The sequence below is a fragment of the Mytilus californianus genome, unplaced genomic scaffold (assembly GCF_021869535.1).
Source record: "Mytilus californianus isolate M0D057914Y unplaced genomic scaffold, xbMytCali1.0.p SCAF_24, whole genome shotgun sequence".
Lineage (NCBI taxonomy): Eukaryota > Metazoa > Mollusca > Bivalvia > Mytilida > Mytilidae > Mytilus > Mytilus californianus.
Genome location: NW_026262673.1, coordinates 5,573,197 through 5,645,285, shown reverse-complemented (window position 1 = coordinate 5,645,285; position 72,089 = coordinate 5,573,197). Strand labels below are relative to the sequence as shown.

The window sequence follows — 72,089 nt, the reverse complement described above, 5'->3', positions numbered from 1 at the left end:
AGCTTCTTGGTCGCTTGGAACTGTGTGCTGCAGCATACCAAGCAGGAAATAATGGTGTGCGCAACGAAATTGTGTCGATTATCGATGCTATGAAAAAGGGTAGACATATTAGTATCGATGAATATAAGGCGCTTCATCGTAGTATCCTATAAATAAATGTTGCAAATTAAGAAAGGTAATGCTCGAAAGTACGCCTACGGTGGTAAAGGACTGTTTGACACATTCCCAGTTTGGCTGGACGCATGTTTACTTCCTCTGCCGCCCAAACCCTAGGAAGTAAGGCCATAAATGCTGCCACCAATGCAGCCTTGAAAGGTGTTGAAAAGGGGGCTTCCAAAGCCGTCGACCATATGGTTGATAAAGTGACCCACCCCAGAAAACGTATTAAAACCCATTCTCAACAGCCTAGTGTTCAACACAAGAAGCCAGAGCAAGTTCGGTTAAACAATCTAATCTCTGGCTCAGGTATCAAAACCATCCACGACTTCGTCCAACGCTATAAATAAATACATTATGTCTGACATCCTTACAATCACTGAAGGGTTAACCTTCGATGAAAGTCTCCAGGAATATCAAGTTCGAGAATATGAACCACAAGCTGGTGCTCAGCTAAACAACCCTGGTGCTGAAATTCGAATCAACATTGAAACCCAGGATTTGTTCCTACACCCCGCCGAGAGTTATCTCGTGGTAGAAGGCCGACTTCTCAAGAATGATGACACAGCATATGGTGATGCTGATTTTGTGTCACTCACCCATAATGGTATCATGTATCTTTTCAAGAGCATTAGTTACAGGCTTTCCGGTCAGCAGATTGAACATATTAATGACCCAGGCATAGCCACCACTATGCTGGAAATGTTAACCTACCCCGACGACTTTTCCAAATCACAGGGTCTCAACCAACTGTGGTATAAAGATTCTTCCCCCAATGCTGAGGCTGAGAACACTGGATTTGCAGCCCGCCATGGATACATTATCACCAAGCCCACCAACAAAGGATCGTTTTCGTTTGCCATCCCCCTAAAACATATTTTTGGATTCGCAGATGATTACAACAAAATAGTGTATGGGTTTAGGCATCAGCTCTCACTCGTTCGCGATTCAAATTCTAATGCCATTTTAAGAGCAGCTGCTGTCAATGATGCAGCAAAGATTGTCCTAAGTAAACTATCATGGTTTGTTCCTCATGTTACCCCCTCAGATGAAAATAAGATGCAACTGTACAAAACTATCCAGAGTAAATCCAAAATCCACTGTGGATTTCGCATGAGACAGTGTGATTCCATAGTCGTTCCTTAAGCCTCACAGTTTAACTGGCGCCTAGCTGCCAAGAGTGGTCGAGAAAAGCCTAGATATATCATTGTTGCCTTCCAAACCAACAAAAGTGGTGACCAAACCCATAATGCTGCTGTGTTCGATCACTGTCGATTGCGAAATATCCATGTCACCCTCAACGCTGAACGTTATCCAGCAGTGGACTATAATGCAGCTTTCAATGAAAATAGAATTGCCAGAGTGTTCAAAGAGACCTCTGACTTCAGAAAGAAATTCCATAACATGGACAGCCTCCTCAGTAATGGTGGTATCAACCCCTCTGATTTCATCGACTTGTATCCCCTGTTTGTAATTGATGTGAGTCATCAGTCTGAGCGTCTCAAAGAATCTACTGTAGACATTCAAATCAGAGCAGAATTCGCCCGTAATGTTCCAGCCAACACCGAAGCGTTTGCACTTGTCATTTCAGATAGAATCCTACAGTTTGAATCTGATGGTCAAAAGATGAATGTCGTGTACTAAAAAGTAAATGGATAAAATTCACCTACAGCTCCTCTTTGCCAGTCGCCCCGCTGAAGTCTATGCAATCGTAGTGAAGGCTAGTAAACAACTCAAGGAGCAGTATGATGGCATCGAAGAGTGGAAGCAAAAATATGTGACAATGGTCTACCATAAATAAATGAATAACACATTGTTGCAGCAAATTGTTGATAATACCAACCCAAAGCATGGGTTTTCCTTTATCGTCCCTGGAAATGATAGTCAAATTCTTACCCGGTTCAACCCTCCACTACAACTCAAGGAATCCAAGGCCTACGAAATGGCATTAGTAAACCTGGAAACCTATAACTCCATACCCAACATTCATACAGGTAACAATTCCTTTCGCTACTCCCCCGATGATGGTGCCAACTGGTTTCCCATTGCAATAAGCACAGGTTCCTATGACATTGAAGAAATCAACAGTGAGATCCAGAGGCGGCTACGACTCTAACAAACACAAAACAAAGATCATCATCGATGCCAATCGGGCAACCCTAAGAGCAACGCTGACCCTCAACATACACTATCAAGTAGACTTCAATGTTGTCAATAGCATCAACACCGTCTTGGGATTCGAGCGGCAGATTTACACGTACGATATGACCACAAACGGCTATACGGATTGTGTACACATTGTGAATATCATCAGCATCAACAGCATTCTGGTGAATAGTGATATCATCCATGGAAGTTATGTGAATGGTACACAGCAGTCTACCATCTACAGCTTCTTTTCCGCAGACGGTCCTGGTATGAAGATCATTCAAACCCCAAAGAATCTAGTATACTTGCCGGTAACCTTGCGAACCATCAATCGCATACAAACGTATCTCACCGATCAAGATGGTAGGCCCATCGATTTCAGGGGTGAACATCTCACCATTCGCTTTCATCTTCGTGAGGTATAAATAAATGACTTATCACGAACAAGGTTTGAACTTAACAAAAGGTCAAGCTGATAAACTACAACGGGCGGCTAAGAAAGGCTGTCCGGTCTCCATTCGTTTGTCCCACGCAAACCTGCAAGGGGAACACAAGATGTGGCTCACCACCCGCCAGGTTCAAAAGATCGCCAAGCTTCTACAAAAGGGTACTGGTGGTATGGTTCTAGAGTTGAGTGCGACCCAATTGAAGGAAAACATGCAAAAGGTGGGTGGCTTCCTACCCATGTTGGCGGGGATGGCAATGAGGGCACTCCCCATGTTAGCAAAAACCATTCTACCCGCCTTGGGTGTTGGAGCCTTGAGTGGTCTTGGTGGTGTAGCCGTCAACAAGGCCTTAGGGTCTGGATTGTACCTGAAACGTGGTGGATGCGTTTGCACCGTGAAACATAGTGGCAACGGTCTCTACCTCAAACCTTCAAACGCCCAGATCACCTATGGTGATGGACTCTACTTGAAGCGTGGTCAGCAATTCCACGACGGAACTGATCTGATCTTAGGTGTTAACAGCCCCTTCAAAAATATTCCCCTCCTCGGTATGCTCCTATAAATAAATGGATGATTTAGATTCTGGATATCGACAGACCAGAGTCGAATGTATGGAAGATCAACTCAACGCGGATATACATAAGTATCAACATACCTTGAAGATCTACAAACGTCTGGACAAAGTTGTATCTGTAGCACTGGGTGTTTGTTCTGTGGGCAGTTTGGTGTTAACCAGCTACACCATGGGTTCAGCTTTGACCGGTATAGGTATTATAGCTTCCCTTCCCCTAGGATCCCTTGCTTGCTTAAGTGCCACTGGTGTGATGGTACTCACACTAATCTCAAGGCGTACCATAAAAAAGAAGAAAAAACACCGCGACACCTTGCAATTGGCACAGTCCACTAAATTTTCGGTTGAACAATGTACTAGTACTGCTTTGGCTAATGACGAACAAATTGATGATGCTGAGTTTTGAAAAATCTCCACCTGCCTCAAAAACTACTATGATGAAAAAGATAAGCTCCAACAACCTTCCACCACTTTTAGTGAGGACCTTAATGCGCATGCGCCGTAACAAACGTCACACATCATTCCGTTACACTTCACTCCACACATCGTTTCACGATGTGCTCCATTCCGCTTCACTTCATGATGTGCTCTGTTTCAAGCATAAAAAAAAAAAAATTAAAAAAAACTTTTTTCAATCCATCAAAAAAATTTGTTGGATTAAAAGAAATTTTTTTAAAAAAATAGTATAAAGTGTTGCGTAAAAACATCATGAAGTGGAGCGTAATGAAACATATTGTAAAACAATGTGTGAAATGGTGTGTAGTAAAATGATGTTTTGACGTAACACTTTATACTATTTTTTAAAAAAAACTTTTTTCAACCCAACAAATTTTTGTTGGATTAAAAAATTTTTTTACCTATTTATTTTGCAAAGCACTTATTCATTTTGTTAAACATTAAAAGCAATTTTTATTAGTTTTTTAGTAAATTTGTTTTTAAGTGTCCAATTGGACACCCAAAGACTTAGCCATCTTTTTACTGTCTTACAAGATTGTAAGATAAGTACTCCTGTTTAGTTTTTTGACTCACTTTAAAACCTGTACTTTTTACAAAAGATCCTTCCAAAGGCTCATTCTCTCTATTCAATCCACTACAAGCCCACACCTTAGAAATTTCACCTTCTCTATCCATCAAAGTTAAAATGTTACTTTTTCCAAATTTACCATCTATTTCTAATACTTTTATAATTTTATAAATCACATCCAGTGGAAGTTCTTTCCATTTTATAATTTTTAAACTTTGATCTTTGGCTTTTTCATCAAATATATTTTCATTTATAAATTTGTTGTCTTTTAAATTTTTATTTATAGACATATTTCTTTTTTCTTACCCTATAATTAAAACCTTTTAAAGTGTTTTCTTATTTTTTATCATTTTTATGTTGTAGGTTGGTAAGTAGATATTTATCACTTTTTAAAGGGCTTTTTCCAGTTTTTCTCATACTTTTTGTGCTAAAAGTAGCTTTGTGGCAGAACCGGCATTTTTATACTACTAGGAAGCGCATAAATCGACGCCATTTTTAAACAGATCCACATTAATAGTAGGTTTCTGAGCTTTCAAAATCCTATTATTATTACTTTTTAATGGTTACTTCACTTGTAGAACGATCTGAACAATATCCATTACATAATTTTAATTGATCAGATTGATATATATTTATTTATTGGTCCCTTTCGAGGCTGAAATCCAGTTTTCCACAGACCACATGTAAATAAACGCCCCTTTCCCAGCGTGAGACTTCAATTTAAAACAAAACTTTAACTTTGGCCTGTCAATGTTAGCATCTATATTTTTATTTAATTATTACGGTTGTGTAAAACTTTTTTGGTCATTTGTTTGGTTGTCTCGGATAGTAAAAAGGTTAAACGTGTAAGCATGGTTTTATATTTATATCTTTATTTAAACACAATGTGTGACAAAAAACAAAAACGTTGTCGTTTGTTTATGTGTTACATATTTGTTTTTCGTTCATTTTTTGTACATAAATTAGGCCGTTAGTTTTCTCGTTTGAATTGTTTTACATTGTCATTTGGGGGCCTTTTAAAGCTGACTGTGCGGTATGGGCTTTGCTGATTGTTGAAGGTCGTACGGTGGCCCTATAGTTGTTAATTTCTGTGTCATTTGGTCTCTTGAGGAAAGTTGTCTCATTGGCAATCATACCACATCTTCTTTTTGTATATAATATTGCAAAGAAAAAACAATTATAGTTTAATTTTATCCCAAATTTCTGAATCTCGTCAATCCCTTCCCATCATTATAAGGGTTAGTATGGGGTTTACAGAGAACATTGGCTATAAATATAAATAGCGAAAAAATGACTAAAAAATAAAGAATAGAGAATAATGAGGTGCTATAATATTACGAAAAGAGAATGATGGGCAAAAAGAATAAAGAGTAGAGACAAATGACCCAAAAGATTAAAGAATATAGAAATGGAGGACACCCCATCCAGACCCTTGTTTAGTACTAGTATTTTTGTTAAATAGTGCATATGGTCATGAAAAATGTTTTTAACAAATTTCAGGTATATGAATAAAAATCAGTAGGAAAACCACGTATCAATTCTGCACCTCCTTCCATACTAAAAAAAACCACAAACTATATGTGATTGATTGTTGATTTTTAACGCGACTTTCAGTATTTGCTAGGTTTGGTTGCCCGGTTTTATTGGTGGTGGATGCAATAATGCTCATAGATAACCACAGACATTTGGATAAAGCAATCCTAATCAATTAAGATTGGAGTTCTACGAACCCGCACAAGGAGAGTTTGAACTCACAACCTGAATGTAGACTTTATATTTTTGCTCTCGTGCTGATATTTTGTTTGTAGGTATGACTTATATTCACTAAATGTATGTTCATTTAATCTCATTTATGAGGAATTAAAGATATGAATGAATGAAAGAAAAGTTACCCGCGGAAAAAATTAAATCAGTAGTGAAAGTGTTAACAGATATGATGATATAATGTTGTGTATGAAGTTAAACTTTATTTAAATACATATAAAGGCCCCCACCCCTTTCGTGGGAAAAATTAGGTTGATTATATAGGAAATCACTGAAACATGACTCTAGCTGGACCCCTCTTATGGCTGTTCTGGATCCGCCACTGCTTTTCTTATTAGACTTATCATATAAAGTCATTAAAATAAATTATTTATTTACACCCAAAGTCTAAATCTTTTTCTTTTTTTTTATTGAAGCTTATATACATACTTTTGATTGTGTCGATTTGAGACATGCATATTATAGTGTGCCTGAAGTACAAAAACTTTTAAAATATATGAGATTTTCATGGGACGACAAAAGCAAATTGAAAAACTTGCATATAAAGCGTCAGTAAAGCAGTTGAATTCCAATGCCACAGCCTTTACCAAACCTTCTGGGTTTTTTTTTACAAATCATCACGATAATGAATGGTTTCTCTTAGTGACATCTTTATATGCCCAACATCTCTGTGTTTGGAAAGTTTCTTTCACTCATCTTTTAATTTGGATAGATGAGACTTCACTTCTTCAGTTGTTGAAGTTGCTTTTGGGGTTTCAGGCATTGCTCCAAACTTTTTTGAAGGGGGTGTTCTTTCAAGTATTCCATTTGCTTCATTGGACATCATCAACTGTGATTTCATTTTCAAGTTGTGTCTCAAATGTCTAATATTCTGGGATAGATCTTGTCAAAAATGACTATATTAAAATATAGTTGTTATAGTTATGTATAAAAAAGAATAACCATACAAATGTTTACAAATATTAATTCAATTTGTGTTTTCAAAACATGATTGAAATGCTAGACATGGCCCGATATCTTTTGTTTCTAAGCCTTTTCATAATTTGCGACTCTATTTATTATAATATTTATCATGTCTCATTTTGTACATATTTTGTAAGTATTTTAATTACTAGGAGTTTCATTATAGGATTAAACTTATTTTTTCGAGAGGTAATTCATATGAATAAAAGTCCAAAGTTTGTAAGTCAGCGACTCAGTTTGTACATCAAACCGTCTAGAAAGATGAGTTTAATCATTTTAATTCTTAACCTAAATTTGTTTTATTTATTATTTGACTTTGAGTAAATAAATATATTTCACTGTGAAATGTATATATTCATCATGTTTAGGCAGTTAAGCTGCCTTATGCTAGCACTCTGGATTTGTTTTTCCCAACCAATACTGAAATAGGTACCATTGTTATGTTCTAGTAGGCTAATGTGTTATTTATAACTAATGGACACTGTTTTCACACTTTTAATTCTGGAATACAACAAAAAATATGGCCAGAATAACCATGAATGATCGTCGAACAACGTAAAATAATTGACGTTGCACATAGGAAATAGTGCTAAATTGAAATCCGTACATTGTTTATTATTCCCTGTGCTTTTTGTTAAGATGTCAAAGAAGAATTGTATGAAATATATGATCGCCAAAATTTTCTAAATACAAGTCGTTTATATTTGCCAAACGTCAACATGCGCAGGAATATTGTTTGTCGGGAATTTTGACCTAGAAGAGAAACGTAAATATTAAGGATTTATAACAAACGTCCTCGTAAACTTGGATGATTCTGATGATATACAGGTAACTATTACTAATCATTATATTCATTGTTTGTTTGGCTAACTGTGATATACCAAATACCGATTTTAAATCTAATATTAGAGAATACGTTTTTAATATATTGAAAAATGAATGGAGTAAAAAAGATGGTAATAAATTACATGAAATTAAACCTAATTTAGGTAAACCTTTCAATAATTTTATGTGCAGAAAAGATCAGTGTGTTATTTCTAGATGTCGTATTGGTCATACTATAATGACACACGAGTATCTTTTAAAAAAATGAAGATCAACCACAATGTATACCTTGCAACTGCAAGTATACTATTAAACATGTTTTAATTAATTGTATTGACTTTGCTGATATTCGTAGGAAGCATTTCAATCATTGTTTGTTTGGTTAGTGGTGAATGTGGTTATTTAATTGATCTTGATTAAATGTATGCATATTTAAATTCCTTCGAAGTTCCTATAATTATATTATTCAGTTTATTCATAAACTGGCCTCAAGTAGGTCAACATAGAATCCATAGCGGGAATTCATTAGGTACACACTGTGTGTTATCTTCCAATTATGGTAAACTCCCGAGAAATCCGAAAATATATTTTCTCCAGGTGTCGCTTTTGTACTTCCGTTTTCAAATGTAGGGCGTCAATGGATTCTCTTTCAGAAATTTCAAGTTTGTTTGAAGGATTGCAATGTTTAGAGATAACGTAAGGGATTACAAACATATCATTGAAGAGATAAATCAAGTGAAAACAGATTTATTCAGGTGACAAAATAAGTGAAAGTCATGGAAAAATTTTGAAACGATAATTCGAATCAATGTCCCCTTTGTGTTTTTAGGGGTTCCCATGGATAGTAAACCCGCCAAATAGTAACAAACCCTGGCCCTGTGGTCCAAGACTGATCCACGCACTCTTTATGATTTTTTTACCCGGAAATACCGGTTATTATTTTCAAAACTTGGTATGAAGCACAGGCACTAGACGTTCTATGGGAAGAAAATGGTGTCATTGTATTGTACATGATGATCACTGCAATATATTTTATTAGCTGTGAATACACTTGAACTTTTGTTACATTTATGTTTGTTTCTCTGCATCAGATACTGGTCATACTAGAGTGACACACGAGTATCTTTTAATAAAATGAAGATGAACCACAATGTGTACCTTGCAACTGCAAGTATACTATTAAATATGTTTTAATTAGATGTATTGACTTTGCTGATATTCGGAAGAAGCATTTCAATGTCAATAATATGTATGATTTATTTAATAATGTTCCATTTACAAATATTGTTTCATTCTAAAAAGAAATTGGAATATATTATAAAATATAAAAAATGTTGTTATATTTCAAACGATTTTAATTTTTATCACGTTATCTTAGTGTTGATTTTTATTTGTAAATAATCAATTTGCTTTAGTCTAGAATTTTAGTTTATTGAAAGACCTTTTGTCTGATTTTTAAAATATACCTAAAATTGTTATAATATTCGAATTAGCTCTCGATGCGATATAGCCTTTCTGTGCTAATGCGGCGTAAAGCAAACAACAATCAATCAATCAATCAACTGCATCAGATACGACGAGGCTTGTAATAGCTCATAAGCTCATAATCCTAGAGCATCGTCCCTTGGTACCTGTTGCGGCTAAACAATCAATTATATTTATATTTATACATCCAGCAAAAAATATTAAATCAAGTGAGAAAACGTTTGCCCCATCTCTCGAGTAGCAACTCTTAAATACTTTTTTTATTTTAACATATAATAACCTGTATGACTTTATATCAATATTTTAGGTTTATCATATGAATATCATGTAAAACAAATACTGTATGTTGTAACGATTATATTTGTTATGTGTATATGCCCCCTGGGACCTAATTAGGAAAATTAAATATCTTATCTGTATGGAGTAACATCATGGGCTGGGGTGTCATTTTCATTTAGCAAAGTCAGGTCAATCAGACCTTGACTTTGATCCCTTTTAGTTGTAGGGATCAAAGTCGAGGTCTGATTGACCTGCCTTTATAATAACAGTAAACCTTTGTCTGATTTGTGTCTTCCACATAACTTTTGTACTGTATAACTAAAATTGCCCCCGTGTTATCCTCAGACCCTTTCAGGACAGTGGGCAGGTGGTCCTATCAGGCTTGACATGGTCCCATATTTCTTGCATCTTGTGCTATAATTTTCAATCAAAAATTGGTATACCAGTTGAGTAAAATTTTATTCGACTTTTCAAATGTCCTTATGGTATAAAATTCCAGTTGAAACTTAACCAGCACAATAAGTGTGATAAGGTTGCTAAGGTGCATTTATTGGAATGAGTCTCAAATATCAAAGACCGGATGCTCTGACTATGACAGTTATTTGTGTTTGGGCATAACTGTTCTCTGGTGAACTTAGGTTAATGGTTAACCACACTAAGTCAAAACTAATTCAATTGTGTGGGCCAGTGCATTTTGGGAAAGTGATGTCAATTAGATGGAAATACAGGAAATTAAAAAGTTTATGTGATCTTTTTATTCATTAGTAAAAGGCAACAGGACACATATATACAATGTAGAAAATATGAATCTCTTAATTCTAAATTTCTGTTATTTCTTAATTTTAGATAAATTTATTATGAAATATAGTCAAATAATCAATAAAGAAACTGGTCGATTTGTAATGACATCTCATAAAATTATCAAGAATAAGTGACCAGTTTAAGCTTACACCTAATACCATTATCTTTTACATGTTGTCGAATTTATTGAAAAATATAATAAAATTAACAATTAAGAAGTGACCGATTTAAAGTTACATTTTATATACAATTACCCATAAAAATGTTCATAATTCTTGTAAAATTATTAATTCAAAAAATGGCAGAGTTAAAGTTACCCCTAATAGAATTAACTAGAAAAAGTGACCGATTTCAGGTCAAATCTAAATTGCAAAATATAGTAAAACTATCAATAAAAAAAGTTGCCGATTTAAGGTGACATGTAATAAAATTATCTACAAATGTGACCAATTTCAGGTTACATCTAATACAATTATCTAGAAAAAGTTACCGTATTAGGTTTACACCTTATACAATTATCTATGAAAAGTTGTAAATTTTTTGATAAAATATAATTAAATTATCAATTTTGAATTGACTGATTAAAGGTTACATCTAATATATTATCTAGAAAAAGTGACCGATTTAATGTCACATCTAATACAATTATCTAGAAAAAAAGTGACCGATATAAGGTCAAATCTCAATTGTAAAATATAGTAAAATTATCAATAAAGAAAGTTGCCGATTTAAGGTGACATGTAATAAAATTATTTACAAATATGACCGATTTAAGTTACATCTAATACAATTATCTAGAAAAAGTGACCCGATTTAAGTTAACAGCTTACGCTATTAGCTATAAAAAGTTGTCGAATTGATTATAAAATATAGTCAAATTATCAATAAAGAAAGCCCCCCGGTGGATCGCTATCCTTGCCGTGGTCGGGGGGCTTGCGTGTCTCAGTGACCCCAAGAGCTATGCCAGTTGGAGCTTCGTCTCCTGGTAGGGTTACCCATGCTGGACAGGTCGAAGGGTAGAGACCAGACTAAAGTGATCCGAACATCGTACGAGTTGCCCGATGTTTTGAATAAAATAGGCTCTCCAACCCGTTGGCCGTGGGTTGCTACCCGTGTCGGTGGTTGACGAGATCCTTGCGGATGAGGGCTGTAGCCAGACTCCTTACGGTCAGAAAATACCCGGACGGACAAGACTATAGTTCAATAAGCTGCTTTGGCTCCAATATCATCTAAACGGGAGGTCGGATGGACCCGGTTCGATCAATCGGCTGGTCATGTCGAGCCCTTCAGTTAATCCTCAACAATAAGCTTTCATGTAACAATTTTCATGATATACACATGTGTTTTAAATAAAGCTATTTATATTTCGGATAACTGAAGAAGGCGATGGCTCATGGGTCAATCAAGTGGTACGCTTTCTATTTCGCTTGATGGATACGCTCTGCTTGAGTATACCATTCTTGGAACATCTGGTGCTTTCCGCAGTGGATCTTGGGTGCTAATTTTGGGGACCAGCTACGTTATACATGTTATACTTGGAGCTCGTTTTCAGCATTAGCACTTGACCCCGGCTCGCCACGGAAACACAGCATCGCCCTTGTAGGCACTCCGAGGTGGGTGGATGACAAGAATGGTGAATCTTTCTCATTTCCTATGGCACAACAAAACCAACCCTCTAAATCAGCTTTAATACATAAAAAAAGAAAATGTGATGATTCAGTGCCCTGTCAGGAAGATGACAGTTGGCCCAGATTTATTGTAATAAAAGGAACAGATGAAAAACCAATTTCCAAAATATCTCCCTTTGTGATTCACAAACAGATTCAAAGCGTTGCTGGTACTGTAAAAAAAGTTTCAAAAATGAGATCAGGCAATTTGTTGGTTGAATGTGCCAACAAAAGTCAATCAACAAATTTGCTTACACTGACAACAATTACAAACTTTCCTGTTTCTGCCTCTCCTCACAACAGTTTGAACAGCTGTAAGGGGATCATTCGAGACAGAAGTCAATACCTTGGTGACCTTACCGTGGAAGAAATCTGTGAGGAACTTTCAAGCCAAGGTGTAACTGATGTTGTTAGATTTCAAATAAAAAAGAATGGAAATATAATCAAATTAAATACATATCTTTTGACATTTAGAACTCCAACTCCTCCTCCATCTATTACTTTAGGTTGCTTCGGAATCAGAGTTGACAGGTTTATCCCTAACCCAATTCGATGCTTCACTTGTCAAAAGTTTGGTCATGGAAGTAAACAATGTCGTGGTACGCAGAGATGCTTCAAGTGTTCTGGCGAAGGACACGAGGGAACAACCTGTAGCTCTGAATCTTCTAAATGCGTAAACTGTGGTGAATCCCATTTTTCATCATCTAGGGACTGCCCTGTTTACCTTAAAGAAAAAAATATTATCAAAATTAAAACAGAAAGAAACATCAGTTACCCAGAAGCTAAACAGATAGCTTCTGTTTCGAATGATCTCCTTGTTTCGAACAGACCATCGTACGCCAGCAAAGTTGTCCGCTCATTCAGTCACGAGCATACACAAACTCGCATGACCTGGCCAATTGATGCTGAGACATTTACAATGCTGCCTGTTGAAACAGAACCTAACGATAAAATATTAATTCCAAGAAAACCAACACCTTCTAAAACCAGTACTCAGTCAACTCAATCTTCCTTACAGAGCTCAATGTCATCATCTAAAAAAAATGAAAAAAAGAAATCAAATAAAAAAGATACAGTTAAATCAGACAGTTGGGGCGGTGAATCTGTCTGGGATCTTCCCAGTGACATTGATGATTCTTCCATCTCCAATAGTCCTCCTTCATCTGCATCTAATAAAACTAGTTTATCTTCTGCATCTAGTACAAAGTCTTCTAAAGCCCCGTCTCCTCTTCGTTCTCCAGAACAGAAGGATGTCCCAAAGAAGCCAGAAAATACATCCTCTCAGAAGTCTTCTGATTCGAGGTCGCGGGGTAGGGGTCGAGGCGGAGTAAAACCAGCTGCGCATGGTCCTGGAGATCGACGACTCTCCTCACACAACAGATTTTCAACACTTAATGACGAATCAGAAATGGAAATCGAAAGTGTTCCGCCACCCGAAAAATTACAATCTCAGGGTGAGCGAAATAAGAATGCTGGCAAACTCGATAGCATTCGCCCGTCTATTAACAAAACATGACTAATATCATCCAATGCTCCGTTTGCCATCTGAAGCATCGATCTTTACTGCTGAAGCAGAAGCAATAATTTTGGCTTTGAAATTTATTGCTTCTTCAGATAAATCCAAATTTATTATATGTTCTGATTCACTTTCATGCTTACAAGCTATACAAAATACTAAAATTAAAAACCCAACAATTCTCAAAATTTTATATGTAATGAGGAATTTAAAAATTCTTCTTAAAGAAATATTATTTCTATGGGTGCCGAGTCATGTTGGAATCCTTGGAAACACAGCTGTAGACCTTGAGGCAAATAATGCCCTGGGTGACCCTTTATCTAACTGTGATATACCATATACCGATTTTAAATCTAATATTAGAGAATATGTTTTTAATATATTGAAAAATGAATGGAGTAAAAAAGATGGTAATAAATTACATGAAATTAAACCTAATTTATGTAAACCTTTCAATAATTTTATGTGCAGAAAAGATCAGTGTGTTATTTCTAGATGTCGTATTGGTCATACTAGAATAACACACGAATATCTTTTAAAAAATGAAGTAGAACCACAATGTATACCTTGTAACTGCAAGTATACTATTAAACATGTTTTAATCAATGGTATTGACTTTGCTGATATTCGGAAGAAGCATTTCAATGTCAATAATATGTATGATTTATTTAATAATATTCCATTTACAAATATTGTTTCATTCTTAAAAGAAATTGGAATATATTATAAAATATAAAAATGTTGTTATATTTAAAACGATTTTAATTTTTATCACGTTATCTTAGTGTTGATTTTTATTTGTAAATAATCAATTTGCTTTAGTCTAGAATTTTAGTTTATTGAAAGACCTTTTGTCTGATTTTAAAAATATACCTTAAATTGTTATAATATTCGAATTAGCTCTCGCCGCGATATAGCCTTTCTGTGCTAATGCGGCGTAAAGCAAACAACAATCAATCAATCAATCAATAAAGAAAGTGGTCGATTTAAGGTGACATCTAATACAATTATATTTTACATGTGGTCGAATTTATTGAAATAAATAATAAAATTAACAATTAAGAAGTGAACGAATAAAAGTTACATTTTTATACAATTATATTTTACATGTGGTCGAATTTATTGAAATAAATAATAAAATTAACAGTTAAGAAGTGAACGAATAAAAGTTACATTTTTATACAATTACCTATAAAAAATGTTCAAATTTAAAGTAAAATTATCAATTCAAAAAGTTTCAGAGTTTATGTTACATGTAATAAAATTATCTAGAAAAAGTGGCCAATTTAAGGTCACACCTAATACAATTATCCATAAGAAGTATTCGAAAAAAATAAAATCACAAAATTACTGAACTCAGAGGAAAATTCAAAATGAAAGTCCCTAATCAAATGGCAAAATCAAAAGCTCAAACACACCAAACGAATGGATGACAACTGGAATATTCCTGACTTGATACAGGCATTTTCCTGTGTAGAAAATGGTGAATTAAACCTGGTTTTTAAGCTAGCTAAATGTCTTACTTGTATGACAGTCGCATCAAATTCCATTATATTGACAACGATGTGTGAATAAAACAGACATAATAGGTAAAAATGTCAGAAATACAGCAGTCAACATTGTGTTATAATCTTAATCACTATAAAAACAAACAAATATGTAACAAAGAAGCACAAAAAGGCATATAGACAAAGCATATTAGCAAAAATGAAAGACAAGAATACAAACATGTTTTACAATAGCACAATAACGGGATGTATAAGTACAAAGTCACGTCAAATGGATATCGATAAGAACCGACTAAACACTAAAAGTAATATTCATAAAGACAAGTAAAAGAATACCATAACACGTTATTAAGATGATAAACAACGTCAGTACCCAGAATCTATACCTCAAGACCATCGTTTATTATTGTGAAAATTGCTACGGAATATTTATCAACAAGATCTTGGTACCTTCCGATGAACTTTTTTTTTTTAGAAAATTGACAAGACGTTCTTTGACATACCCTGGTTCATCAACTTTCTGCTCAGACACGAATTGGTTGTAAAATGATTAACGAAGAAAGTGGATGATTTCAGGTTACATGTGATACAATTATTAAGAATAAGTGACCGATTAAACATTATATCGAATACAATTATCTACAAAAAGTCGAATTTATTATAAAATATAGTAAAATAATCAACAAAGTGGTCGATTTAAGGTGACATCTCATAAAATTATTAAGAAAAAGTGACCGATATAAGGTTACATCAAATACAATTATCTTTTTCAGATGGTCGAATTTATTGAAAAATATAATAAATTTAACAATTAAGAAGTGAACGATTTAAGGTTACATTTTATATAGAATAACCTATTAAAATGTTCAAGTTTAATGTAAAATTATCAATTCAAAAAGTGGCAGAGTGAAGGTTACATCTAATAAAAGTATCTAGAAAAAAGTGACCGATTTAAGGTTACATCTAAAGCAATATTCTTTTACATAAGGTCGAATTTATAGAAAAATTTTAATCAAATTAACAATTAAGTGAACGATGTAAGGTTACATTTTATATACAATTATCTGTTAAAAAATGTTCAAATTTAATGTAAAATAATCAAATCAAAAAGTGGCAGAGTTAAGGTTACATCTAATAAAATTGTCTTAGAAAAGTGACCGATTTAAGGTCACATCTAATAGAATTATCTATAAAAAGAAGTCGAAATCATTGTTAAATGATTAATGAAGAAAGTGGCCGATTTCAGGATACATGTAATACAACTATTAGGAATAAGTAAACGATTAAACGTTACATGTAATACGATTGTCTGTAAAAAGTTGTCCAATTTATTATAAGATATAGTCAAATAATCAATAAAGAAAGTGGTCGATTTAAGGTGACATCTCATAAAATTATCAAGAAAAAGTGACCAATTTGAATGAAAAAATATAACAAATTTAACAATTAAGAAGTGAACGATTTAAGATTATATTTTATATACAATTACCTATAAAAATATTCAAATTTAATGTAAAATGATCAATTCAAAAAGTGACAGAGTTAAGGTTACCTCTAATGAAATTATCTAGAAAAAGTGAACGGTTTAAGGTTACATCTAATACAATTATCTTTTACATGTGGTCGAATTTATTGAAAAATATGATAAATTTAACAATTAACAAGTGATCAATTTAAGGTTACATTTTATATACAATTACTTATAAAAATGTTCAAATTTAATGTAATATTATTAATTCAAAAAGTGGTATTGACGGTCACATCTAGTAAAATTATCTTGAAAAAATGACCGATTTAAGGTCATATCTAATACAATTATCTAGAAAAAAGTGACCGATTTAAAGTCGCATCTAAATTGTATAATATAGTAAAATTATCAATAAAGAAAGTTGCCGACTTAAGGTGATATGTAATAAAATTATCTGCAAATGTGACCAATTTCAGGTTACATCTAATACAATTATTTAGAAAAAGTGACAGATGTAAGGTCACATCTTGTACAATTATCCAGAACAAGCGACAGATTATAGATAACATCTGATACAATTACTTATGAAAAGTTGTAAATTTTTTTGTAAAATCTAATAAAATTAACAATTAAGAATTGACTGATTAAAAGTTACATCTTATAATTTTAACTAGAAAAAAGTGACCAATATCAGGTCACATCTAAATTGTACAATACAGTAAAATTATCAATAAAGAAAGTTGCCAAATTTGAGGTGACATGTAATAAAATTATCTACAAATGTGACCGATTTAAGGTTACATCTAATACAATTATCTAGAAAAAGTGATCTATTATATTGTAGAATATAGTAAATTAACAACTAGGAATTTACTGATTTAAGGTTACACCTAATAAATTTAACTAGAAAAAATGACCGATTTAAGGTCTCGTCTAGTATAATAACTTTCAAAGGTGACTGATTAAAGGTTACATCTTATACAATTATCTATGAAAAGTAGTCGAATTGATTGTAAAATGATTAATGAATAAAGTGGCCGATTTCAGGATATATGTTATACAATTATTAAGAATAAGTGACTGATTAAACGTTACATATAATACAATTATCGAAATAGAGTTGTCCAATTTATTCTAAAATATAGTCAAATTATCATTAAAGAAAGTGGTCGATTTAAGTTGACATCTCATAAAATTATCAAGAAAAAGTGCCCGATTTAAGGTTACATTTAAAACAATTATCTTTTACATGAGGTCGAATTTATAGATAACATATAATAAAATTATCAATTAAGAAGTGAACGATGTAAGGTTACATTTCATATACTATTATCTATCAAAAAATGTTCAAATTTAATGTAAAATAATCAAATCAAAAAGTGGCAGAGTTAAGGTTACATCTAATAAAATTGTCTTAGAAAAGGTCACATCTAATACAACTATCTGTTACAACTATCTGTAAAAAGAAGTCGAAATGATTGTAAAATGATTAATGAACAAAGTGGCCGATTTCAGGATACATGTAATACAACTATTAGGAAATAGTAAATGATTAAACTTTTCATCTAATACAATAATCTATAAAAAGTTGTCCAATTTATTATAAGTTAAGTCAAATAATCAATAAAGAAAGTGGTCGATTTAAGGTGACATCTCATAAAATTATCAAGAAAAAGTGACCAATTTGAATGAAAAAATATAACAAATTTAACAATTAAGAAGTGAACGGTTTAAGATTATATTTTATATACAATAACCTATAAAAATATTCAAATTTAATGTAAAATTATCAATTCAAAAAGTTACAGAGTTAACGTTACCTCTAATGAAATTATCTAGAAAACGTGAACGATTTAAGGTTACATCTAATACAATTATCTTTTACATGTGGTCGAATTTATTGAAAAATATGATAAATTTAACAATAACAAGTGATCGATTTAAGGTTACATTTTATATACAATTACCTATAAAAAATGTTCAAATTTAATGTATAATATTATTAATTCAAAAAGTGGCAGTGACGGTCACATCTAATAAAATTATCTAGAAAAAGTGACCGATTTAAGGTCATATCGAATACAATTATCTAAAAAAAGTGACCGATTTAAGGTCATATCTAAATTGTATAATATAGTAAAATTATCAATAAAGAAAGTTGCCGACTTAAGGTGATATGTAATAAAATTATCTACAAATGTGACCAATTTAAGGTTACATCTAATACAATTATCTAGAACAAGCGACAGATTATAGGTAACATCTGATACAATTGCTTATGAAAAGTTGTCAATTTTTTTGTAAAATATAATAAAATTAACAATTAAGAATTGACTGATTAAAAGTTACATCTTATAAATTTATCTAGAAAAAGTGACCGATATCAGGTCACATCTAAATTGTACAATACAGTAAAGTTATCAATAAAGAAAGTTGCCAAATTTGAGGTGACATGTAATAAAATTATCTACAAATGTGACCGATTTAAGGTTACATCTTATACAATTATCTAGAAAAAGCTGTCGATTATATTGTAAAATATAATAAAATAACAACTAGGAATTGACTGATTTAAGGTTACATCTAATAAATTTAACTAGAAAAAATTACCGATTTAAAGTCTAGTCTAGTATAATTATCTTTCAAAGGTGACTGATAAAAGGTTACATCTTATACAATTATCTATGAAAAGTAGTCGAATTGATTGTAAAATGATAAATGAATAAAGTGGCCGATTTCAGGATATATGTAATACAATTATTAAGAATAAGTGACTGATTAAATGTTACATATAATACAATTATCGAAATAGAGTTGTCGAATTTATTCTAAAATATAGTCAAATTATCATTAAAGAAAGTGGTCGATTTAAGTTGACATCTCATAAAATTATCAAGAAAAAGCGACCGATTTAAGGTTACATCTAAAACAATTATCTTTTACATAAGGTCGAATTTATAGAAAACATATAATAAAATTAACAATTAAGAAGTGAACTATGTAAGGTTACATTTTATGTACAATTATCTAATAAAAAAATGTTCAAATTTAATGTAAAATAATCAAATCAAAAAGTGGCAGAGTTAAGGTTACATCTAATAAAATTGTCTTAGAAAAGTACCTAATACAATTATCTATAAAAAGAAATCGAAATGATTGTAAAATGATTAATGAACAAAGTGGCCGATTTCAGGATACATGTAATACAACTATTAGGAATAAGTAAATGATTAAACGTTACATCTAATACAATTATCTATAACAAGATGTCCAATTTATTATAAGCTATAATCAAATAATAAATAAAGAAAGTGGTCGATTTAAGGTGACATCTCATAAAATTATAAGGAAAAAGTGACCAATTCTAATGAAAAAATATAACAAATTTAACAATTAAGAAGTGAACGATTTAACATTATATTTTATATACAATTACCTATAAAAATATTCAAATTTAATGTAAAATGATCAATTCAAAAAGTGACAGAGTTAAGGTTACCTCTAATGAAATTATCTAGAAAAAGTGAACGATTTAAGGTTACATCTAATACAATTATCTTTTACATGTGGTCGAATTTATTGAAAAAATATGATAAATTTAGCAATTAAAAGTGATCGAATTAAGGTTACATTTTATATACAATTACCTATAAAAAATGTTGAAATTTAATGTAATATTATTAATTCAAAAAGTGGCAGTGACGGTCACATCTAATAAAATTATCTAGAAAAAGTGACTTAATTTAAGGTCATATCTAATACAATTATCTAGAAAAAAGTGACCGATTTAAGGTCACATCTAAATTGTATAATAAAGTAAAATTATCAATAAAGAAAGTTGCCGACTTAAGGTGATATGTAATAAAATTATCTACAAATGTGACCAATTCAAGGTTACATCTAATACAATTATCTAGAAAAAGTGACAGATGTAAGGTCACATCTTGTACAATGATCTAGAACAAGCGACATATTATAGGTTACATCTGATACAATTATCTATGAAAAGTTGTCAATTTTTTTGTAAAATATAATAAAATTAACAATTAAGAATTGACTGATTAAAAGTTACATCTTATAAATGTATCTAGGAAAAGTGCCCGATATCAGGTCACATCTAAATTGTACAATACAGTAAAATTATCAGTAAAGAAAGTTGCCAAATTTGAGGTGACATGTAATAAAATTATCTACAAATGTGACCGATTTAAGGTTACATCTTATACAATTATCTAGAAAAAGTTGTCGATTATATTGTAAAATATAATAAAATAACAACTAGGAATTGACTGATTTAAGGTTACATCTAATAAATTTAACTAGAAAAAATTACCGATTTAAAGTCTAGTCTAGTATAATTATCTTTCAAAGGTGACTGATAACAGGTTACATCTTATACAATTATCTATGAAAAGTAGTCGAATTGATTGTAAAATGATTAATGAATAAAGTTGCCGATTTCAGGATATATGTAATACAATTATTAAGAATAAGTGACTTATTATATGTTACATATAATACAATTATCGAAATAGAGTTGTCGAATTTATTCTAAAATATAGTCAAATTATCATTAAAGAAAGTGGTCGATTTAAGTTGACGTCTCATAAAATTATCAAGAAAAAGTGCCCGATTTAAGGTTACATTTAAAACAATTATCTTTTACATAAGGTCGAATGTATAGAAAACATATAATAAAATTAACAATTAAGAAGTGAACGATGTAAGGTTACATTTAATATACAATTATCTATCAAAATATGTTCAAATTTAATGTAAAATAATCGAATCAAAAAGTGGCAGAGTTAAGGTTACATCTAATAAAATTGTCTGAGAAAAGTGACCGATTTAAGGTCACCTCTAACACAATTATCTATAAAAAGAAGTCGAAATGATTGTAAAATGATTAATGAACAAACCGGCCTATTTCAGGATACATGTAATACAACTATTAGGAATAAGTAAATGGTTAAACGTTACATCTAATACAATTATCTATAAAACGTTGTCCAATTTATTATCAGATATACTCAAATAATCAATAAAGAAAGTGGTCGATTTAAGGTGACATCTCATAAAATTATCAGGAAAAGGTGACCAATTCTAATGAAAAAATCTTACAAATTTAACAATTAAGAAGTGAACGATTGAAGTTTATATTTCATATACAATTACCTATAAAAATATTCAAATTTAATGTAAAATTATCAATTTAAAAAGTGACAAGAGTTAAGGTTACCTCTAATGAAATTATCTAGAAAAAGTGAACGATTTAAGGTTACATCTAATACAATTATCTTTTACATGTGGTAGAATTTATTGAAAAAATATGATAAATTTAACAATTAACAAGTGATCGATTTAAGGTTACATTTTATATACAATTACCTATAAAGAATGTTCAAATTTAATGTAATATTATTAATTCAAAAAGTGGCAGTGACGGTCACTCTAATAAAATTATCTAGAAAAAGTGACCAATTTAAGGTCATATCTAATACAATTATCTAGAAAAAAGTGACCGATTTAAGGTCGCATCAAAATTGTAATATAGTAAAATTATAAATAAAGAAAGTTGCCGACTTAAGGTGATATGTAATAAAATTATCTACAAATGTGACCAATTTAAGGTTACATCTAATACAATCATCTAGAAAAAGTGACCGATTGAAGTTTACAGCTTATACAATTATCTATAAAAAAAAAATGTTCAAATTTAAGGTAAAATAATCAAATCAAGTGGCAGAGTTAAGGTTGCATCTAATAAAACTATCTAGAAAAAGTGAACGATTTATGGTTACATCTGAAAGAATTATCTTTTACATCTGGTCGAATTTTTTGAAAAAGATAGTAAAATTGATAATTAAGAAGTGAACGATTTAAGGTTATATTTTATATACAATTACCTATAAAAAATGTTCAAATTTAATGTAATATTATTAATTCAAAATGTGGCAGAGTGAAGGTCGCATATGATAAAATTATCTAGAAAAAGTGACCGATTTAAGGTCATCTAATTCAGTTATCTAGAAAAAAGTGACCGATTTAGGGTCACATCTAAATTGTAAAATATAGTTGAATTATCAATAAAGAAAGTTGCCGATTTAAGGTGACATGTAATAAAATTATTTACAAATGTGACTGATTTCAGTTACATCTAATACAATTATCTAGAAAAAGTGACCGATTTAAGTTTACAGCTTATACAATTATCTTTAAAAAGCTGTCGAATTTATTATAAAATATAGTAAAATAATCAATAAAGAAAGTGGTCGATTTAAGGTGACATCTCATAACGTTATCAAGAAAAAGTGACCAATTTTAATGAAAAAATAATAAAATTAACAATTAAGAAGTGAACGAATAAAGGTTATATTTTATATACAATTACCTATAAAAAATATTCATATTAAAGGTAAAAGTATCAATTCAAAAAGTTTCAGAGTTGAGGTTCCATCTAATAAAATTATCTAGAAAAATGACCAATTTAAGGTCACACCAAATACAATCATCCATAAGAAGTATTCGAAAAAAGTAAAATCACAAAAATACTGAACTCAGAGGAAAATTCAAAAATGAAATTCACTAATCAAATGGCAAAATCAAAAGCTCAAACAAATCAAAAGAATGGATGACAACTGTAATATTCCTGACTTAGTACAGGCATTTTCCTATGTAGAAAATGGTGGATTAAACCTGGTTTTTAAGCTAGCTAAATGTCTCACTTGTATGACAGTCACATCAAATTCCACAACGATTGTGAATAAAACAGACATGATAGGTAAAAATGTAAAAAATAGGTGTAAAACAGTCAACATTGTGTTATAATCTTAATCACTATAAAAACAAAGAAATATGTAACAATGAAGCACAAAAAGGCATATAGATAAAGCATATTAGCAAAAATGAAACACAAGAATAAAAAAATGTTTTACAATAGCACAATAATGGGATGTATAAGTACAGAGCCACGTCATATGTATCAAAGAAACCCAAAAAGGCATATAGACAAAGCACATTAGCAAAAATGAATGACAAGAATACGAGAATTTTCATAGATCAATAACACAATGACGGGATGTATGAGTACAAAGTCACGTCAAATGGATATCAATAAAAACAGACTAAACACTAAAAGTAACATTCATAAAGACAAATAAAAGAATACTATAACACGTTGTTAAGATGATAAACAACGTCAGTACCCAGAATCTATACCTCAAGATCGTCGTGTATTATTTGTGAAGTTGATACGGAATATTTATCAACAAGGTCTTGGTACCTTATGATGAACGTTTTTTTAGAAAAATGACAAGACGTTCTTTGACATACCCTGGTTCATCAACTTTCTGCTCAGACACGAATTGATTGTAAAAAGATTAATGAAGAAAGTGAATGATTTCAGGTTCCATGTAATACAATTATTAAGAATAAGTGACTGACTAAATGTTATATCGAATACAATTATCTACAAAAAGTCGTCGAATTTATTGTAAAATATAGTTAAATAATCAATACAGAAAGTGGTCGATTTCAAGTGACATCTGCTAAAATTATCAAAAAAAAAGTGACAGATTTAAGGTCATAGCTAATACAATTATCTTTTACATGTGGTCGAATTTATTGAAAACTACAATAAATTTAACTTTTAAAAAGTGAACGATTTAAGGTTACATTTTATATACAATTACCTATAAAAATATTCAAATTTAATGTATAATTATCAATTCAAAGAGTGACAGAGTTAAGGTTAAATCTAATAAAATTTTCTAGAAAAAATGAACGATTTAAGGTTACATCTAATACAATTATCTTTTACATGTGATCGAATTTATTGACAAATATGATAAATTTAACAATTAACAAGTGATCGATTTAAGGTTACATTTTATATACAATTACCTATCAAAAATGTTCAAATTTAATGTAATATTATTAATTCAAAAAGTGGCAGAGTGAAGGTCACATCTAATAAACTTATCTAGAAAAAGTGACTGATTTAAGGTTACATCTAATACAATTATCTTTTACAGGTTGTCCAATTTATTGAAAAATATTATAAAATTAACAATTAAGAAGTCAACGATTTAAGGCTTCATTTTATATACAATTACCTATACAAAATGTTCAAATTTAATGTAAAATTTATCAAATCAAAAGGTGGAACAGTGAAGGTTACATCTAATAAAATTATCTAGAAAGAGTGACCGATTTAAGATCACATGTAATACGATTATCTAGAAAAAACGACCGATTAAAGGTATCATGTAATACAAATATCTTTTAGAAGTGGCTGATTAAAGGTTACATCTTATACAATTATCTATGAAAAGTAGCCGAATTGATTGCGAAATGAGTAATGAAGACAGGGCCGATTTCATGATTTATTTAATACAATTATTAAGAATAAGTGACTGATAAAACGTAACATCTAATACAATTATCTATAAAAAGTTGTCGAATTTGTTATAAAATATAGTCAAATATCAATAAAGAAAGTGATCGATCTAAGGTGACATCTCATAAAATTATCTAGAAAAGTGAATTATTTAAGGTTACATCTAAAACAATATTCTTTTACATAAGGTCGAATTTATAGAAAAATTTTAATCAAATTAACAATTAAGTGAACGATGTAAGGTTACATTTTATATACAATTATCTGTTAAAAAATGTTCAAATTTAATGTAAAATAATCAAATCAAAAAGTGGCAGAGTTAAGGTTACATCTAATAAAATTGTCTTAGTAAAGTGACCGATTTAAGGTCACATCTAATAGAATTATCTATAAAAAGAAGTCGAAATCATTGTTAAATGATTAATGAAGAAAGTGGCCGATTTCAGGATACATGTAATACAACTATTAGGAATAAGTAAACGATTAAACGTTACATGTAATACGATTGTCTGTAAAAAGTTGTCCAATTTATTATAAGATATAGTCAAATAATCAATAAAGAAAGTGGTCGATTTAAGGTGACATCTCATAAAATTATCAAGAAAAAGTGACCAATTTGAATGAAAAAATATAACAAATTTAACAATTAAGAAGTGAACGATTTAAGATTATATTTTATATACAATTACCTATAAAAATATTCAAATTTAATGTAAAATGATCAATTCAAAAAGTGACAGAGTTAAGGTTACCTCTAATGAAATTATCTAGAAAAAGTGAACGATTTAAGGTTACATCTAATACAATTATCTTTTACATGTGGTCGAATTTATTGAAAAATATGATAAATTTAACAATTAACAAGTGATCAATTTAAGGTTACATTTTATATACAATTACTTATAAAAATGTTCAAATTTAATGTAATATTATTAATTCAAAAAGTGGCAGTGACGGTCACATCTAATAAAATTATCTAGAAAAAGTGACTTAATTTAAGGTCATATCTAATACAATTATCTAGAAAAAAGTGACCGATTTAAGGTCACATCTAAATTGTATAATAAAGTAAAATTATCAATAAAGAAAGTTGCCGACTTAAGGTGATATGTAATAAAATTATCTACAAATGTGACCAATTCAAGGTTACATCTAATACAATTATCTAGAAAAAGTGACAGATGTAAGGTCACATCTTGTACAATGATCTAGAACAAGCGACATATTATAGGTTACATCTGATACAATTATCTATGAAAAGTTGTCAATTTTTTTGTAAAATATAATAAAATTAACAATTAAGAATTGACTGATTAAAAGTTACATCTTATAAATGTATCTAGGAAAAGTGCCCGATATCAGGTCACATCTAAATTGTACAATACAGTAAAATTATCAGTAAAGAAAGTTGCCAAATTTGAGGTGACATGTAATAAAATTATCTACAAATGTGACCGATTTAAGGTTACATCTTATACAATTATCTAGAAAAAGTTGTCGATTATATTGTAAAATATAATAAAATAACAACTAGGAATTGACTGATTTAAGGTTACATCTAATAAATTTAACTAGAAAAAATTACCGATTTAAAGTCTAGTCTAGTATAATTATCTTTCAAAGGTGACTGATAAAAGGTTACATCTTATACAATTATCTATGAAAAGTAGTCGAATTGATTGTAAAATGATTAATGAATTAAGTTGCCGATTTCAGGATATATGTAATACAATTATTAAGAATAAGTGACTTATTATATGTTACATATAATACAATTATCGAAATAGAGTTGTCGAATTTATTCTAAAATATAGTCAAATTATCATTAAAGAAAGTGGTCGATTTAAGTTGACATCTCATAAAATTATCAAGAAAAAGTGCCCGATTTAAGGTTACATTTAAAACAATTATCTTTTACATAAGGTCGAATGTATAGAAAACATATAATAAAATTAACAATTAAGAAGTGAACGATGTAAGGTTACATTTAATACACAATTATCTATCAAAATATGTTCAAATTTAATGTAAAATAATCGAATCAAAAAGTGGCAGAGTTAAGGTTACATCTAATAAAATTGTCTGAGAAAAGTGACCGATTTAAGGTCACCTCTAACACAATTATCTATAAAAAGAAGTCGAAATGATTGTAAAATGATTAATGAACAAACCGGCCTATTTCAGGATACATGTAATACAACTATTAGGAATAAGTAAATGGTTAAACGTTACATCTAATACAATTATCTATAAAACGTTGTCCAATTTATTATCAGATATACTCAAATAATCAATAAAGAAAGTGGTCGATTTAAGGTGACATCTCATAAAATTATCAGGAAAAGGTGACCAATTCTAATGAAAAAATCTTACAAATTTAACAATTAAGAAGTGAACGATTGAAGTTTATATTTCATATACAATTACCTATAAAAATATTCAAATTTAATGTAAAATTATCAATTTAAAAAGTGACAAGAGTTAAGGTTACCTCTAATGAAATTATCTAGAAAAAGTGAACGATTTAAGGTTACATCTAATACAATTATCTTTTACATGTGGTAGAATTTATTGAAAAAATATGATAAATTTAACAATTAACAAGTGATCGATTTAAGGTTACATTTTATATACAATTACCTATAAAGAATGTTCAAATTTAATGTAATATTATTAATTCAAAAAGTGGCAGTGACGGTCACTCTAATAAAATTATCTAGAAAAAGTGACCAATTTAAGGTCATATCTAATACAATTATCTAGAAAAAAGTGACCGATTTAAGGTCGCATCAAAATTGTAATATAGTAAAATTATAAATAAAGAAAGTTGCCGACTTAAGGTGATATGTAATAAAATTATCTACAAATGTGACCAATTTAAGGTTACATCTAATACAATCATCTAGAAAAAGTGACCGATTGAAGTTTACAGCTTTTACAATTATCTATAAAAAAAAAAAAATGTTCAAATTTAAGGTAAAATAATCAAATCAAGTGGCAGAGTTAAGGTTGCATCTAATAAAACTATCTAGAAAAAGTGAACGATTTATGGTTACATCTGAAAGAATTATCTTTTACATCTGGTCGAATTTTTTGAAAAAGATAGTAAAATTGATAATTAAGAAGTGAACGATTTAAGGTTATATTTTATATACAATTACCTATAAAAAATGTTCAAATTTAATGTAATATTATTAATTCAAAATGTGGCAGAGTGAAGGTCGCATATGATAAAATTATCTAGAAAAAGTGACCGATTTAAGGTCATCTAATTCAGTTATCTAGAAAAAAGTGACCGATTTAGGGTCACATCTAAATTGTAAAATATAGTTGAATTATCAATAAAGAAAGTTGCCGATTTAAGGTGACATGTAATAAAATTATTTACAAATGTGACTGATTTCAGTTACATCTAATACAATTATCTAGAAAAAGTGACCGATTTAAGTTTACAGCTTATACAATTATCTTTAAAAAGCTGTCGAATTTATTATAAAATATAGTAAAATAATCAATAAAGAAAGTGGTCGATTTAAGGTGACATCTCATAACGTTATCAAGAAAAAGTGACCAATTTTAATGAAAAAATAATAAAATTAACAATTAAGAAGTGAACGAATAAAGGTTATATTTTATATACAATTACCTATAAAAAATATTCATATTAAAGGTAAAAGTATCAATTCAAAAAGTTTCAGAGTTGAGGTTCCATCTAATAAAATTATCTAGAAAAATGACCAATTTAAGGTCACACCAAATACAATCATCCATAAGAAGTATTCGAAAAAAGTAAAATCACAAAAATACTGAACTCAGAGGAAAATTCAAAAATGAAATTCACTAATCAAATGGCAAAATCAAAAGCTCAAACAAATCAAAAGAATGGATGACAACTGTAATATTCCTGACTTAGTACAGGCATTTTCCTATGTAGAAAATGGTGGATTAAACCTGGTTTTTAAGCTAGCTAAATGTCTCACTTGTATGACAGTCACATCAAATTCCACAACGATTGTGAATAAAACAGACATGATAGGTAAAAATGTAAAAAATAGGTGTAAAACAGTCAACATTGTGTTATAATCTTAATCACTATAAAAACAAAGAAATATGTAACAATGAAGCACAAAAAGGCATATAGATAAAGCATATTAGCAAAAATGAAACACAAGAATAAAAAAATGTTTTACAATAGCACAATAATGGGATGTATAAGTACAGAGCCACGTCATATGTATCAAAGAAACCCAAAAAGGCATATAGACAAAGCACATTAGCAAAAATGAATGACAAGAATACGAGAATTTTCATAGATCAATAACACAATGACGGGATGTATGAGTACAAAGTCACGTCAAATGGATATCAATAAAAACAGACTAAACACTAAAAGTAACATTCATAAAGACAAATAAAAGAATACTATAACACGTTGTTAAGATGATAAACAACGTCAGTACCCAGAATCTATACCTCAAGATCGTCGTGTATTATTTGTGAAGTTGATACGGAATATTTATCAACAAGGTCTTGGTACCTTATGATGAACGTTTTTTTAGAAAAATGACAAGACGTTCTTTGACATACCCTGGTTCATCAACTTTCTGCTCAGACACGAATTGATTGTAAAAAGATTAATGAAGAAAGTGAATGATTTCAGGTTCCATGTAATACAATTATTAAGAATAAGTGACTGACTAAATGTTATATCGAATACAATTATCTACAAAAAGTCGTCGAATTTATTGTAAAATATAGTTAAATAATCAATACAGAAAGTGGTCGATTTCAAGTGACATCTGCTAAAATTATCAAAAAAAAAGTGACAGATTTAAGGTCACATCTAATACAATTATCTTTTACATGTGGTCGAATTTATTGAAAACTACAATAAATTTAACTTTTAAAAAGTGAACGATTTAAGGTTACATTTTATATACAATTACCTATAAAAATATTCAAATTTAATGTATAATTATCAATTCAAAGAGTGACAGAGTTAAGGTTAAATCTAATAAAATTTTCTAGAAAAAATGAACGATTTAAGGTTACATCTAATACAATTATCTTTTACATGTGATCGAATTTATTGACAAATATGATAAATTTAACAATTAACAAGTGATCGATTTAAGGTTACATTTTATATACAATTACCTATCAAAAATGTTCAAATTTAATGTAATATTATTAATTCAAAAAGTGGCAGAGTGAAGGTCACATCTAATAAACTTATCTAGAAAAAGTGACTGATTTAAGGTTACATCTAATACAATTATCTTTTACAGGTTGTCCAATTTATTGAAAAATATTATAAAATTAACAATTAAGAAGTCAACGATTTAAGGCTTCATTTTATATACAATTACCTATACAAAATGTTCAAATTTAATGTAAAATTTATCAAATCAAAAGGTGGCACAGTGAAGGTTACATCTAATAAAATTATCTAGAAAGAGTGACCGATTTAAGATCACATGTAATACGATTATCTAGAAAAAACGACCGATTAAAGGTATCATGTAATACAAATATCTTTTAGAAGTGGCTGATTAAAGGTTACATCTTATACAATTATCTATGAAAAGTAGCCGAATTGATTGCGAAATGAGTAATGAAGACAGGGCCGATTTCATGATTTATTTAATACAATTATTAAGAATAAGTGACTGATAAAACGTAACATCTAATACAATTATCTATAAAAAGTTGTCGAATTTGTTATAAAATATAGTCAAATATCAATAAAGAAAGTGATCGATCTAAGGTGACATCTCATAAAATTATCTAGAAAAGTGAATTATTTAAGGTTACATCTAAAACACTTACCTTTTACATGTAGTCTAATTTATTGAAAAAAAAATAATAAAATTAACAATTAAGAAGTGAACGATTTAAGGTTACATTTTATACAATTACCTATATAAAATGATCAAATTTAATGTAAAATTATCATTCAAAAAATTGGCAGAGTTAAAGTTACCTCTAATGAAATTATCTAGAAAAAGTAAACGATTTATGGTTAGATCTAATACAATCATCTAGAAAAATATGACCGATTTAAGGTCACCTGTAACGCATTTATCTATAAAAAGTAGTCGAATTGATTGTAAAATGAGTATTGAAGAAAGTAGATGATTTCAGGTTACATGTAATACAATTATTAAGAAAAAGTGACTGATTAAATATTACATCTAATAGATTCGGGCGCCCATATTCGCCATGTACTCATTTTCGCCGTTATTGTTTTTTGACCGGGTGATAGCGCGTGTATTTTCGTGTTTTTTGTCAAAATGGAAGCTGAACGCTGAAAACTTTTGCTCAACATGAATATATGATAGATGCTTGTAATATCATCAAATTTTGCAATTGTATAATGTAAGTATGATCAGACAAGACACCATTGACGATAACGATACAAACCTAATCACGAAAAAATACCTCGAAACATGTCTAACAAAGGTTATTTGGCTTTGCAAGTCATTTCATGAACGCCATGAAATGACTGTAGGTAACCAGGGACGAAAAATATATACATGGCTCAGAAAACACTTGTATACAAACATAAATTTATTTGTCCTCAACTTTCAATTTCTATTTCTAGACGCCAGTGTTTACGACTGACGTCATCGTTTGAGTTAACAACGGAATACTCATGAATTTGATCCGGGCACAAATAATTTGGTATGAATACATATATATAAAATTATTGTATGTACCATACCAAATCATTTGTTTCCGGACAATAATGCTATATCAGGGGCGGGTCAATCATGAGGATGGGAAAGGGCTTGGACAAAAAATGCCGAGCGGATATAGGCGCGAAATGTGGGTTGCAAAAAGGGGGGACGAAAAATTAAGATTTAGGCCAAAACCTCGGAAAGGGGGGGCACTCCACTACATAATTAGTAGGGGTGCCGCTGGGGTTCTGTTTATGCAATGTTTGTTTACGGTGAGATTTTCGGCTGTGCAAAAATATTACAGGACTTTTAAATATAACAAGTAATGAGGAATTAATTGATCTAATTATATCGGTATTTCTGATAGTTTCCCCCACCTATTAAGAATGTAGGAATTTGACGCTTGAGGCCAAACCTGAATATTTTTTGGTCGATGAATGACCAGTGCTCGATACCGGGATGCACAAATCACTTTTTAACAAAATAAGAGCTTTAATTTTGATGTCGATAGATAAACGAAGATGTGGTATGAGTGCCAATGAGACAACTCTCCATCCAAGTCACAATTTGTAAAGAGTTTAGATTTTCATTTAGACATATCTTTTCTAGCCAATGTTACCGAACTGGTCCCTCTCTTCTCTTTGTCAAAGATCGCAACCCTTGATTGCCTAGATTGGATAGACGCGGATGGTTCTTAAACAATTAAAAAAACCGTTTTGCTTATTGATTCAAAAATTAACATTTCTGATGATTACTTAGATTTCACGTTATGTTGCATTTTCCAAATTTTAGAACAATCGCAAAGAAAAACCCAAGATTCGATGAACAAGAGTGAAAATCAACAACAAAAAACAAATAAAAAAATAACAATGTCAGATAATAGTAAATGAAAGTTAATTACAGATATTGATTGCCAGAGGCGGATTTAGGGGGGGGGGGGGGGGGCAGGGGGCCCGCCCCCTTTTGTGGAAAAAATTTGGTTGATTATATAGGGAATCACTGAAGCACGACTTGAGCGGGCCCCTCTTAGGCAGTCAGTGGGCCCCCACTTATGAAAATTTCTGGATCCGCCACTGATTGCTTAGTTATTTTATCTGCAAAACTGTGTTCTTTTGATGTTTATATACATTTAAATAACCGTGTGGTGAAGAAAAAAAAAATACGGATATGTGGTATGCTTTCCTATGAGACAACTATTCACCAAGTTCAAATGAAGTGGCTGTAAGAAAATATATGCAACCGTGCGTGCTTCTACAATGAGATAACCTATATCATATAGTCGGCTATAATAGATCCCGACATGAAAAATACGAAACAATTCAATTAAAAATCTAACTTCATACTTTATAGCAAAACAATTTTCGAAAAACAAATATGACAGTCATGAGCCAACGATCCACTACCGCTCACTGTGCTACCGATAAACTATACCTGCTCCTGACTTGGAACATGCTCATAAAGAATGCGGCAGGGTTAAACATGTTTTGGTGTTATAGACAACAGAAGAAAAAATGTAAAAAAATGCTCCGATGGGCACAGCTTGATACGACCGCAGAGGTCGAGCCCTGCTTGGTTTTGGCTTCTAATGCCTAAATATTTAAGACAATAACCGCCAAAAGTAATCCCAAACTTCCTGTTGTGGTACCTTGTACAATTTCATAGATCCTTACACTTATTGTTTAACTCGAGTTATTGTCTGGAAATTAAATATCTTGCGGTCGTATAAAATTATGTTGAAAAGGCCAATCAGATCGAAACAAAGCAAAAAATGTCTAACCAAAAACACAGACCGGACGTAAGAGGACATTTTTACATCCTCACAAACAACAACAAAAAAAGACACAAAGTACAGCTTTAAGAGTACTCGCAGTTACTGACAGCTAGTTCAAAGTCAAATAACAACTAATAAATAATGCCATGAATCTAAGTATAAAATGCATGGTTTGAAAATGTTTGCCTATTTGATTTTTTAAATATCTGCGTTGAATAACAAATAAAGTAAATTATTTTTGTAGATGGCAAAATATAAACAATATACGGAAGAGCATCTTGTCACAGCAATAAACAAAGTAAAGACAGGATTGATATCGAAATCTAAGGCTTCCAAATTATACAAAATACCTAGAAAAACATTATCAGATTATATACTTGGAAAGAGTATTATTGAAAAAAAAAGGTGGACAAAAACCGTATCTTACAAAATCTCAGGATTCCTCTTTAGCTTACTATGTAAAATGTATGAGTGAAAGGGGTTTTGGTCTGACCAGGAAGGTTTTACAAACATTTGCACTGTCAGTTACCCAGAAATCATGTCCATCAGTACAAAAACCACCTTCTAAGAAATGGTGTCAAAAGTTTTTAAAGAAACACAAATCATCCTTAAGGACACCCAATTCCCTACAGAGATCTCGAGTTACTGTATCATCACAAGAAACTATAGATGAGTACTTCAAGCTATTAGATTCTACTATTAACAAACTTGACCTCCAAGACAAACCATCACAAATATGGAATGCAGACGAGGCTGGGTTTGGCAAAGAAACAGACCAAACAAAGCAAAAAATAATATCCCCAACTGGTACAAAAAACCCATACAGACAGCAAATGACTGATAACGAGCACATAACTGTATTAGCATGTGCATCTGCTACAGGTGGATTTATGCCCAATATGCTTTTCTTCACAAAAAGTCTTCCCTGTGGACGTTACGTCTCTGAAATGCCAAAAGACTGGTTGTATGCGACAGCTGAAAACGGCTATATCACTAGGGACTTTTTAAATTTTTTTATTCCAAATATTGGCTTAAGACGCCCAAACCTCCTTGTTAAAGACAATCATTCCTCACACTTATCAATTCCTGTCATTGATATGGCTATTGAACATAGTATAGAGATTTTAGGATTGCCTCCGCACACCTCCCATTTCCTTCAGCCATTAGATCAAATTTTCCATCCGTTGAGAAGTGGATACAGTGAGCTTGCCCTAAATATTGGACTAGTCAAAGCCGACATGGTAATAAAAAAGAATAAATTTGCAATTGTATTAATCCACATATCATCACAGTTACTGGTGAGGTACATACAGAGATAAATACAGCCGAAGAATCTGACAGTAAAGAACAAATTAAGTTATGTAGACCAAGAGTACGAAGAGCTAACAAAAAATTAAGAGAATTATAAGTGAGTTAATTATTGGTGAACCTAGTTCAGGGTATTTTGGATAAGGATTTTTAGGGCATTTTTTTAGATTTTAAATGGTACATTGAAAAGTCTGGATATGTGATTTTTTTAGTATTATTACCTTATTAAGAATATGGAATATATATCCAATTAATTCCACGAATATTTGATGTGAAACTTTAAAATATACAGGATATGGGGTATACCCTTAACATAGTTCATTTAAAAAGATGAAGCAAGTCACAAACAAGTTGTCTTATATATGTAGGACTCAAATCTATGGCGGGTTCCACATCTATGGCAGATTCCTAATCTATGGTAAATATGACGTCATGCCATCCCAAATCTATGGCAGTTTTTTTAGAATCCTAATCTATGGCGGATTTCTTGATTTCAAATCTATGACAGATTTTCTACAAAGGTCGGATCAGTCAGTACATATCTGACCAATGATTTCGAGGTCGAAATGTCCAAAGGTAGCAAAAGAGCTGCTTTTAAGTAAAAACCAGTATAAGAAAAACAAATTAGGACTATTACTAGAAAGCATATCCATCTGCATTTCGATCTTTTTCTTTTCCTTTTGTATAACAAAACCGTCGTCGTCAGCGGCAGCTTCGACGTTACATGACGTTATTTAATTGTGACGGAAAATTACGTAGTATCCAAATCTGCCATATATTTAGAGAAAACAAAATACTGCCATAGATTTGTGATTTGTTTGGCGTTTGTGACATCATATTTACCATAGATTAGGAATTTGCAGAAATTTGCCATAGATCTGGAACCCACCATAGATTTGAGTCCTACATATATATTCCGATTGGTTATACTAGAATGTAGCGGTTGCTTCCTCCCACAGTTACATTTAAGTATCCAGCTTCATTAGCAGAGTACAGTGGCGGAGTTAGGGGGAGGGGGGGGGGGGGTGGTGCAGGGGCCCCTTATGGAGGTATTATATATATATACATGTGTAATATAAAAACAAGAAGATGTCGTGTAACTGGCAATGATACAACTCTCCACAAGAGACCAAATGAAACTACTACTATAGGTCACCGTACGGCCTTTAACAATGAGCAAAGCCCATAACACATAGTCGTAGACTATTTACATAACCAACTCAAAACGTTGCCTAGTTTAGGTTTCCCCCTTCTTTCAAAAATCAGGAATCTGCATCTTGAGTACTCCTTTAGGTCAATTTATAGACAGTCGTGTTACAGTGTCTGGGCCCCGAATTATTAGAAACAATATGAAAGGGTAACTTTTTAAGGAGCCTTGATTTTATTGGTGTTGGGTATGTGACCATGATAATCTATATAATACATATGTTTTGTTTTTATATAAATTAGATTTGTTATTTCAGATTGCAGAAGATGACGAAGACGATGAGATGTTTACGTGTGGTGTTTGTGCGACTAGAGGCAAAAAACTGATGAGCAGAATGGCATATTATGGGTGGGATGTGACAGGGATGGCTGTCCACTTAACTGGTATCACTATGACTGTCTTTCAAGAGATGATCAGCTGACGATAGACATGAGTTTACTATTTTCTGAAGTCAAGTGGGTGTGTCCTGTTTGTGTGGAAGAAGAATGATCTTTCTTTATTTTACCATTCAATTACATTGGCTCTTGATATATATAATCAACACCAATTGTAGACTGAACAGTTCTTTGCTTTTTACTATATACATTTGTATCATAAAAAACTAAATGATATATTCACGTGACTTTTTATTCTTGTGCATTACCAGTAATATTTTGAAATGGTTCCATACATTTAGAAAATTTTAACCGGCCCCTGAATGCTAACAGGTCATCTCGTAGGTTATTTAGTCAACATGTATAAAATAGAAAGAAAATGTTTTATACATAACAAAAAAAGAAGATGTGGTATGATTGCCAATGAGACAGCTAGTCAAAGAGTGGAAATGTAATGAATATAACCAATAAGAGGCTACCGTACGGCCATCAACAATGAGAAAACCTATATCGTATAGTCCGCCTTAAAAGCCCCATGAAGAAATCTAATTGTGTTGTGGACTTGATCCAGGCAGCTTAACTGGTGCTCTGGAATGGTAAGCTATCCCCGCTCTATGTATGGCACCCGTGTTGTTACTGTATATGTACTTTTTTTCGCGAGTACTTATTTTCGCGATTTTGTTGTTGTCGACGAATTCGCGTGTATTTAATTTCGCGGTTTTCCAAAAACACCAGAACATAAATTACAGACTTAAAATTCATAAAATTCTCATTAATTAGGTCTTCATTTATTTAACAATAGAAACAAAATAAACAAAGATATTATTCAATCATAAAATCAGTCCTGTGTTTTGATAAATGTTCAATTACCTGATTAAGTCGTTAATTACTTAATATAGCTGTCATATTTAGCTTGGGATATTTTTTTTTCACCTTTTGTCCTTTTATTCTTAATTAAATTTCTGTAAAAATAACTTGTGTTGTTTTAAAAGTTTTACGGTTCAATTGAGGTTATCTGAAGCCAACAAGGTGAACATGTATATACAGTTGTAAATTCCAGCGATATTTATTCAATGGTTTTTATATGCATGAAATCTGCATTGAATTCGCGTGTATTTATTTTCGCGAAAATATACCTACCGCGAAATTCGTGAAAATAAATACACCGCGAAAATTAGTACATATGCAGTACCTAAAATTGTACAAAATCAGTTAAAGTGATATCCAAATTTTGAAAATAAGGTGACCAAAACAAAGCTTAGTAAACGAAGACAGCAACAACAAACAATATATGAAAACAGAAGGAAAACACACAGAAAACTAAAACGAGCAACCCGGACTCCCCCAAAAAATTAGACCATGGACCAGGTGCACCAGTAGGGTAAGAAAGTATGTCCTCCTGTAATAAATGTTCTCAGATATATTGATCCCCTACATTAGAGACAAGAAAAAAAACACCTTTTCAGACATTTAGCAAAACAAAAAAAAAGATCCCGTTTGCAAGTGTCAACATATGACGATCTATACTGCTCCGTGTCTGATCTCCTTTCAATTTCCAGCTGCTAGTAATTCTCTCTTCACAAGTCTCCAATAAAACATGGATAATGTATCAATTATATACAAATGATTAGATATTAAAGTAAATCATAATTTCAATAATCAATCAGAAAAATCAGGGTTCAAAAACGTAACTAATGAAACATAATTTTCACGAGTGCGCGATGTGGGTTCGTGCTCTAGTGGTTAAGACCGATGACTGCAGTGCTGAAGGTCCCGGATTCGAATCTGACTCCGGACGTAGGAAATTTCAGTACATCAGAAGGGTGATTTTCACCCTCCCACACACTTTTCTGGTACCCAGACAGGAGTTTAAACTAGAGTGGGTACTTTGGGGGCCTAGGTTGGTCAAAGTTGCCCACTACTTTGACCTGGAGATTAATCTGCTGATATCTCTCCAGTTTGTCTGTTCCCGCCGAGTGTCCCGGTGGTTCTCTCCGAGTACTTCGGCTTCCGCCACCATAATAGCAGACTTCCTGGTGTCCTAGCACTCCCTTTGTGTTGGGATGGGGATTGGCCTTGTTAATAATGTTGTAAATACGTTAGTGACACATCTCCATTAATCCCGAAAGGGAGTGTACACGGATTCCACTGCACCCTCGCAGCTCTCGAGGGGTGCTCCGATTAACGGAGGAATCTACCAGTACATACATACAAGTGCTAAACAATAATTCTTTAAAGTGACATACGGTTCATTTCGAGAATGAGAAGCATTCTTATCAAACCTGTGGAATCAAATATTTGTTTTTTTCAACTAATCAGAACTATGAAAAGTGAGTAAATTTAACTTGTGCTATTTTATCAATTTATACGCATGCGCAGTAATCGTGAATCTATTTTTCATGAAATTTAGCATTTCAATTTAAAAAAAACTGCTTAGCCAGGGGTATTGCTGTAGTATATTTTAGTTGTTTATATGTCGAAAAAGGTCAAAGTTATTAAATGCCAAAGTGGCGAAAATGGGTTCCCCTCGCCAAATAAAAACACTGTTATTCTCTCATGTTTGCACGTGTTTTACTACTTAATACTTGTGATCTCGGAACAATTTAAAAATTGGGTTAACTTTATTAGATAGTTAGTTTTATTAAACCAAAAAAACATATTAGTTTTCAAGCAGTGGCATACGTTGGGCTTACAAAAAGGCTGTTTAATGTGGCGAATACGAGCGCCCGACTCTACAATTATCTATAAACAATTGTCGAATTTATTATAAAATATAGTTAAATAATCAATAAAGAAAGTGGTCGATTTAAGGAGACATCTCCTAAAATTATCAAAAAATGTCACCGATTTAAGGTTACATCTAATACAATTATCTTTTACATGTGGTCGAATGTATTGAAAAATAGAATAAATTTAACTATAAAAAAGTGAACGATTTAAGGTTACATTTTATATACAATAATCTATAAAAATGTTCAAGTTTAATGTAAAATTATCAATTCAAAAAGGGGCAGAGTAAAGGTTACCTCTAATACAATTATCTATAAAAACAAGTCGAAATGATTGTAAAATGATTAATGAACAAAGTGGCCGATTTCAGGATACATGAAATACAACTATTAGGAATAAGTAAATGATTAAACGTTACATCTAATACAATTATCTATAAAAAGATGTCCAATTTATTATAAGCTATAATCAAATAATAAATAAAGAAAGTGGTCGATTTAAGGTGACATCTCATAAAATTATCAGGAAAAAGTGACCAATTCTAATGAAAAAATATAACAAATTTAACAATTTAGAAGTGAACGATTTAAGATTATATTTTATATACAATTACCTATAAAAATATTCATATCTAATGTAAAATTATCAATTCAAAAAGTGACAGAGGTAAAGTTACCTCTAATAAATTTATCTAGAAAACAGTGACCGATTTAAGGTCACTTCCAAATTGTTTAATATAGTAAAATTATCAATAAAGAAAATTGCCGATTTAAGGTGACATGATATAAAATTATCTACAATTGTGACTGATTTAAGTTACATCTAATACAATCATCTAGAAAATGTGACGGATTTAAGTTTTCAGCTTATACAATTATTAATAAAAAAAAATGTTCAAATTTAATGTAAAATAATCAAATCAAAAAGTGGCCGAGTTAAGGTTACCTCTAATAAAATTATCAAGAAAAAGTGAACGATTTAAGGTTACATCTAATACAATTATCTAAACAAAAAAGTGACCGCTTTAGGGTCACATCTAAATTGTATAACATAGTTATATTATCCAGAAAGAAAATTGCCGATTTAAGGTGACATGTAATAAAATTATCTACAAATGTGACTGGTTTAAGTTACATCTAATACAATTATCTAGAAAACGTGACCGAATTAAGTTTACAGCTTATACATGGGGTCGAATTTATTGAAAAATATGATAAATTTAACAATTAACAAGTGATATACATTTTATATACAATTACCTATCAAAAATGTTCAAATTTAATGTACTAGTAGTATTATTAATTAAAAAAGTGGCAGAGTGAAGGTCACATCTAATAAAATTATCTAGAAAAAAGGTGACCGATTTAAGGTCACATATAATACAATTATCTAGAAAAAAGTGACCGATTTATGGTCACATCTAAATTGTATAATATAGTTAAATTATTAATAAAGAAAATTGCCGATTTAAGGTGACATGATATAAAATTATCTACAAATGTGACTGATTTAAGTTACATCTAATACAATTATCTAGAAAATGTTTTCGAATTTATTATATAATATAGTCAAATTATCAATAAAGAAAGTGGTCGCTTACAGGTGACAACGTATACAATTATATTTTACATGTGATCGAATTTATTGAAAAAAAAAATAAAAATAACAAGTAAGAAGTGAACGAATAAAGGTTACATTTTATATACAATTACCTATAAAAATGTTCAAATTTAAAGTAAAATAATGAATTCAAAAATTTTCAGAGTTAAGGTTACATCTAATAAAATTATTTAGAAAAAGTGGCCAATTTAATGTCACACCTAATACAATTATCCATAAGAAGTATTCGAAAAAAAGTAAAATCACAAAAATACTGAATTCAAAGGAAAATTCAAAAATGAAAGTCCCTAATCAAATGGCAAAAATATAAAGCTCAAAAACATCAAACGAATGGATGACAACTGTAATATTCCTGACTTGGTACAGGCATTTTCCTTTGTAGAAAATGGTGGATTGAAGCTGGTTGTTAAGCTAGCTAAATGTCTCACTTGTATGACAGTCGCATCAAATTCCATTATATTGACAACGATGCGTCAATAAAACAGACAAAATAGGTAAAAATGTCAACAATAGGTGTAAAACAGTCAACATTGTGTTATAATCTTAATCACTATAAAAACAAACAAATATGTAACAAAGCAGCACAAAAAGACATATAGACAGAGCATATTAGCAAAAATGAAAGACAAGAATACAAAAATGTTTTACAATAGCACAATAACGGGATGTATAAGTACAGAGCCACGTCATATGTATCAAAGAAACACAAAAAGGCATATAGACAAAGGACATTAGCAAAAATGAATGACAAGAATACGAGAATTTTCATAGAACAATAACACAATGACGGGATGTATGAGTACAAAGTCACGTAAAATGGATATCAATTAAAACAGACTAAACACTAAAAGTAATATTCATAAAGACAAATAAAAGAATACTATAACACTTTATTAAGATGATAAACAACGTCAGTACCCTGAATCTATACCTCTAGACCATCGTGTATTATTTGTGAAGTTGATACGGAATATTTATCAACAAGGTCTTGGTACCTTCCGATGAACTTTTTTTTTAGAAAAATGACAAGACGTTCCTTGACATATCCCTGGTTCATCAACTTTCTGCTCAGACATGAATTGATTGTAAAATGAACAATGAAGAAAATAGATGATTTCAGGTTCGATGTAATACAATTATTAAGAATAAATGACTGATTAAACGTTACATCGAATACAATTATCTACAAAAAGGTGTCGAATTTATAATAAAATATAGTCAAATAATCAATAAAGAAAGTGGTCGATTTAAGGTGTCATATCATAAAATTATTTAGATAAAGTGACCGATTTTAGGTTACATCTAATACAATTATCTTTTACATGTAGTCGAATTTATTGAAAAATATAATAAAATTAATAATTAAGAAGTGATCGATTTAAGGTTACATTTTATAAACAGTTACCTTGAAAAATGTTCAAATTTTATATAAAATTATCAGTTCAAAAAGTGGCAGAGTTAAGGTTAGCTCTAATAAAGTTATCTAGAAAAAATTACCGATTTAAAGTTACATATAATACAATTATCTTTTACATGTGGTCGAATTATTGAAAAATATTATAAAATTAACAATTAAGAAGTGAACGATTTAAGGTTACATTTTATATACAGTTACCTTGAAAAATGTTCAAATTTTATATAAAATTATCAGTTCAAAAAGTGGCAGAGTTAAGGTTAGCTCTAATAAAGTTATCTAGAAAAAATTACCGATTTAAAGTTACATATAATACAATTATCTTTTACATGTGGTCGAATTATTGAAAAATATTATAAAATTAACAATTAAGAAGTGAACAATTTAAGGTTACATTTTATATACAGTTACCTTGAAAAATGTTCAAATTTTATATAAAATTATCAGTTCAAAAAGTGGCAGAGTTAAGATTACCTCTAATAAAACTATCTAGAAAAAATTACTGATTTAAGGTTACATATAATACAATTATCTTTTACATGTGGTCGAATTTATTGAAAAATATTATAAAATTAACAATTAAGAAGTGAACAATTTAAGGTAACATTTTATATACAATTACCTATAAAAAATGTTCAAATTTAATGTAAAATTTATCAATTCAAAAAGTAGCACAGTGAGGGTAACATCTAATAAAATTATTTAGAAAAAGTGACCGATTTAAGGTCACATGTAATACACTTATCTAGAAAAAAAACGACCGATTAAAGGTCTCATGTAATACAATTATCTTTCAAAGTTACTGATCAAAGGTTACATCTTATTAAATTATCTATGAAAAGTAGCCGACTTGATTGCAAAATGATTAATGAAGATTGGGGCCGATTTCACGATATATTTAATACAATTATTAAGAATAAGTGACTGATTAAACGTTACATCTAATACAATTATCTATAAAAAGTTGTCGAATTTGTTATGAAATATAGTCAAATAATCAATAAAGAAAGTGATTGATCTAAGGTGACATCTCATAAAATTATCTAGAAAAGTGATCGATTTAAGGTTACATCTAATACAATTATCTCTTACATATTGTCGAATTTATTGGAAAAAAAAATAAAATTAACAATTAAGAAGTGAACAATTTAATGTTACATTTTATATACAATTACCTATAAAAAATGTTCAAATTTAATGTAAAATTATCATTTAAAAAGTGGCAGTGATAAAGGTATCTCTGATAAAATTATCTAGAAAAAGTGAACGATTTATAGTTACATCTAATTCAATTATCTGGAAAAAAATGACCGATTTAAGGTTACCTGTAATGCATTTATCTATAAAAAGCAGTCGAATTGATTGTAAAATAATTATTGTAGAAAGTAGATGATTTCGGGTTACATGTACTACAATTATTAAGAATAAGTGACTGATTAAATGTTACATCTAATACAATTATCTATAACAAATTGTCGAATTTATTATAAACTATAGTCAAATAATCAATAAAGAAAGTGGTCGATTTAAGAAGACATCTAAAATTATCAAAAAAATGTGACCGATTTAATGTTAAATTATCAATTCAAAAAGTGGCAGAGTGAAGGTCACATCTAATAAAATTATCTAGAAAAAGTGACCGATTTAAGGTTACATATAATACAATTATCTTTTACCTGTGGTCGAATTTTATTGAAAAATATTATAAAATTAACAATTAAGAAGTGAACGATTTAATGTTACATTTTATATACAATTACCTATACAAAATGTTCCAACTTAATGTAAAATTTATCATTTCAAAACGACACAGTACAGTTACATCTAATAAAATTATTTAGAAAAAGTGACCGTTTTAAGGTTACATGTAATACATTTATCTAGAAAAAAACGACCGATTAAAGGTGTCCTGTAATACAATTATCTTTCAAAAGTGACTGATTAAAGGTTTCACCTTATACAATTATCTATGAAAAGTAGCCGGATTGATTGCAAAATGATTTATGAAGATAGGGGCCGATTTCACGATATATTCAATACAATTATTAAGAATAAGTGACTGATTAAACGTTACATCTAATACAATTATCTATAAAAAGTTGTCGAATTTGTTATAAAATATAGTCAAATAATCAATTAAGAAAGTGATCGATCTAAATAGTCAAATAATCAATAAAGAAAGTGATCGATCTAAATAGTCATATTATCAATAAAGAAAGTGATCGATCTAAGATGACATCTCATAAAATTATCTAGAAAAGTGACCGATTTTAGGTTACATATAATACCATTATCTCTTACATATTGTTGAATTTATTGGAAAAAAAATAAAATTAACAATTTAGAAGTGAACGATTTAAGGTTACATTTTATATACAATTACCTATAAAAAATGTTCAAATTTAATGTAAAATTTATCAATTCAAAAATTGGCACAGTGAAGGTTACATCTAATAAAATTATTTAGAAAAAGTGACCGATCTAAGGTCACATGTAATACAATTATCTAGAAAAAAACGACCGATTAAAGGCCTCATGTAATACAATTATCTTTCAAAAATTACTCATTCAAGGTTACATCTTATAAAATTATCTATGAAAAGTAGCCGAAATGATTACAAAATAAGTAATGAAGAAAGAGGCCCATTTAACGATATATTTTATACAATTATTAAGAATAAGTGACTGATTAAACGTTACATCTAATACAATTATCTATAAAAAGTTGTCGAATTTGCTATCAAATATAGTCAAATAATCAATAAAGAAAGTGATCGATCTAAGGTGACATCTCATCAAATTACCTAGAAAAGTGAAAGATTTAAGGTTACAACTTATACAATTATCTTTTACATATTGTCGAATCTATTGAAAAAAAAAATTAACAATTAAAAATTGAACGATTTAAGGTTACTTTTTATATTAAATTACCTATAAAAAATGTTCAAATTTAATGTAAAATTGTTATTCAAAAAGTGGCAGAGTTAAAGTTATCTCTAATAAATTTATCTAGAAAAAGTGAACGGTTTATGGTCACATCTAATACAATTATCTAGAAAAAAAGTGACCGATTTAAGGTCACCTGTAATGCATTTATCTATAAAAAGTAGTCCAATTGATTGTAAAATGATTATCGAAGAAAGTAGATGATTTCAGGTTACATGTAATACAATTTTTAAGAATAAGTGACTGATTAAATGTTACATCTAATACAATTATCTATAAAAAAATGTCGAATTTATTATAGAATATAGGTAAAAAATTAATAAAGAAAGTGGTCGATTTAAGGAGACATCTCCTTAAATTATCAAAAAAATGTGACCGATTTAAGGTTACATCTAATACAATTATCTTTTAAATGTGGTCGAATTTATTGAAAAATAAAATAAATTGAACTATAAAAAGTGAACGATTTAAGGTAACATTTTATATACAATAACCTATAAAAATGTTCAAGTTTAATGTTAAATTATCAATTCAAAAAGTGAAAGAGTGAAGGTCACATCTTATAAAATTATCTAGAAAAAGTGACCGATTTAAGGTTACATATAATACAATTATCTTTTACATGTGGTCGATTTTTTTGAAAAATATAAAATTAACAATTAAGAAGTGAACGATTTAAGGTTACATTTTATATACAATTAACTATAAAAAATGTTCAAATTTAATGTAAAATTTATCAATTCAAAAAGTGGCACAGTGAAGGTTACATCTAATAAAATTATTTAGAAAAAGTGACCGATATAAGGTCACATGTAATACAATTATCTAGAAAAAAACGACCGATTAAAGGTCTCATGTAATACAATTATCTTTCAAAGTTACTGATCAAAGGTTACATCTTACATGTATACAATTATCTATGAAAAGTAGCCGAATTGATTGCAAAATGATTAATGAAGAAAGGGGCCGATTTCACGATATATTTAATACAATTATTAAGAATAAGAGACTGATTAAACGTTACATCTAATAGAATTATCTATAAAAAGTTGTCGAATTTGTTATGAAATATAGTCAAATAATCAATAAAGAAAGTGATCGATCTAAGGTGACATCTCATAAAATTATCTAGAAAAGTGATCGATTTAAGGTTACATCTAATACAATTATCTCTTACATATTGTCGAATTTATTGGAAAATAAAAATAAAATTAACAATTAAGAAGTGAACAATTTAATGTGACATTTTATATACAATTACCTATAAAAAATGTTCAAATTTAATGTAAAATTATCATTCAAAAAGTGGCAGTGATAAAGTTATCTCTGATAAAATTATCTAGAAAAAGTGAACGATTTATAGTTACATCTAATTCAATTATCTGGAAAAAATGGCCGATTTAAGGTCATCTGTAATGCATTTATCTATAAAAAGCAGTCGAATTGATTGTAAAATGATTATTGTAGAAAGTAGATGATTTCAGGTTACATGTACTACAATGATAAAGAATAAGTGACTGATTAAATGTTACATCTAATACAATTATCTATAAAAAATTGTCGAATTTATTATAAACTATAGTTAAATAATCAATAAAGAAAGTGGTCGATTTAAGAAGACATCTAAAATTATCAAAAAAATGTGACCGATTTAATGTTAAATTATCAATTCAAAAAGTGGCAGAGTGAAGGTCACATCTAATAAAATTATCTAGAAAAATTGACCGATTTAAGGTTACATATAATACAATTATCTTTTACATGTGGTCAAATTTTATTGAAACATATTATAAAATTAACAATTAAGAAGTGAACGATTTAAGGTTACATTTTATATACACTTACCTATAGAAAATGTTCAAACTTAATGTAAAATTTATCATTTCAAAAAGTGGCACAGTGAAGGTTACATCTAATAAAATTATTTAGAAAAAGTGACCGTTTTAAGGTTACATGTAATACATTTATCTAGAAAAAAACGACCGATTAAAGGTGTCCTGTAATACAATTATCTTTCAAAAGTGACTGATTAAAGTTTACACCTTATACAATTATCTATGAAAAGTAGCCGAATTGGTTGCAAAATGATTAATGAAGAAAGGGGCCGATATCACGATATATTTAATACAATTATTAGGAATAAGTGACTGATTAAACGTTACATAAAATACAATTATCTATAAAAAGTTGTCGAATTTGTTATAAAACATAGTCAAATAATCAATAAAGAAAGTGATAGATCTAAAGTGACATCTCATAAAATTATCTAGAAAAGTGATCGATTTAAGGTTGCGTCTAATACAATTATCTTTTACATATTGTCGAATTTATTGAAAATAAAAATAAAATTAACAATTAAGAAGTGAACGATTTAATGTTACATTTTATATACAATTACCTCTATAAAATGTTAAAATTTAATGTCAAATTATCATTCAAAACGTGGCAGTGTTAAAGTTGTCTCTTATAAAATTATATAGAAAAAGTGAACGAATTATGGTTACATCTAATACAATTATCTAGAAAAAGTGGCCGATTTAAGATCACCTGTAATGCATTTATTTATAAAAAGATTTCGAATTGAATGTAAAAAGAAAGTAGATGATTTCAGGTTACATGTAATACAATTATTAAGAATAAGTGACTGATTAAATGTTACATCTAATACAATTTTCTATAAAAAATGGTCGAATTCATTATAAAATATAGTTAAATAATCAATAAAGATGTGGTCGATTTAAGGAAACATCTCCTAAAATTATCAAAAAATGTGACCGATTTCAGGTTACATCTAGTACAATTATCTTTTACATGTGGTCGAATTTATTGAAAAATATAATAAATTTAACTATAAATAAGTGAACGATTTAAGGTTACATTTTATATACAATAAGCTATATAAATGTTCAAGTTTAATGTAAAATTATCAATTCAATAAGTAGCAGAGTTAAGGTTAACTCTAATACAATTATCTATAAAATGAATCGAAATGATTGTAAAATGATTAATGAAGAAAGTGGCCGATTTCAGGATACATGTAATACAACTATTAAGAATAAGTGACTGATTAAATGTTACATATAATACAATTATCTATAAAAAGTTGTCGAATTTATTATAAAATTAAGTCAAATAATCAATAAAGAAAGTGGTCGATTTAAGGTGACATCTCATAAAATTATCAAGAAAAAGTGACCAATTTTAATGAAAAAATATAACAAATTTAACAATTAAGAAGTGAACGATTTAAGATTATATTTTATATACAATTACCTATAAAAATATTCAAATCTAATGTAAAATTATCAATTCAAAAAGTGGCAGAGTGAAGGTCACATTTAATAAAAATATCTAGAAAAGGTGACCGATTTAAGGTCACATCATATACAATTATCTAGAAAAAAGTTACCGATTTAAGGTCACATCCAAATTGTATAATATAGTTAAATTTTCAATAAAGAAAGTTGCCAAATTTGAGGTGACGTAATAAAATTATCTACAAATTCGACCGATTTAAGTTACATGTAATACAATTATCTAGAAAAAGTGACCGATTTAAGTTTTTAGCTTATACAATTATCTATAAAAAAAATGTTAAAAATTTAATGTAAAATAATCAAATCAAAAAGTGGCAAAGTTAAGGTTACCTCTAATAAAATTATCTAGAAAAAGTGACCGATTTAAGGTTACATCTAATACAATTATCTTTTACATGTGGTCGAATTTTTTGAAAAGTATGATAAATTTAACAATTAACATGTGATCGATTTAAGGTTACATTTTAAATTCAATTCCCAGCCGGCATTTCAACGTTGAAACAACGTTGAATCAACGTTGATTTGTAACGTTGAAAAGACATTGAATTAACAATTGGTTTTGAAATTTGACACAACGTTGAATATCTGACGTTGAAACAACGTTATATTTTCAACATTGCATCAACGTTGATTTCTGATTGAATATAGGTTGAAACTTAACATTGAAACAACGTCACCCTAATATTGCAACAGCATTGATTCATGTTGAAATAAGCATTTCGTTGCTTGTTGTTGGTTCATCTGTCATATGTGTTTGTCGTTACAAAATAAGGCGGTTGTTTTTTCTTGTTTGAATTGTTGGATTATTATGTCCGGGTCTTCTATCGCGGATTACTAGTATACGGTGTGGTGTTTGCTTATTGTTGAAGTCCGTTTAGTGACCTCCACGTCAATTGGACTCTGGTGGATATTTGTCTCATTGGCAATCATACCACAACTTCTTATATCTATATTAGATAGTAACAACAAAAGATATTGAAGCCACATGACACTACAGAGGACAACAGCAAGATTTGAAGAAAAAAACAGTACAACAGATGTCAAGTTATGACAAAAGCTTATATAGCCAAAAGGTGATCTGATAAATATATACAATACATTACAATACAATACAATACAATATTTTTAGTTTTCCAAATTAAAGGGCCTATTAAGAGCATAACATTAATAACAACATGACATAGACATTACAGAGTGATTATAGAAACATAAAATAATAGTTCAAATGCATGAGGAAAGGGTCGTAATGAATACAAACAATCTCTTAATTCATTTTAAATATTTTCGTGAAAAAGAATTGTAGTCTCTAAACTCCTCCAACCATTTCTGGTGCACAATCCTTTTTTAATTCAGCTTCTGTTATTTTTGTGTAGGCATCCATTACTCTTCCTGAAAAAAAAACAAACACAAATAATATTTTGTAAACATGAGTTAACAATTACGTAGAACATCAAAGGCAGGAAATAAAAAGTTATAACGGCCAGTTTTTTTTTTTATAATTTACTGGTTTACATGATAGCCGATCTTTTTTTAACCATTTTTCGCTCCTGTACATGTACAATGTAGCAATGCAACCTATCTCGAGTACCACAATCTATTGTTCAAATGCCATCTATTTCGAGCACCAGGATCTATTGTAACAATGCCACCAATCTCGAGCACCAGGATCTACTGTAACAATGCCACCCATCTCGAGCACCAGGATCTATTGTTAAAATGCCACCTATCTCGAGCACCAGGATCTATTGTACAAATGCCACCTATCTCGAGCACCAGGATCTATTGTAACAATTCCACCAATCTCGAGCACCAGAATCTATTGTAACAATGCCACCCATCTCGAGCACCAGGATCTATTGTAATAATGCCACCCATATCGAGCACCAGGATCTATTGTTAAAATGCCAGATATCTCGAGCACCAGATCTATTGTACAAATGCCGACTATTTCGAGCACCAGGATCGATTTTTAAAATGCCAACTATTTCCAGCACCAGGTTCTATTGTAACAACGCCACCCATCTCGAATACCAGGATCTATTGGAACAATGCCAACCATTTCCGGCACCAGGATCTATTGTTACAATGACACCTGTCTTAATGATTGCAGAGGTTATGTTTTAAATTTGATATGCATTAAAAAATATAAATACAAATCAAATCAAATAAAATGTCTTTACTAGTATTTCTAATTAAAGGGCCCATATAGAGCTTATAAATCAATACAAATTACAAAGTGCATACAGTATCCACACAAACAACACATGCAATCTAACATACATACTGATTATTGATAATAAAAAATGTTAAGAATTAAAAATAAATACATACCTAGACAGCTACTACCTCTATCAAGGATTTGTATAGTATTACTATACAAATCCTTGGCTCTTTCCATAAATCCTTTTCCCCTAAAACTCTTTAAGTTACTGTTCTGTCCCTAATATCTGTGCAAAAAAAAAGGATAACATCGATCATCGCCAAGCAATATTTTAAATTTGTAAAATTCGATTGAAGAATAAAAAGAAATCATTAACAATTTCAGAGCATAGTGGACAATAATTAAAAAAATGTGATAATGGATGATGGATTAAAATTTTAGATAAAAAAAGGGGGAGATATGATAATCTTACTTGGCAAAAGTTCCTTGTCTTTAACAAATCAGCAGTAAAGAACTAAAATAAACTGTATGTAGATTCATGTAGGCTGAGCATATTTATATAGAAGTGCAGTCATAAATTTGGGACGTACAACAAAAAAAACTATGGACACACTGAAGTCAGAAATGATATCTCTACAACATTCAATATGGCGAGATTTTCAAAATATAACGCGTTTGTGCATTTATAATCTCCCATTGTTAACATCACATAAGCATTGGAAGACAATTAATACAGCAACGGATAATAATTAAGGAATAACTTACATTTCTATGAATTATTCTTTCCTGAAAACGGTCCTAAAAATTGTCCAGGAAAATTGTACAATCTACTGTTTGTATCACACTTCATGATGGCTGCCGCGTTTGAAAAAGGCGGTCACACACGTGCGGTCATACATAAATCAGCATCATGTCGCGTGACAATATTATCAATAGATTATTGGCAGTGCCAATCCTCGTGTATCTGTTGTGTATATGCCGTACTTTCACATGTTGTGTCTTATCTGTGATGAAAATATTTCCGGAAAATAACAAATTAGTTAGTAGCATATTTCGATGAATGATAATTTATATTTTTGTATAATTTTATGATTTTAATAAACGACCCGGTTAGACGTCGGTTTGAGCTTTAATTATATTTCTTTGGAAAATTCCTGATTTTACTAGATATTGTACAAAAAAATTAAAAGGCAACAGTGCTAACAATTTACATAGCAACAACAAACGATGTACAACTATGATGATTCCTCTTTAAAACTGATGGTGAATATTTTTTTACATCTTTTTTCTCGACAAACTTCCATCGTCGACATATCAACCAACATTAAACGTTGAAACAACATGTTTATTTCAACCTAACTTCAACATCAAAAATTCGACTAAAATTCAACGTTGAAACAACTTACTTTCTGCAACATTACTTCGACGTTGCTGTTAAAACGTTGAAACAACGTTGGAGCAACATCATGACAAAATATCAATCACATTTCAACGTTGAAATGACGTTGCATGCTGGTTGGGCTACCTATCAAAAATGTTCAAATTTAATGTAATATTATTAATTCAAAAAGTGGCAGAGGGAAGGTCACATCTTATAAAATTATCTTGAAAAATTGACCGATTTGAGGTCACAACTAATACAATTATCTAGAAAAAAGTGACCGATTTAGGGTCATATCTAAATTGTTTAATATAGTTAAATTATCAATAAAGAAAATTGCCGATTTAAGGTGACATGTAATAAAATAATCTACAAATGTGACTGATTTAAGTTACATCTAATACAATTGTCTAGAAAATGTGACCGATTTAAGGTTACAGCTTATACAATTATCTATTAAAAGTTGTCGAATTTATTATAAAATATAGTCAAATTACAATAAAGAAAGTGGTCGATTTAGGGTGACATTTTATACAATTATATTTTACTTGTGGTTGAATTTATTGAAAAAAATAATAAAATTAACAATTAAGAAGTGAACGAATAAAGGTAACATTTTATATACAATTACCTATAAAAAAATGTTCAAATTTAAAGTAAAATTATCAATTCAAAAAGTTTCAGAGTTAAGGTTACATCTTATAAAACTATCTAGAAAAAGTGACCAATTTAATGTCACACCTAATACAATTATCCATAAGAAGTATTTGAAAAAAGTAAAATTACAAAAATACTGAACTCAGATGAAAATTCAAAAATGAAAGTCCCTAATCAAATTGCAAAATCAAAAGCTCAAACACATCAAACGAATGGATGACAACTGTAATATTCCTGACTTTGTACAGGCATTTTCCTATGTAGAAAATGGTGCATTAGACCTGGTTTTGAAGCTAGCTAAATGTCTCACTTGTATGACAGTCGCATCAAATTCCATTATATTGACAACGATGTGTAAATAAAACAGACATAATAGGTAAAAATGTCAAAAATAGGTGTAAAACAGTCAATATTGTGTTATTATCTTAATCACTATAAAAACAAACAAATATGTAACAAAGAAGCACAAAAAGGCATATAGACAAAGCATATTAGCAAAAATGAAAGACAAGAATACAAAAATGTTTTACAATAGCACAATAACGGGATGTATAAGTACAGAGCCACGTCATATGTATCAAAGAAACACAAAAAGGCATATAGACAAAGCACATTAGCAAAAATGAATGACAAGAATACGAGAATTTTCATAGAACAATAACACAATGACGGGATGTATGAGTACAAGTCACGTCAAATGGATATCAATAAAAATAGACTAAACACTAAATGTAATATTCATAAAGACAAATAAAAGAATACTATAACACTTTAATAAGATGATAAACAACGTCAGTACCCAAAATCTATACCTCAAGACCATCGTGTTATATTTGTGAAGTTGATACGGAATATTTATCAACAAGGTCTTGATACCTTCCGATGAACTTTTTTTTTGAGAAATGACAAGACGTTCCTTGACATACCCCTGGTTCATCAACTTTCTGCTCAGACACGAATTGATTGTAAAATAATTAATGAAGAAAATGGATGATTTCAGGTTACATGTAATACAATTATTAAGAATAAGTGACTGATTAAACGTTACATCGAATACAATTATCTACAAAAAGTTGTCGAATTTATTATAAAATATAGTCAAATAATCAATAAAGAAAGTGGTCGATTTAAGGTGACATCTCATAAAATTATTAAGAAAAAGTGACCGATTTAAGGTTACATATGTAGGACTCTAAAGTGCGATGGTACTCTAAAGTACGATGGTCACGCTAAAGTGCGATGGTCTACGCTAAAGTACGATGGTGTCTGACGCTAAAGTACGATGGTTGTTTGTTTGCTAAGATACGATGCTATATTGCGCTAAAATGCGATGGGCCAATATGATAAGGTTCGGGGGCTTAAAACGTTAAAGTACATGGATGTTAAAAAATAGTCTTTTTGCAAAAGCTAGTAAGCTAAGGTATAACATATCTGATAGATTTTATAATTTACCGGTAGGCTTAAGTGGTTGTTTCTAAATCTAGAAGACCGAACACGTAAAAATTGCTAAAACGGTAATATAGGTGTCACAAAATACTATATTTCCTGTATATGTAACAATTGGGGGCGTATTAAATATTTGGATAATTGGCGTAGCTTGCCGTTCACACAGTCTATCAATAATGTGAACACCTCCCCTTACAGTCGTCATTGTAAATTACAAATACAAAATTCGTTCAATGTCGGAATAAGTAACATTTATTAGTACAAGCTTTGATATCAATGCGAGAAAAAGGTGATGTTCGCCGAGCTTTTTTCTCCTATTTCGTAGCGAGTACCAATACATGTTATATTTCCTACAATGTACAAACTAATGTTTTAGCCGAAAATTTATAATTTACTTTTGAAAACATGTACCTTTATTTTACCGACGTTACTTTTCAATAAGATCGAAAATATTTTAACGGGGACTGCAAAGTGAGATTCAACGTAAACAATGATTTAAATGTATTCGTTCGCTTCCAATGGAAGCAGGATCCCAGCAGGCACACATCATTGATTAAACATTGAATCAATGTTTATTTTCTATGTTGAATCAATGTTGATTTATTATTAGATTTTGCAAATTTGTATCAACGTTGAAATGCTATGTTGAATCAACGTTGATGTTCAACTTTGAATCAATAATGAATAATGGTTGTTTCAACATTGTTTCAACCAACTACTAAATTTGAATTCAGGGTGAATACCATATTTTATAAAACAATCAACATTGATTAAAGATTGTTTCAACTAATAACTGGTTGATTTCAGATTGATAAAAAGTTTTTAAAAGTTCTGTGTGATATTCAACACTGAATCAACATTGGTTAGTGGTTGTGTTCTACTTTGTTTCAACCTAGGATTTAGGTTTAGTTCATCCTGTTTTTTCTGCATGTTGCATTCCATAATATTAAAGTGTAGCAACTTTAATGATTTCATATGAAATATCAGACATTCGAGATGCATAAATACATATTAAAGCTAAGTGTCTTCTCAAAGCCAATAAATCTCATAGCAGTATTCTGCTGCAGGAAACATTCTCCAATAACTGCTCCATCAGACCAAAGTATAAAAGATGGATTGCTGAATTCAACAAACATTAGTCTTCAGGAAATTGAGACACTCTTGCTATTGTATACAAGTACTCAAAATCAAATTCTGACAATAAACCATAAAATCTCAAATCATATTGAATGATCATATTTGACATAATATGGGCTTTTGCTCATTGTTACAAGACTGTATGGTGCACAAAAATTCAAATAGATGTCATTGATTGACTGTCAAGTTACTCGTAGAAGATCAGTAATTTTCAACAATAAAACTAAACACATTCAAGTGTAGAGAGAATATGGCTTGACCGCCAACAACCAGTCAACCCAATAAAAATATGAGTGTTTAGGGTTTAAGAGCCATAATTGTTTGTACCAAGCCGTAGATTTTATCCACATTAGACAATAAAAAAACACAAATTACTTGCCCAGAGAAATATTGAAAAAAACAGCAAAATAAAAAACATATTCCTATACTGACCTATCCTAGTTCTTAACCCACATCCAGGGATACACATATATTTTGCCTATATATAATGTCTTTTTTGAATAAGTCATGAAAATATATGAAACAAAGTTTGCTGTTCCTTACCCATGTATTCTAATGTCCAATCACTGATTATAGAGAAATATTCAATACAAACAAATTTAAAATAAATTAATTTATCAATACAACTATAAAAAAGACAACATCCTGGATTACTCACAATAATTGATTTGACATCATTAAAATGAAAGTGAACGTAAAAGTAAAAATTGTCAGTTTCTTTTCCAAAATGGACACCTCATTAGACATTCTGTTTTAACTGGCTTCACTCTGAATGAGGTACTAGACTTCCAATTGCATCAATTATTTATTTGTATCTAAAAATTCTACTTCTTTCTCCCCCCACCGCCCCGTCTATCTGGAGCCCATTTTAAATAGTTTGCTGCTTTGTCAGAAACTTCTTGTTCTGTTACTCCATGAGTCTTCATGATGACATCTACAAAATCAAAAGTTATAACATTGTCAAGTTAAATCTGTTCAACACATTTAACTATTATTATAACTTCATAAATATGATAAAAGTATATAAATCATAAGCATCAGAACTGGTGAAAACTGTCATCAAAGTCAACTATATTTCTTTTCATATAGAGCAGAAGGAATAAACCTCAAGACAATCCTACATACTGCATTATAATTTGAACAAATTGAAGACTTATCCACATGTTTTTTTTCTGTATTTCTTGTGCTGTTGCATTGATATCAGTCTAATTGACATATGCCTTCATCTTTGATTTCCATGTCAAAACACTACATTAACCTTTGAAGGCCATTCAAATTAAATGTTTTCTCATGCTCTTTTATTTCTATTTAAAATTAGGGCTGTTCCAAAAATAAATGTATGGGGGGGGGGGGGGGGGGGGGGGAAGGCAGATTTTATTTGGCCCCACCATGCATACATTATAAATTGGATATTTCATTTAAATGTTCAAGCAATCTTTCTTAAATAACCACCGCCCATAAAATTATAAAAGTGCCTTCCTCTCCCCCCCCCCTCCCCAATACAATTAATTCTGGAAAAGCCCTTAGTTCTGTTGGGCAATTTTTATTTTATTATATAGGAAAAATGAAAATTCTAATTGTTTGTGTCATTTGCTATAATCAAAATTAACAAGTGAAAGTGTGAGCTACTGCTTACTGATGATACCTCCACCCAAATATTTCGGTAAACAGGAAGCTGTTGAGTGATGAATCTGAAAAGGCATCACACAGTATAGCTGATATAATTAAAAAATGATGAAGCACTTTTTGAGGCTTCAATCAATAAATTACAAGATTCATCCAACCGGTTTCAAAAACCTGGGCAATTGATTTGCCCTGCTTGGTAATTATTACCTTAAAATACATAAAAAAGCACAAAATTAGATAAAAATAAAAAACATGGTGGAAAAAAAAAGAGAATGAGAAATTAATTTATTGTGGCAAGAGTTGCTGGCGCTAGTGATTGAAAAACAGACATTTTTTCTATGGTATAAATCATAAACATATGATAATTTTACTGATAAATAGATATATAAAAGAGAGTTTCTGAATCATTGACATTCACCCCACATGCATTTTTTTTTTGGCAAATTTTCATACTAAACAAAATATATATAAATACCTTTCAGTAATTTAAAAACATTGGACTTCCCAAATGAAATTTTTCCATTTTCCCTGACATATTCATCTTGGCCATTAATTTATTTGTCATCAATCTGCAAATAATCAATAATGGAAAAGTAAGTTGAAATATACATGTAGGGCTATATTAAATGGACATGCATGGTGAAACTCCTTTTTTGTTTTGTCACTTAAGTATACATCTGTATTGACTATTAATAAAGAAGGATATACACATATATGGATTTGCAAGTACAAGAGACAATTATCCCCAAAAATACTAGGTAATAACCATAAATCAACAAAGTTAACACAAATAAAATATAAAATTTATTGAAAAGCAATATTCCCAATCCTGTCAATTATTTCATTGACTGACCCTTTATCAACTGAAACACTTTCAATTTGTGCTTCGCCAACCTGATACAACATACAAAACACCTTATATTTAAAACTTATAAGCTAATGATATTTTTGCTGTAAAACAGCATAAATTGATGTCTTATGTAGATAAAACATGCTTCAAGTCGGATATCTTAGGTTCTTTATATTGTAAAATCACCTTTCCATGGATTTCTTTATGTGATCTCCATAATCACTTCCCCCAATTTTTGCAACTGTGGCTCGCTATAACAAATTGAAAATATAATCATGATTTATCAATAAAGGCTTAACATGAATATACAAATCTTGTTTGTTCCTGGTAGACAAAATGTCAGCATAATACTTAGTCATGTCAATTATAAATAACTTTAAATGAATTATCTTAGTTGAAATTTGGTAACTTGTCATTCAATCAATACATTAAATCTGTTGTTATCAACATATATATAACACAAATAGATTTGTTTGTCATTCTTGAAATCTCTTTTTTTTTCCCTATCTTGTTATGTCCTTTCTGCAGCAAACATGTAATCTAACAAAATTTGAGATATAAAAGTAAAGAACTATCTTCTATATTTCGACCTTGTGCTTGTAATGTTTTGTTTCATTTCAATAATATCCATTACAGGTCCTCTTATTTTTTGAAATATTGTTCTTAACTGTTTGATAATAAACTTTTATAATCATTCATTTGCAACAATGTAGGAAATGGGATCAGTGTAATCTGAATAGTTCAATATGATCTACTTACAGAAAGATCAAACTCTCTCTTGTCATTGAGAGACAGATCAAAGCTTTGAAAATCCTCTAGATTTTCCTGTTATTCTAGTTGCAGTGTTGGTTCATTATAGGCAAGGCTGGTCACTGGATAGTTCATCATTTTTTTTAGCATATCCCTGATCTCCACCAACAGGTACATTGATCTTCTTTGATATCCTGAAAAATAAATTAATTTAATTTAGGATAAATGCTACAAAAATTATAAATTTTAATTCCCACTACAAAAAACCAAGTCAAAGGACCATATATAACTCTGCACAAAATCATCAGACTGGAACAAAATTTGAACTCTATTTGTAACTTGTCCTGATAAAACGATATACCAAATATCAAATCAATATCTTTGTTGGTAGGAGACTAATGAAAATAATGCCTTTCCATATTTTCAAAAATAAATCAGGCTGATATTTTTAATAAATTTATCAACAGCAATAGTATAATAAACTTACTTTCTTCTTGCATGGGAAATACTGGGGTTCTATGATTTTCCCCTCGTCTTGTGCTAGGTGTTCTATATCTTCCAGATGATCTGGATCTGTGTCTCCTCGACGATCTATTTCGTCTAGATCCCTCTCTAGATTTTGATCTAGACGACATAGCTCTAGATTTGTGTCTACGGTCACTTCTCCTACCACCTGAGGAGCTACATTAACTTCTAGATCTATCCCTATAGTTCCTCCCATTTGACCTTGACAGTTTCCTCCTATTTGACCTTGACCGTTGCCTCCTATTTGACCTTGACCGTTGCCTGCTATTTATTCTTATACTAGATCTTGAACTCGACCTTAAAAGACCTCTATACAGGCTAGATGGTGTGGGAGAACAAGGAGGTCGAGATGGAGACACATACCTCAGTTGCGGAGACTGTGTTGCTCTTTTTTTACTGAAGTTTGACGAAACATCAGAGGTTTTTCTGGTACCTGAAAAGAGTACAAAAGGCTAAAATTACAATAAAGTTTGTTTGCCCTCTCCCCTGTCTGGTCTTAAAAGAAAATCCCCTTTCTCAGAGTTTATTTTGTGATTTCATGCCAAAATCAAATCAATTTTGAAACCTTGAAAAGTTAAAAGCATTCTTTTTTGAAAAATGGGTCCCTTCCTGTATTTTACAAGACATTGGCAAATTTAATCAATTGTTGGAGTTGATTAAACCTGGCAAAAGTTTTCTTGTGCTAATTTGTTTATGTATATATATAGATCTGAAATTTACCACTTGAATTCATTAAAACATTCCTTAAAATATTTTACAATTGTAAATTAGATTATTGCATTGCATGCACGAGCAGGAAAATCAGATTTCAAAGGCAATTTTCATTTTTCACAGTACAATTGGTTTTAGCCCCAAAATTCTGGGAGAAAAAAAATTAAAGTAAAAAAAAATTTATTTTTTTAGGTCATATTTAATAATAATAATTAGTATACAGATACAACGGAAAAGTCCAACAGAAACTGATATTAAAGAAACTTACCCTGATCTCTATGAACCTCTGCAGCAACTGTAACAGCTGAAGATTTTGGAGGAGGAGGAGGAGGAGGAGGAGGAGGAGGAGGAGGCATGCCTTTTTCTGACCTGATAGTGTTGAGTTTTCAGAAGATTTTGTGTTGGTTCATTATTCTTACCACTTGAATAGTCTGTAAATGAAAATTATGTGTCTTTCAGATGAATGAAATTTAGTAACATAACAACTTCCAGGTATCTATTAAAATTTTGCTATAAACTGAATTGAATTTCTGTTAAAAGTAATTTTTAAACTATTTTTTATCAGTTAATGATTGAGGTCCATTGAATGCATCAACTTTGACGTAAGATTAATATGTACTATGTACATAATTTTGCATCTTGATGTGCAAGAAACCATATCAAAATTTTGTAAATAGTATGCAAAACTTGGCTGGTTTTTGGTATGCATTTTCACATTTTCACTTTCAAGTCAATATTAATAAACATCGGATGAGTTTAGGTTATATAAAAATACAAACATTGGAAAGATTGAAAGACATACAATAACTGTAATAACCAATATTAGATTTGGAAGATTTTTATATAGAAATATTGGTGTTAAAAAAAATATTCCTGTTTGAAAATCACTACCAAAGTTTTTTTTCTTAGATTTTCTTCTACCCTCAACTTCTTCTACTTGATCTTCTTCTTCATCTTCTGTTGCTGTTGTAATGTTGTGGTCTTCACATTCTTTTTTGTCGTCTACATTTAGAATAAATTAATATAAAGGTATAGCAAGTATAAATAGGTAACATAATTATGTGAAATTGTATTTAATCCTTAAAACTTTGTAAAATGTAATAATGTATACGGCTATAAAATCTGGCAGTCATGTTGCGTAAATCCGGTACATACAACAATTAGTTGGGACCTGTTCAATTTATGCATTCAAAGGTTTCAAGAAAATATTTTACTCTGTGAACAGTTTTTTGCTGGCTTCATCCACAATCTTAGATAAAATATATCAGCACTAAATATAAAATGGCCTTCATGAAGTTGAACTATAAACTTACCAGATGAGGTTTTAATTTTTACCAACTCAAACTGGTCCCAACTACAATGAGCATCTTTGGGACTCCATTTTTCCCTAATGGCCTTCAGTGCTGTAGTATATTAAACTCTTGGCCAATAAACCTTTTTCCCAAGGACCCAGCTGGAAGGGATGACCCCTTCCTCCTCCTTGTCAGATTCCTTCCAAACTGCCCTGCACCAAGTTTTACCAGCCATTATGATAAAGCTACAAAACAAAACATAAAATAATAAATGTTTTTCTACCTATGTGTACATGTTGAATGTTTATCATGCAAAACTTGTCATGCAATCAGTCAAAAACTGTTATCGGTTAATCATTTCATTGCCTTTCATTTTTCACTATTGCAATCAAAAAAATGTAAGTTCTACTTTCTGTCAAATAGTTAAAAATATCATGCAAATTTAAACATGCATGTACATTTTTACATGTGCATTTGTACATGTATACTTGCTCAGTTCTATTATTTACTTTTTCCATAATAAATTGCAATTAGATTTTCAAAGCTGAATTATTTTTTTTAATGGGTGTTCAGATGGAGTGCACTTTGTGAAAGTCTATGTGCATTATATGTATTTATATAAATAAATTGCAAGTTAAAAAAAAATAAATTGCAAGTGTAAAAAAAAATTCTAAATTCTGTACAAGGATAACAAAAATACATGTATGTAAATGTATTTGGCAATTAATCACAGATTATGTTTTTCAATTCGTTACAAAAGATGAAATTAATCATGTATGGTAGATATGTGCATTTGCCTGTCGTGGTTTTCACTTATTTTTTTTTAATGTATTGCTTTTTTAACAAAATAATGTCATGATATGTATACATGTCGATTTTATTTATAATAGTTAGTTTATCTACCTGTAGAAACACATAAAGAAATTCTTACCACATCTAAGTGGACATGTTCACCATCGTTCCATCCCATGCAGCATAGGCAGTAAAAGAGAGTGTATTTCATATGGAAGGCAAACAACTTTCTTTTGGATGTCGTCATTATCCACCAAAATTCGTCTGAATTGTCTTTGGTTATTTCTCAATACAAAAATATTCAAAATCTTTGAATTGCACGAATTTTCAAAGAAATTCTCCAAACTGTTTTGACTTATCACATCACACAGGTAGGTCTTATTTTCCCTCTTTTCCCTTACAAACACAAATGTTTTATTTTTTAACAGAAAACAACTATCTTTTTTCCTTTTAGAAATAAAAACATGGATTGTTCTGGGTTTTCCTCTGCATTTGGATTTTTTCATTTCTACGATTCTTTTTGCAACTTATGCAATTGGATTTTGAGGCTTCCTTACACTTTTTTTCAGTTTAAATAAATGATTTTCAAATTGAAATGCATTTCTTTCATTCAGTGAACTTCCAAAATGTTCAACATCATCTGCTAGATGCACCAACGAGTGAACATTGTACGACACACATGTATCACTATATTAAATGGGAGCTGTTTTAACAAAACACACCAAAAGTTCTCGAGCAAAGTCTAAATGTGCATTTCTGAAGTTGTCATCTGGTTCAAGAAGGATTGACATTGCTACTGTTAATGTCAAGAAATGATTGTATACCCTTTCAGTAACAACAGAACGCATAACCAAAGGGCCTGTATACAATTGATTGATTGTTGGTTGCTTAACGTCCAGTGGCAAATATTTCATGCATATTCAGGACGAGAACAAATTAACAATAAATACAATAGGTAGGTTCTGTAATAGGGACGTCCGGGATCAAGGTCGCAGACATTTAGACTGCCACGGGAAATGAGGGTATATTGGATATGGACAGAAATTTAGCCTTGCAACAGGTCACCTACGGACCCCTCAAAGAGTTGTTGCAAGGGTTCTTAACGTGCAAAGAGCGTGGCACTCTCTTTACACGAGGCATCGGATTTAACGTCCCCATTCTGACCGGACGTGGCTGCAAATTTGTACATCCCGCACAGCCAAACGGACGCCCCACTTTAGCAAGGGTTTTACTGCCGGTCGGAGGAAGACCAATGGTGACAATACTTCTATTCACCAGACACCCTTGGGGGTGGAAGTCATATTAGAATAAATAGTTACAGTTCCGCACCTCATTGCGTAAACTTGTATGACAAAATAAGGATAGAGTTGGTACAAATTGACCGAATGCAATAAGATAAGAAAGTCTGGTTATACATGCATGACAAATAAATGAATTGCTTGGGACCATAAATGTATTTACACTTTTGATATTAAGTTGACTTTTGATATTAAGTTGAATGTTGACTTGTTGTCTCCGAATGACCTAAATTAGAACTGTCCCATATTATGCATATAACCTTATGAGGTCAAACAACAATCACTATTTAAGGTTCCACTAAAGTCAAAATATAGGACACTTCACAAACATCTAAACTTTGCCTGTATTAATAAGAGAATTTCAAGTTTATTTACAATTTACATAGTGTGTATATGTTAAGTATGTTTAAATGAACATATGTTCCCATGGTTTAGGACTTTATTCATTATAGGTTGAAAAATACAGGCAAAGTTTAGATGTTTATGAAGTGTCCTATCTTTTGACTTTAGTGGAACCTTAATTGTGACGTCTTTTTTTTAATTGTGATGTCAAACTTTACGAGAACCTGTGTGATCTTACTACGTAATGGCGAACAAATTTGCATACAAGTGTAAATAAATAATATGATAAATACGTCTATTAGAATCTAGTATTCAACTCACATGTACAACAAAAACTTCTAGATAATAAATTTTAAGTAAGGTTTTCTGCTCAATCCTACTTTCCCACAGACTAAAAACAGAGGATTACTTTGGTCCAACTTTGTGAGCCATATGGCTTCTGACCTATCCATCCTGATTTTGTAAACAATCCCCCCCCTTTTTTCTAGATTTCGTGTAGCCTGAATTGTACAGGTAAATAATAATAAATGTTACTTTTGATTCAATCTTATAATGAATTCATATATTCATTGACAAAAATTTATGATTGATTGATTGATTGTTGGTTGCTTAACGTCCAGTGGCAAATATTTCATGCATATTCAGGACGAGAACAAGTTCACAATAAATACAATAGGTAGGTTCTGTAATAGATTAAGGGATTAAGGTCGGAGACATTTAGACTGCCACGGGAAATGAGGGAATATTGGATAGGGACAGAAATTTAGCCTTGCAACAGGTCACCTACGGACCCCTCAAAGAGTTGTTGCAAGGGTTCTTAACGTGCAAAGAACGTGGCACTTTCTTTACACGAGGCATCGGATTTAACGTCCCCATTCTGACCGGACGTGGCTGCAAAATTGTACATCCCGCACAGCCAAACGGACGCCCCACTTTAGCACGGGTTTTACTGCCGGTCGGAGGAAGACCAATGGTGACCATACTTCTATTCCCCAGTCACCCTTGGGGGGGGCAAAAATTTATGAGACGCCCAGACATTACAAGGTAGAATTGGGAATGGTACATGAAATATGCTGAAGCCTGAAGAAAGAAAAAAATATCTGCGTGTAAAATTTCATCTTTTCGGACAGTTTTCATTATAATATGATTTGCTAACATTCAATAAATTCGATACTGTATTTACTGTAATCACAGCGGAATTTATATATACTTACGAAAGAAATGTAAAAGCTGTATAAACTGTATAAAAGCTGAGAAAGATATTGATTAAAACTGTGTAGAATCACTGTATACCTCGTGCTATCGAAAGCGGATATTCATTTTCACATCTGCGCATGCGCAAAAATAGTTAAAAAAAAGCCACGAAAATTTAAATCCATATTCCTTTATATATATATATATATATATATATATATATATATGGAAGTCTATAAAAAGGACCAACCAGCATTGTTAAAATAATTGACACTGAAGAAGGCTATTTGTTAAGCAGAAATATTTGTCAACACGATTTAATAACAACATCTTCGTATAATACCATCTTATATAAGTATCGTTGTGCAAAGCTCTAGACTTATATATATATATGTATACAGATATATCGGTTGTTTTATAACGATTGTTTATATTACAGCTACTCACAAATACTTAAATTTACTGTATACCATTGCAAGCTGGTTCTACTAGTATGTTTGGGGTGGGGTGGGGTGGGGTGAAATTTGGGAATTCTATTTCCGGTGCAAAGCTCGAGTTATTATATTTTTCAAAATTTATATATTGGGGGGGGGGGGGTCTCTGACAGTTTTTCATTGGTTCAGAAAAGCAAGTACTCACATGGATAATCAACCTGATTTTGCTATATACCAACATGGACAACAAATAAACGTTTTTAAAAAGTGTAAAAATAACAGTCTCGAATATTTTTTTTCTAGTTACTAAAAGAAGGTAAACAGAATTCTCTCAATTGTCCCCTATCAATGATTTATTTATGCTGATATACATTAAGATTGTCTTATAAAATATATATTATTCTATAATCACCATGACTAAAATTAGTGATAATTCTACTGAATATTCTATTTCTAAGTTTAAGTGAATATCGTTGTCAATTTAAAAAGAATTGTAATGTGTCCAATACTTCTTTTTTGACAGTTCTGGTATCTATAACTATATACTGGGTATTTAAATATTGGTTAGCCAATGTCGAATCAATGTTGGTTTTTCAACACAATGTTAATTCAACGTTGAAACAATGTACTAATTTCAACGTTGAAATGTCAACGTTGAATCAATGTTGAATATTTGTTGATCAATGTATAACCTAAAATCAACAAAGATTCAACGTTGATTCAACGATGTGTGCCTGCAGGGATACCTATGCTTATACTATTTTGTTTCTATATAATAAAATGGTTGACTGCAGGAGACAATTCCTTCTTCCAGCACCCGAAAAAAACCACATTTGCTTCAGCCGAAAAAGCACGGTTAGGTCTAAAATTAAGTCATAGATATTTGGTTTAAAAGTTGTTTTAAAATCAAATATTCTTAATTTATCTTCCGGCATGTTCATTTTTAGTTTGTATAAACGACTGTTCACGTCATAATCCAACTACGTTTCTTAAGTCTATACTTTCGCGGACCATCGGACTTTAGCATACGGAGGCATCGCACTTTAGCGCAGACGATCGGACTTTAGCGTACGGAGGCATCGCACTTTAGCGCAGACCATCGCATTTTAGAGTCCTACACATATAATACATTTATCTTTTACAGGTGGTCGAATTTATTGAAAATATTATAAAATTAATAATTACAATGTAAGAGGTGAACGATTTAAGGTAAAATTTATATACAATTACCTATTAAAAATGTTCAAATTTAATGTATAATTTATCAATTCAAAAAGTGGCACTGTGATGGTTACATCTAATAAAATTATCTAGAAAAAGTGACCGATTTAAGGTTACATATAATAAAACCGGTAAGCGGTGTTGTTAAACATATGTGCATGAATAGACATTTCAGTCAACATTTTTTTATCTTATTTATTCTAATTTAAGTCATTGAAGCTGTTCGTACTAATTGAAAAATGCAAACCCAATGATGATGTATTTACCTTTTTAATATAATTCCAGATGGAAGATCTCTGTCACCAGAACCCATTGAGTGTAGTGCATCCACATCTTTATTAGACAGTCGACCTAATTCGCGTTGTGATGAGTTAGTTATAACAGAACCCCCTATTCCTCCTATTGTGCGGATGTCCAGACAAGAGAGAAAAGACAATGACAATATAATGGAAAAGCTAGACGTAATATATGAAGATCAACAAGAAATATTGAGTCTGCTTAGAAAGCTCAATGTTTCAAATACGAGTAGCGGAGGTGCGGAGAATCAGGCAGAGGAGCAATCTGCAGTTGTTGACTTCAAGCAGATTGATTCCGAACTTGAGATGGAGGCCTTCTGTTCTAGATTACAGGACGACCAATCCTTCAGAAGGAAAATGGTAATTAAATTTTACATAATCATTAGAATTTTTCAGTTGTTTTTTTCTTCTAGAAATTAATATGTTCATGCATCTGTTTATGCTCTTTGACAGATATGGCGTTATCGCGTATGCATTTTCCTAGTTAGTTAGATAGCAACGATATAGAAATCCAGTTTTCTAAAAAATCTAATCACTTCTTATTTTATCTCAATCCTGATATTCAAAAATGAGTAATTTGACAAAGATTTCGTTGATGAAGGACATATAATGGAAGGCCTGACTACCTTAGTTCAAACACTTCATATGAGTTCAAGTGAAACGAAAGTGTGAAGGACGGGCACACACAAGAAGGTCAATAATTTTCCCCGATTTGAAAAGTAGATTGGAATAGTGTATATCAGGTTTAAACAGCTGAGTGCCCTGGGTGGTTTCTCTAGTGGCGACACCATAAGGAAGATGCTAAGAACACTTGGCACCAATGGATTGTGGTCCAAATACAGTCTGAAGGGCAAAAAGGGGAAAATAGCGGTTCAACCATTACCAGTGTGTGGAGTAATGATTAGTAAGTAAACATGCAAATTTTATCACTGAATACTAGTAATTTGACTTTGTATGTATATATAGTATTTATGATATATTACAATTAATGTAAGAATAGCTGCTGTTTATTTTATTAAAAGTATTTACTTATACTACCAATAAATATATTTTTTAATTATAATTGATAAGGTTTATTTTTAAATGATGTTAAATATCATTATGCAAATTTTATCAATGTCAACAATGGTGTTGATTGTACTGGTGACAGACCCTGTAGATATATTTATTATCAGTATGGTTCTGTCATGTGTACAGGATACTGCTGCAGTATTACTATCTATTTCTGTTATGTAACGTGGTTGATAGGGCAGAGGAATGTTACGAATGTCAGTACCATCTGAATTACAAATAATTAGTTGTTTATTATAATAGTCAGCAAAAACTAATGTATTGCCTGTTTTGATGCAGCTATAAATGATCTGATGTTCATGTCTTGTTAATTTTATACGTGGCTGATGAAGCAGATTGACAGAAACAGCAAGTTTTGTTTTAACATATGCTGGATACGTTGCTAGTATAGCGATTGTGAATGGGCGTGTATGCAATGTTTTTTTTTTTACTATTTTCAAACATTATAAATTTTGTTTAAACTGCCAATAACTGTGACTGCGAGAACTATTGTAATCTGCCAAAAATTCCTTCCATCCCCTCCCCTTAAGGAGGTAGTAAAAAGTTGAATTTTAAATTGGATGTGCTACATGGACGACAGTGTTCGGGTTGGCAAAAGGGAGCTTCCATTTGATTTTTATGGGGAGCTAGGATGCAATTTTTAAAAAAGGCAGGACAGGAGTTTTGAGTAAAAAAAAAAGCAGGATGAGCAACTTGGCAAAAAAAAAGGCAGGATGACAATTTATGTAAAAAAAGTCAGGATAAACTAATAAATAATAAGGTAGGACCGAATAGAGTGAAAAATAAAAAGGCAGGACAGAGATTACAACAAAAAAAAAAGGCAGGACAAAATTTGTCATCCACCCCCCCCCCCCCCCCCTCCCCCATAAAATTCAAATGGTAGCTCCCTAACGGACATGTGGTGCATCCGATTCCTTAACTATTTTGCTTATTCCCTTATTGCTGATATATTGTTTGATAAAATGACATTTGTCGGGTGAAAATGAAAAAAAAGCGCCAAAAAATGTGTTGAAGCTGATTCGAACATTGACTCTGTTTCAGTGATGCAATGCCAAACGATTTTTTTTTGGGTAAGTTATTGACTTGAAGATAGAGTCGAAAGGTTTATGATTCCGTCTCCTCTGCTGTGAATAACAACAGGAAGATTTTTTTTGAACTGCTAAATTAAATTGCTTGTTAAAGTATCAAATTTGTTTTGGGAAGTCGTGAAAATAGAGTTTGTCAGTGATAAACAAGCCTCTTTCTTCTTCTGACACGGTTTTTGAAGATTCCAAATTATAGACTTAATCTTTGAAAAATGATTCGTAAGTTAAGTTGATCTTGAATTTATATTTCGTGGATGAATTCCAAACGACAATCTGATTCATTGATCCTTCCTTATTTGTTATCTTTCTGTTGATGTGGGAAATCGTGCATGGTTGCAGTAGCTTGCTATCATTAGATCTATTAATAAGATGGTTTGGTAGAAGTGCCAAGTGCCTACATTTTGTAGAAGCCAGATATACCCATATCCAGCTCATAGATACCAGATTATTATGTTTAAACCACGAATTGGTCGAGAATGGGCATACACAGCCATCAATGCTCCAGCTAAATTAGTCGATAAACATCCAATGGGTAAGCCAAAACGATTTTTCTGTTCTATGAAACATACAACCCAATTGAACCAACTACATACCTAACTCGAGGCATTTGTGTATATGCTACATAAAGATTAAAGTGTTCGTCTACATGTACATTTGTACAAATTTGTATCACGGAGTTACAAAAAATGATTAACTTCTTCAGATTGTGCCCGTTAATTGCATTTAGTGACTTAGTGCATTCCAGTGTCTGAGCAAAAAGTTGATGAACCAGGGGTATGTCAAAGAACGTCTCGTTCTTTTTCTAAAAAAGTTCATCGGAAAGGACCAAGACCTTGTTGATAAATATTGCGTATCAACTTCACAAATATTACATGATGGTCTTGAAGTATAGATTCTGCGTACTGAGGCTGTTTATCATCTTAATAACGTGTTAAAGTGTTCTTTAATTTGTCTTTAATAATATTACTTTAACTGTTTGGTCTGTTTTTTTGTGATATACATTTGACGTGGCTCTGTACTTATGCATCCCGTCATTGTGTTGTTTGTATTATTTTTCATTTTTACTTGTGTGCTTTGTCCGTGTGACTTTTTATGTTTCTTTGATACATATGACGTGTCTCTGTACTTTAAACATCCTGCCATTGTGTTATAGTTCTATTATAATTTTTGCATACTTTGAACGACAAAATTATTTTATATCTCCACCTGTGTGACGGTTTACATTCTGACGTCAAACACGCGAGTCTACGATTCGGTCCCAGTGCTTCATATCCCTCGATCCTTTATTGGTTGATTTGGCATACATAAATAAAATACAAAAATAAGTTAGCAATGAACGAGGTTGTAAAATGTGATATATGCTTTTTTGTGCGTCTTTGTTAAATATTTGTTTGGTTTTGTTGTGAGTAAGATTGTGACACGGTGTTGACTGCTGTACCCCTATTTTGACATTTTTACTTCTGTAGATATTGATGGTGTGGAGGGCAATATGTGGCTCCTTTCTGTAGATATTGATGGTGTTGAGGGCAATACATGGCTCCTTTCTGTTATGCCTGCATCTGTACTCCTATCAGACATTGTGGATACACATTTGGCCTTTTCGATATTGTCCTTAATGTTGTTCATTAGTAATTTTGCAATAAAGTTGGTAAACTCTTTAGCCCGTTTCCTGTTTAAATATGTCTTGCCAATATCCAGGCCTTTCATCTTGTCTAACTGGGACATCCACTCAAAGTAGATCTTGAATTTGATAACATTGTTATATAGATTTCTTACGATCATCGCTTAGTTTAAACATTTAAAAAATGACTTCTTGAAAAAGAGAAAATCCTCAAATTACGCAAATATTTACATGAGAAAACTCATTTTTAAATCCGTAGTATGGGCAACGCCATCGCTGCTACACGTTACACTTTATGAAAACTTGCAACATCTCGATGAAGGGTCCGAAAGCGACCTGTTGCAAGGTTAAATATCTGTCATTATCGCTATTTTACGAAATTTTCCTTTCTCAGCACAGTAGATTGATATGAAAAATTATCACTAGAAACTAGGTTGCACGTGCGTTGTCAATGAAATTAACAACGTTGTCATAGGTAAATTAGCGATAAACAGATTATCACTGGTAATTTCGTACCGGCTCAAGCGAGAAAATCAATCTCGTTGAGATAACCAACGATACTATTTAATTATCCAAGTAAAGTTAATTTTCTTGCCCTGTATCCCGGTCTCAAACTTCATTTCTTTCTTAATGATAAACGGATTAATTATTGTTTGCAGCAGAAGTTAGCTATGTATTACTTAGGAAAGATGCAGCTGCCAAATGCAATAGTTGGAAGGCATATTGCACATAAAACACACCTGTGTCATCTACAAGAAAACTTGGCAGTCCAAATAAAGCATTACATGTACCAATACGTCAGAAGAATAATAAGGTGAAACACATAAGTTGGCAGTCCAAATACAGCATTACATGTACCAATACGTCAGAAGAATAATAAGGTGAAACACATGATAAGTTGGCAGTCCAAATACAGCATTACATGTACCAATACGTCAGAAGAATAATAAGATGAAACACATAAGTTGGCAGTCCAAATACAGCATTACATGTACCAATACGTCAGAAGAATAATAAGGTGAAACACATAAGTTGGCAGTCCAAATACAGCATTACATGTACCAATACGTCAGAAGAATAATAAGGTGAAACACATAAGTTGGCAGTCCAAATACAGCATTACATGTACCAATACGTCAGAAGAATAATAAGGTGAAACACATAAGTTGGCAGTCCAAATACAGCATTACATGTACCAATACGTCAGAAGAATAATAAGGTGAAACACATAAGTTGGCTGTCCAAATACAGCATTACATGTACCAATACGTCAGAAGAATAATAAGGTGAAACACATAAGTTGGCTGTCCAAATACAGCATTACATGTACCAATACGTCAGAAGAATAATAAGGTGAAACACATAAGTTGGCAGTCCAAATACAGCATTACATGTACCAATACGTCAGAAGAATAATAAGGTGAAACACATAAGTTGGCAGTCCAAATACAGCATTACATGTACCAATACGTCAGAAGAATAATAAGGTGAAACACATAAGTTGGCTGTCCAAATACAGCATTACATGTACCAATACGTCAGAAGAATAATAAGGTGAAACACATAAGTTGGCTGTCCAAATACAGCATTACATGTACCAATACGTCAGAAGAATAATAAGGTGAAACACATAAGTCGGCAGTCCAAATACAGCATTACATGTACCAATACGTCAGAAGAATAATAAGGTGAAACACAAATTCATGGGCACTGATTCTAAATTTGGTTAACGCATTTATTGTTTACAATTATTTAACAGTAAATATTTTTCTTCAAGGCCAATATTATTTTTAAAAAGTCTTTAAGTTCTTAA

The 72,089-nt window shown here is 30.9% G+C and overlaps 1 long non-coding RNA gene across 1 annotated transcript; it reads right to left on the bottom strand.

Annotated features, from left to right (window-relative positions):
• Positions 1 to 57,314: 57,314 nt before the first annotated feature.
• On the bottom strand, positions 57,315 to 58,582 carry LOC127732388 (uncharacterized). Its single transcript, XR_007996214.1, has 3 exons — positions 58,404 to 58,582; positions 57,831 to 57,895; positions 57,315 to 57,363 (listed from the first exon to the last, which is right to left on the bottom strand). It is a non-coding gene; the product is annotated as an uncharacterized LOC127732388 (long non-coding RNA).
• Between the last annotated feature and the right edge of the window lie 13,507 nt (positions 58,583 to 72,089).